This window comes from Calypte anna, chromosome 27 (assembly GCF_003957555.1).
Source record: "Calypte anna isolate BGI_N300 chromosome 27, bCalAnn1_v1.p, whole genome shotgun sequence".
Lineage (NCBI taxonomy): Eukaryota > Metazoa > Chordata > Aves > Apodiformes > Trochilidae > Calypte > Calypte anna.
Genome location: NC_044272.1, coordinates 1 through 69,662, shown reverse-complemented (window position 1 = coordinate 69,662; position 69,662 = coordinate 1). Strand labels below are relative to the sequence as shown.

Here is a 69,662-nt window from a genome sequence, read left to right as displayed (position 1 = left end):
AACATTTTTTAGCCTTAAAAAAAACATTTGGTGTTTTTGGTGTGGACAGCAGAGTTGGTTTGTTTTTTTTTTTTAATTTTAACTTAACCCAACCACTGACCTTTGGCAAAGTTGTTTGTCCACCCACCAAGACAGCATTAAGGACAAAAATGAGAGGACAGAGAAAGCCCTGAGAGCAAAGGAGGCAAAAAACCCCCTTAAACCTCCCTCCCCACCAACGTCGGGCACATCATGGGAGAATTTCACAGCTCCTGGAATCAAACCCAACCCTCTCCCATCCCTGGTGGTTCACACAGCTCCCAGAAATAAAGCAAAGGGGTAAAAAAAAAACAAACAACAAACCCAACAAAATGAGAAAAAAAGAAACAAAAAAATTAATAAACATCAGAAATCAATACACCCAACAATATTAACATCAATTAACAAACCCAAGCAGATAAAAAAAAAAACACAAATCACTCCTCAGCAGGGCTCGGAGAGGTTTCTTGGGCACCTCGAGGTGCCACCTCCACTCCCTTCTTCTGCCCCACGGTTTCACCCCAACTCCCCCCGGCACGGGGGGGCGGGATATGGGACCCCCGAGCCCCCCCACTCTGGGTCACCACCCCATGCACCTCAGCTGATGGGGAATCTTCCATATTTTTAATTTCCTGGTATTTATTTTTCTTGCCGCCTGCCCGGGAGCTGCCGGAGCGCTCAGCTCTGCAACATGAAACAAAAATACCAGAAAGCCCCAAACAGGTGGGTTTGGCCCTAAAACGCTGCGGGGTAGGATTGGAGGCTGATTCGGGGGAATCTAAAATTGGATCCCAGGTTCCGGAGCCTCGGTGGCAGGTCCCGATAGAGCCGGAACCCACAAGAGCTGCTGTGCCTCCGGTACCGGCACGGCCCAGCCCCCGGAGCAGAATCTCGGGGGTGCAGAACCCGCTCCTCGGGTCCTCCCGGTACCGGTGAGAGCCGCAACGAGGCTGACACAAGCACGACCAGTGTTTGGAGGTACCTCCCGGTACCGGCACCAGCTGCACTGGCTCTCCAAGAGTCTGACTAGGTGGGGACCCTCCGGTAACGGCGGCACCAGCTTACCGGATCCCTCAGGGTCTCACCGGATCGGCACGTCCCGGTACCGGCACAAGCCACCCCAGTCCCCCCAGGTCCCTACCGGAGAAGCACCTCTCGGTACCGGCACCAGCAACCGCGACCACCGGAGCTCCCAGCGGGCGGGCACCTACCGGTACCGCCGCCAGCCTTACGGGACCGGTATATCCCGGTGCCCAAACCCAGTACACTAGTCCTCAGAGCCTCCTGGCAGGTCAGCACCTCCCGGTACCTCCCCAGTTCAGCCTCACACCCCTGGAGCCTCCTTACCGGGTCAGAATCTCCCGGGAGAGCCCGGTACGGAGGGGTCTCGACCTTGAACGGGGACGCCGGGCAGTGTAAAGGGGGGGACTGAAACGTAGGGGGGAGGTTGCCTCGGCCCTGAAGGGGGAAGGGGCACCGGCGTTCTCGTTCGGCGGGGCCGGTGCCACTGCCCGCGGTTGCCGCCAGCGCGGCCCCTTTAAGGCGACGGAACCAGAGCCGCGGCGCCACTCGGCGGAACAACCGCAGTCCCCTCACGTCACCGCCCGCTCAGCCAATGGCAGCGGCCGCAGCGCGCAGCAAAGGGGTGGAGCCAAACTTAGACCACGCCCCCATCGCGGAGGGTAGGGGGGGAAGCGCGGAACCCTGCGGGGTTCTTCCCCCCCCCCCCGAACTCCCCGGTTATAACGCGGTAGCTCCTAGAAGTTGCCAAAGCAACAAACCTCGTTTTAGACATTGTGGGGAAATTTTGCCCTAATCCAAGGGGTGAGACCCCCGAGCCAAGGGGGTGCAGGGGGTGCTGAGCAACAAAAAAAACCCAACACAAATACTCGCCAAAAATACAGCCGAGGGGACAGCAATCCCTCACCCGCCCACCCTCCAGGAGCCCAGAGCCACAGTCCCCCGGGTGAAGTAAGCCGGGGACAGGGTGGGGGTGAGGGGGCTGCTAAGACTAACTTTTGGATGCCAAGGCTAATTTTAGGTCCCCGGGACACCAAATTGCAGGGTGCCCAGCCAGGCACACAAGGAGGGCAGTCCCAGCAAGGTTGTCCGCACCCCAAAAAAACCCCAACCCTCCCTTGGCCTCCGGGTGGTATCTGTGGCTTTGCAGAGTTGTCTTCTGTCCTGGAGTCGCCTGTGATAATGAAAAGAAAAAAAAACAAACAGTTTCTTCAAAGCTGAAGGGTGTGGGCAGGGAGGAGACACCGCAGCTTGGCTTTCAAAACATGTAGTTAAGAGCCCACCAGAGCTTGGGTTTTGTCTCGCTTTGTAATTAAACATGGCTAGGAATGGAAGGAGGCGAACAAAATGCCAAAAGTCTGCAAAAAACAAATTTTGTGCTGTCTCCATGGGCTGGATGAGGGCTGCCCATCCCTGTGCTGCCTGCTCCATGGAATGCCACGTTGCCCTCAATTCTCTCCGTTTTTCCCTATTTTGGAAAAATTCAGTTGCAGAGCATTTCTGCAACCAGCCTCGGGCTATTCCAACACTTTTCCTAACAGCCCTTTGCTCCTGGTTGTCCCAGCACACCGAGCTGTCCCTCCCTGCAGCCACCAACCTCTCCTGGGACACAACCCTGCTTTATCAAGGCAATATTTTATCATCTATTTAGTCTTGAGACATTCTGGCTTTTCTTTTTTAATTTTTTCTCTGCAGAGCACCCTCACCCCCACTCCCCTCAGTTGCCTCCAAACCTCGTGGGGGTTTTGCTGTTTCTCCTTTCATGTTCTCCCCCTTTTTGGGATTGCATCAGCTCCTGTTGACACCAGAGATGGCATTGAAAGAGATCTGGCAGCAGGGACACAAGTTAAGTGGGAAACAAACAAACAAACTTACAAAAGTAAATTCTGCTTTCTTTCCTTCTCTCTGAAAGGCAGCGGAGTGAAGATCATTCAGCCATCCCAGATGAAGGAGTTTGGCACGGGTGATCCTGTCCTATCCCAGTGATTTTCCACTGGTAAGGATCCTGGAGAGCAAGTGAGGACACCACTGCCTCCCCCAGGCTGACCTGGCTCCTGGCAGCCCCTTAGTGACCTGGATGGTTCTCCACAACGGGTGGAACATCCCCAAGCTCCAAGAAACACACTGAGCCACCACCACCCTGCTCTTCTCCAGGCCTGGCCTCCTAGTTTTGCCACTAGCAAGTGGATTGCATCAGCACCCAACCAACCCTCAGCTGACCCTGTCCACAAAGCCGTCTGTCTGTCCATCCCCACCCTGCTTTCTTTCCAGATAAATAACAGCACAAAGAAGTTCAGACAAGTTCAGTGGAATCAAGCCAGTCTGCAGCACACTTTCTGGGGAAGCTCAGAGTAAAACCCAACCTTCCTTTTACTCCCATGGGGAGTTAAGTCCTGAAGGGATGTGGCAACAGAACCTTCAGTGCAGCTCCTCACCTCACACCGTGTTTCTCCAGCCAACAAGATTCCTTTTACAGTAAGACATTTTTAGTGGCAGAATAATATTTGTATGGTCAGGATTAAAAAAAAACCTCACGAACAAACAATCAAGAAGACAGCACAATGGGGAGACCTTCCCACGTGTCTGTTTCTGTGAGTCCTGGACTGCTGACACAGCAAGTGACCAACTGGGCTACACCAGTCCAAGCTGAGGTCTCCCAGAGTTTCTCCTGTCAACGTGGGCATCAGTTTTCTATTTCAACCTAAAAGTCACTAAGGAAGGCTGTTCCACTCACTAGAGGAACACTTAGGTCACCACCTGTCAGGGGTAGAAGCATTTGATGTATTCTATGTCAAATGAAGAAAATGGAAAATGTAGGTGACAAGACAGGGTGGGATAGAGCTTCTGCTCTATTTCTCTATCTTCTTCATCAGGTAGGATAAAGCTTCTGCTGAAACAGCACAAGAGATGCACAGATCATCCCAGCTATCTCCTGGCACTGCAGGTCAGTGGATCTGGCACCAGAACTACAGCCCACTTTGTCAAACACACTGCACTCAGGTTGAAATCCTTTTCTTTCCCATGAACATTCAGTTTCTGTCTCCTCTGCCATCAACCACACCTAAAAATCCTCCTATCTCCTTGCCAGTCATCCATGATATCAACTGACACCAATCATCACAACGGTTTCTGGAGACATTGATGGATCTCTTGCTGCAGCCTCGAGTTGCTGAGCATATTTAGAACATGAGAACAAAACTCTCAGTGTCTAAGTTCAGACACCTCTGCTGGCAAGAGCCACGATGAAGAGTCACTGCCATACAGTCTCCCAGTGGCTCTCATTGGAGAAATGCATCAGCAACAGGAAAATTTGAGGTGTCAGGGGCATCATCAACGAATTAGAAAGAAACTGCAAATGGTTCCCGGTTCAAAAAGTTACTTCATGCACAGATTCCAACATCCATACCATCAGAGGAACAAACTGCCTTCCTCCTCTGCTTGGAGAAATCAGGCAGTGATCCGCTCCACTGCCATCTCCTGATTAATCCTCCCCAAACTGCTCCTCCTGCAGATCTGTCTCCTCCTCTTCAACAGTAAGGACACAGATTAAATAGCAGCCCCCTGGAGAATTATTATTTCTCTCTAGGATGGGGAAAGCCAAAAGCTCTGACAGCAGCATAATGGTATCACAAGTTACATTAGGTTAAACTCATTTAAAAATGAATTGAAACCACTGGAGTTATCTGCTGTGACAATCTAACATTGTTCCTGGGTATTTTTAAACTGTAGGCAGAGTGTATGGATCAGTGTAGCCAAGGAAAATAGATCCCTAAAATGAGACAACTGAAATAATGTATAATAAAGTCTATATAGTAAAATCCACTTGTTTTCTGGAAGTAACAAAAAGCTTAAATTTTCACTGCACACACCACTGTGCAGTTTCAGGCCATGTAGGAATTTCCCTATGAATTAGCAATCCTAAATTACCAAATCTATGATTTCTAAAAGAAAGGGGCCCAAATCCTAACTCTGGGTAAAGTAGTATCTTCTGACACACTCCCTGGTTTCCTTGGTGATGGTTGATGAATCATTCTCCATCACAAACCCGCACCTCGGATGGGCAGTTAGGTAACACTCTGACTTGGCTCTCTAATTTCCCAATGTCCAGCTTCTCCCTCCCAGCCCCTGGGAACTAGGTCACTACTCTGCTAACATCCAGCCCAACCTCTCTGTTGACACACGATGCATTTTTCTTTCTGCACCCTCCAGAAACTGTTGTGTAAAAGGGAGGTGGTGCAGGATGCTGCCACCGGCTGAAATCACAGGGCTTACGTAAGAATCAGAGCAGAGTTACCAAACCCGAGGCTGAACAGGACATGGGTGTTCATTCTAAGTGTCATAAGACCTTTGGACTATTCATGATCTCTAAGGCTTAACAGCAAGCTGATACCTTTCTGCTTGGGCTGTCTTGGAAGGAATCGCTTTTCAGGCTGAACTAATTTTGCGTCTCATTATTCTGAGACATCTTCAGCTGAAACCCTGGCTACTTTTTGCTCCCTGCTTAATTTAAGCCATCAGAAACACATCCCATGATGAGTTATGATTTCCCAATTGCTGCGTTGGTTTTTTTAAGTTCACAGCCTGTATATAGAAACTTAAATATAACAACAAAGAGGCAACAGATTCTTGTCTCTTTTATTATATTGTGCACTACCTGAAAAACCTTACAGAGGAAATTAGGTGGAAAATTTAAAAAGAACTGAAAAGGGAAATGGTGATCCTGTGGCTAGGACAGCAGTCTGGATCAGAAATAACAACTCTGACCCCAGAATGTCAGGTCACAGTTCCACATCTGCAAGAGGGTTATTTACTCATCTGACTGTAATACATTAAATTTAATCCTAGGGACTGCTCAAGTAGACACATAAATAACCACCACTGGAAACGCTTATATAGGAAGTTCTCTACTAAACCAGGATTTTTCTAATAAAGTTCCTAGTTTTATCAAAGCCTACTCAGAAATTTGTCTTCCTAGTGAAGATACTAAGAAACTCTCCTAGGGTGCAGGGAGGAAGAGTTTTAAACACGGAGATGAAAGCATGCCAATAATTTATAGGCAAAGCAGGCAAACAACACTTCAATTCATTACCCCGCATCAAGTTTCTCTGGGAAGAAGGAAAGCTGAATTCCAGTTTGAAAAGCCAAACTGGAAACTATTTTGCAATATGCTGCCTCAGTCTTTCATTTTGCAAGCTTTCAGACACGCCAGTGCACGGTCACAGAATTATTTTGCAGCTCACAATTCACAGACAGGAAGACAATATCCCAGAGTTTGAACCCATGGGACATAGCAGCAGGGGTGAAAGACTAAGAAGGACAAAGTTTCATTCCAGTACCAGTCACCTTTTGATTATTATTTTCAGACTACCCTGCCAAACAGAGTTGAGGCAATCTGAAGATGAAACTTCAAAACTACGATTGGCACCAGAAGCAGCACTTAACCATAACACACACACTGTTGTTCAGGTCAAATAAGCAATAAGTCTAATACAAACAACACTTACAGGCCTTTGCTGGCTTTTTCAGGTCACTGGCAAGGGGCTGTCACACTCTGGCTACTTGAGGTTTTCGCTGCAGCTTTCTCTTGACTTCACTTTGTAAATTCCTTTTACTTCTTGCTAGTAGCAGCTCTTGTTAAAATTCAAAAAGTAGTGGCTGCAGTTCAGGGTCAGGAGAAAGAAGGAAGTTGGAAAATTTTAGCTCCCTCCATGCCCATCCTTCCCCCTTCTTGTAATAGGTTATGCAACTTTTCATGGAGAGAAAAACAATTACTGTGCATTTCTGAGACCCAGGCTGCTTTCAAATGAAGCAACAACTCATTTCCACAACCTTCTCATGCCACTCAGTAAATTATTGCTGCCTTAAAACCAAACAAAAAACACCAGAAAAAAAAAAACAAAACAACCAACCCCAAAACCAAACAAAACAACAAACCCTAACAAAAAACTTTCCCAAACTATATACACAACAAACTTCCAGAATTTCCCCACAAGTGATTCTGGAATTGCAGATTGAAGAATGAAAGGTGCAGCATCACCAAATCCCTCTCAGCGTGGAGGTTCTAACCTCCAGAGAGGTAATCAGCCGGAGTGAAGCAGCACTATTTATAACTTTTAGTTTCAAGCTTGTTTCTCAAATTGCAGTTGTGTTAGGAGAAAAAACTTAAGACAGACTGCATTTATTTGGAAACACCCAAGTGTTCCACCTTGCTAAAAACTGTCTTACCAGCCATATTTTCCATCTGGACCATGGTGAAAAGCAAGGAGAGACAAAACTGCTGCTCTTATGGATGATTTCACTCTTCCACTCTAAACTTGTAATTGACAATGTAATTCTCTTGCAGCTCACCTGAAGAACTTCCTGCTTCCCTACAGACAAAAATTTCCATCAAATCTTTGTTTCTTCTGTGGATTTATAAGTCATACATGAATGAAAATATCCCCAAGAGACAGCAACCTCCTGCATTACTTCACAACATACCAAGATTTACTCCTGTACTTCTAACAAACTTGGCACTCCTGTCTGTCAGGATCAATAACTACCTTAATTTGGGGTAATATTTTTAATGGCATTAAATCTGAATAGATTATGTGCCTGTGAATCTTTACATGATCATTGGATTTCCATTTTTGCCCTCCTCTTATCCTAGGAAAGCACATTAATTCAGTAGTGTGTCAGAAAAATCAATCGATCGATCAATCAATCAATCCACCATACTGCTGTTCCCAAAAGGGTTGGGGGATTTCCCTACTAACCTTAAATTCAAGAAACTGGTCAGTTCATCTTAAAAAGCTTCAATGGCCCTTCAGGACATCAGAGACCTAGCTCAGGAAAAGCAGTTTTTTTGGAAAGACTTCCTGAGCCTCAGTGCCATTACCAATTTAACCTTTCTTCAAGAAAGGAGATTAAAAACATCTAAGGGAACTCTGCTACTGCTGTATAGGCTGATTAAAGAACCCAGTAATGACCCTATTCAAAGTTCTCCAAGTTAAAGATAATAATTAATAGATAGCTGCAACAGCGGACTTTTAGTCCCTTCCTATACTCTGCCCAAGAGTTTGGCAGGTTTTTCAGGAAAGGAAGTTAAAACAAAAGCCACGCTTCCTTTTTGGTGGCAGATTTGCTATGATTTTTACCCTTCAGATGTGTTTAAACTGTGCATCAAAATGCTAAGTACACAGTGAGGAATCTTAAAAAATACCATCAGAATTATAAATGCAAGCACATATGACACACACACATTTTTAAGCTGAATTTGAGGGATCAGCAAGAGATGGGTGAAAGGAAGATTTAGTGATATGCTGAGATGGAAGACCATCCTTCAGAGCCTCCTCTGACTACACTTCTCGTGTACAGAAGTTTACATGGCAAAACAGAACCACTCTGCACACACATGCAAGGCCATAACTCAGTACCAAGGCAGCAATTTCCAGTACTTCAAGAAATTCCATCAGAAGATTATCTGCAAATGCCAATCTCTAAAAGCAGCAACAGATCAAGAAAGCAAGAGATTTTCTTTCAAAAAAAACAAGACAGGGACAGGCATATTTTGAAAATAGAGAATTAAAAATAAACAAAACCCAACCAAACCAAACCACTAAATCACCATTAAATCTTCATCCTCATTTTAAAAGTCACAGCAAATGAGACATAAGAATGCAGCAATGCCCAAATAAAAAAAAAGACTTCTTCCAAGAGCAAAGGCTGCCCCCTGAGGCCTACAACTTGTGCTTGGGCACCAGGCTGAATTTGAAGAGGTCAACTCCAGCAGAAATTACCTAGGTGGGTCAGAAAGCACCAATGAAATGAACGTAATTCTCATTTTTTATTTAAAAATATATTCGAAGCTTATAGCCCACAGAATTGTCTTCTGGCTGCCAGGATAAAAATCCTTATTAAGGACATCTGTGAGCCCTAAGGTAGACTTCTTTCTAGTGCCTACAGGAAAAGCAAATACTTGCCTTTCTTTTGAAATTCTCTCTTCTTAGGGGTAGATTTAATTCTTCTTCCATGTCTCCAATCTACTTGCAATACCGTGACATAAATACAATTTACTTTTTTACATAATCAATGTGCTAAAATCTAAACATAATTAATTTTTACCTTCCAAGGCCAGCAAGACAGTATCACTCACCAGTGTCAGATTACTTCAAAAAATTGCCTTCTGTCTGCTAAAACAGTGAAAGTTACTAATTTGAGTTTCATTTTTTTTGACCACCCTTAAATCTCCACCAAACAATCAAGTTTCACTCACACGAACCCTGGGAAAATGAGCATTCCTTCTTCTCCCCCTCTACTCCCCCCCCAGCACCCTTTGAAGAGAACATCCCTTGTGAATTGATAGGAAAGAGCACTCTGCTAAAGAAATAAAAAATGGTGATACTGTACAAAAATGTTTTCAAGACAGAAAGAAAGTCATCATGGTACAAAAGATTTGTTCGATGGATGCTGGCAAGTGATGTGCTATGGAAGACTGTTTAAATCTTAATGCCCCCATCAAAACTTGTACAGTGACATTTCTGCTTTCAAAATTTAAACTGTAAAAAAAAAAAAAAAAAAAAAAAAAAAAAAAAAAGTGAAACCATTTTCTTCTCCTTTTGATGTACTTTAAAACTGACTACACAGCCTAGAGAGGTATGGTATTTATCAGGTCCCAACCCAAGAGGTTATAACAACTTTGGATTTCTGAAAAGTCCAAGAGCAGTTCCAAACTGCTGGAAGTAGTGGATAAGATTATCTATAACGACACAGGAGAAAACATACTGCCAGGCACACTGTTTTTAACTTAAAAATATCAGTTTTTAAAGTCACATAGCTATTGATCCTAAGGAGTGCCCATCCCTCCATTTTACCCTTTTATAATAACCAGGATGCAGTATCTCCAGGCTTGAACACTTACAAGAGTTTTCTGCTTAGCAGGACATACTGTGCCCCCACCCCTTCCAAATAACAACAATATTGAAAAATGACGTGCCCATTATAAAAATAACATCATCAGACAGTCAGGACAGAGATCTGAAGAACTTTTATAGTTACTCCTGAAAAACAGTAAAGTTCAGTAGCAGATAAAAGAATAATGTTTTTTCATTAAGAATCACTCATATCTTAATCATAGTGTAGTATATAATAGGGTGCAAAAAACTGTCAGTGCATTTTGTCATTAAAACTGGGTATTTGATTCACCCATCACCTCACAGGTAGCCGTATCTCCCAGGTTTAAAACCCAAACTTGATTCACCTCCTTTTTACAAGTGAGATGTTCCTTATGAGCAGGTAAAAAAGTTGAGTTATACATTATGTCAGTTTGTTTGTTCTTAAATACCACTGAGTCAACAGAAATACAAAACCATAAAGTAATAATTTTAACAGTTTACGACCCTGAGCTCAAGTCCCAAGAGTGGAAAAAGTTTGAGATTGTAGGTGTTCTTGAGTGCCTCACTGCAAGCTGCATATTGTTTTATTTTACTCTTCACACAGTGTCTCTTTTAAACACCTAAAAAATGGTACTCGACCCCACTGATGGTCACAGCACTGCTTATTATAATGCAAAGAAACGTGCAACAAATTCAATGTATTACAAAGACCCCAGTCTTTTTAGCACAGAGGTAAAACTGGTCTGTCACTTACTTGGCTGAAACAGAATAAAGTTGTGAGAGGGAAGAACTGCTTCTTAAACTGCACACCCTGAGCTCTGCCTCCTCCCTTCAGTAAATTCAAAGCAGCTCAAGAGACACAATTAGGCAGACAAAAACATCCAGATGAACTGCACTGTTGAGACAGAAACTCATTTCCCAGTGATAAAAAAAAAGCCTAAATTCAGCTTGAAGGACTCTTTCAGAAGTCCCTAATTTAAGATCTGGTTGGGAAGGCAAGGTGGATTACAACAGCTTTTGATGTGCACAGCAGGACAGATGAGGCCATCTAAGAATTATCTGAGCTGTGTAAACAGGAGAGTCAGTAATTCAGACAGGTATGACAATACAGAAGTAATAATCACCACACCTTTATCCAGAAAGACGAAGTGGCCTGAGATAATGCACTGAAGAACCAAGCTCACACAGCTAATGCCTTTAGTGAGGATAAGGCACTGCCTGGTGGAAGAGCAGGTAATAAAACTTCTCCAGAAAAGATGCTGTCCTTTAAGCTACTTGTCTTAGAACGCTGACCTCCCCACTGTGTCTCGTGTTGAATTTCGCCTCCTTAGAAAAAATGTAGTGTTAAAAATTCAGTAAAATTTTGTCCTAGGCTGTAGGATTTTTTTGGAGAAAAGAAGAATTTAGTCCCACTTGCCAGAAACATTCAACCCAAAGCTGGTATAATTTCTCTTCACTTTTCCTGAAGGGAGCATTTTAGCAACACGAACCAACCCCTTAACTTACTAAATAAAACTGCTACAAACCACTCTTCTTGGCTTGTCAATGAAAGCAGAAAGTAATAAACAGATTTGAAGACATTCTGCAAGCTCTGCAGGAGGTGTGCATGCCACTGCAAATTTAAGCAGAAGTGGGAAGCCACAGCAAATCTCAGCCCCAAATTTCCTGCCTTTTGCAATGCTCAATTTTCCTTTTCTTGCTGGAATATGTACTCCAGAAGACACTGCACCACAACACTTTTAAAGCAGTGTGTCAGCTTTCGATATGTTTGTCCCAGATAAGGAAGAGATTCAGTTGACATTTATGCCACATTATGCCAGACTATTAAGTGAGTTTGATAGTTTAATCTTCTTGTACAGAAAGGAAGCTTCGAAGTCTTGAAAGGAAAAAAACCAAACAAGGTATATCATTGCTATGAACTAAATAGAAAAAAACACTGTCCCAGATTTTAGAGTTCTGAATAGCAGCCTAATACAGTAAATTTATTGAGAAGAAAATAATTTTGCAGAACTGGAATACAATTGATTTACCAAGAATTATTACTACTTTTTTTTTCCTTTTTCTTTAGCATTTAAAAATCATTTAATAACAGGCCTGACCATAAAATAGTGGCACAACAGAAATGTAGGTTGCAAATGTGACATGGAATGCATAGAACCTCTGGGGCAGACCAGCCACAGTAAATATAACAGTGAGAATCATGAGTTTAATAACTGGCTTTTCATAACTGGCTTTTTCTTCTAGAAGGTAAGAGGATGTATATAAATATTATAGAGAAAACATTAAAAAAACCCTCCATTGTTTTATTTTTCAGAAATGCTGGAAGGAGTTTCAGCTCAGTCAAAAATGAGGAGATTTGTTGGGCCTGAAGTGCCCTGTCTGGTTCCTAAAATTTCCTGTGTGTATTATGAAAAAAACTCCACAACAAACCAACCATTAATGATTAGGTGGTAGAAAATGGTGAAAAACATCAACCAAGGAGCCAATTCTCAACAGACAGAGGACATGGTGTTTCAAAACACAGTGCTTAACAGCATTAACCTCAAGGAAGTAATGCTAGGAAGAATTTCCACCCTTTTTACTATCTTGAAAAAAATATTAAAAAATGCATTCCATTAGCCACAAAACCCCAGTTCATTATCAAGCAGACCAGTAAGTTTGCAATCTGCCTATGAGGATCTCTGGATATACAGTTTGGTGGGATTTAATTTCAAAAGCAGCATAGATGAGTAGGAATTTTAAGGAAAAGAGGAGTTACAGTACATTGCCTTGAGCCTCTGTCTTCAATGAAGGTGGCAACAAGTTCCTAGATTGCATAATGCTGCTATATTTAGTTTTAGTTGAAGAAAAATACAAACCTGAAAAAATAACAGCTACTTACTTGTTAAAACAGATACATTTGGCATTCCAGCCCCACCATCCCTGCATTCACTTGTCATTTCCCCCTCATTGCCTCCCAGGATTATGAAACAGTGACATACCTACAACTCAAAGTTTTCTATCCTTACTACTGTAAGACTGGGATTTGAAAAAAAAAAAGAAAAAAAAAAAGAAAGAAAAAAAATAAAAAAAAAGAAAAGAAAAAGAAAGAAAAAAGAGAAAAAGAAAGAAAAAAGAGAAAAAGAAAGAAAAAAGAGAAAAAGAAAGAAAAAAGAGAAAAGAAGAAAAGAAGACAACAAGGAAAAAAAGGAGAAGAAGAAAAGAAGGAAAAAAAGGATTACTATGTCCCCTAGAAACCTTCCCATAATTTTATGTGCATTACCTGTATGGGACGGAGCTTTACATGGTACATACACTGCTATCAGAGATTTTTTAACAATGCAACTGAAACACCATTGTCTCATCCAGACTTTTCCTTTCAACTCTTCCATTCAACCAGTCAGAAAAACCACATTTATGATCTCACTTGATTCCCCTCTCCTAACAACTCCAGGAATTCCAAAAAGCAATCTGAAGAGCAGCATTTGACATGATCCCCAACTTAAAATCATCTCTCCTCTGAGGATTCCCTGTTCCCAAACCAGGGGGTCCCTATGAGTCAGGGGCTCCCTTTCTAACCCACCTCCTACCTCACTCCAACTGAACTAAAGAAAATCTGTAGAGCAGGAAAATTATGTCCATATCCAAAATGCTTAAGTGAAACTGTGAAAAGGGAAATGTAAGGTTAAAAAACCAAACCAAACAACAAATAAAAAGCAGCCCTACTAAAATAAATTATGTAAAAGTTCTGAAATCAACACCACTTTTGAGGCAACCTTTCCAGAGACCTCTCAGGTTCCTTTCCTCTCTGAAGCACCTTTAAGTTGTATGGTTGTAAGAATAACTTTAACTATAGAAGCTATATGCATCTTTTAAGAATCACATTTTGATGATTATAAAAATTTATCTATTATACAACATAGGTCCAGCTACACTGAAAAAATTACACCGCTTATTGAAATACATTTCATTTTAGAAACAGACTACTAAATAGGTCTATACAAAAAACTCTAAAATAATTTCTGTAGTAAAATAAAGAGTGTGTTAGGAGAGCTACACAAACAAGATTTTTTTTTCTTTCTTTATAATGCTCAAATATACTGTGATACGTGGCTGGCTCACTCCATAGCCTGCACCCAAAAGCTGAAAAGAATCCATTACGATACACAGTGATACAATTAATGCTCTGTATTCATCTCACAGCCTTCCCGATTAGTACAAAGAAAACCAGGCCTATCCCCTCTTTGAGGAGAAGTCCAGGATATAAAAGCAAGCATACCTCATAAGCTGATATGAAATTATAAAATTCCACAAGTCTCAATATCTGAAATTTATAAAAGTCACCAATAAAACGCAAGCAAATTGGGCTGAGAGTCCCTGCTGGTTCCCAGGTCTAAAGGAGAGCTGCTGATCCAAAACAGGATTTTCCTTGGTTGTTAACCGATTAGAGGGAAAAAATTAGGACCACCTGCTAGGGCTAAGAGAAAGACAAAAGATCCTCATAGCCCTCTGTACTTCCAGGAGGGCATGTGCATAAAAATGGGAAAAATAGGTGGCTGGAAGCAAAGGTGTTAGTGGTGCTGTGCTGAACTGTTTTTTTCTGCCAGGTGTCTCAGAAAGCTGTCCTCACTCTGGCCTCTATGATTTAAAGGCTCACTCTTAAAAAGAGCTGGAGGGGGGGGTAAATGAGGAACAGGGGGGACTGGGAGATGATGTGGATGGTGAGGATGAGGGTGTAGGTGAAGGTGTGAATAGGGGTGGGGAATGGGGCGCGGAGGAAGCGTGCTCACTGGGTTCAGGTTGATGGGTGGAGTTGGGGCGGTAGGGACACTGACTACAGCAGGGACCGTGGTGGCAGAAGAAGTCGTGGAGAGGGGGATCTGGACAGCAGGTGAGACGTTGACAGGGCTGGTGACACGGAAGCACTTCTCCTTGTGTGCCTTCAGCATGTTGGAGAAGCGGAAGCGTTGGCCGCAGACATCACACGGGTACGGCTTCTCCCCTGTGTGAGTTCTGCGGTGCCTCTTCATATTTGGGCGACTGGTAAAGCTTTTCCCACAGATTTCACAGATAAAGGGCTTCTCTCCTGCAGAAGACAAGAGGCAGCAACCAGTCAGGCCCAGAACATCTGCAAAATACTTCGACATGCAAACAAACCACATCCTATAAAAGCTACGGACTGCAACCCTCAGCAAATCTGAGATCCTCTCTCACCTTGATGCACGAGACAGTCTTTTATAGGGCTTTGGCAAATGGGTACCTTCAGACCACAGTCACAAGGAAGTAAGCCTAGCCTCTCATTTCCCCCCCCTAGGGAAACAAAATTTTCAGGGTTGGAAGGGACCTTAAGATCACCCATCATGAGCAGGGACACCTCCCACTAGATCAGGATGCTCAGAGCCCTGTTCAGCCTGACCTTCAAAACTTTCAGGGATGAGGCTTGCACCACCTCTCAGGGCAACCTGTTCCAGTATTTCACCACCCTCATGGTGAACAGAACTCAAGAAAGTTAGATTTAACAGTAAGGTAAATTAACCCCTCCTGTCTGATTTTCTAGGATGTTTTGATTCCAAATGCCAAGGAAGGGAATACAGCTGGAGCTATAGGAAAGTTTTATCCTGGAGGTACTTGTGCTTTTCTGCAATAGGTTCTTACCAGTGTGTGTTTTCATGTGCTCATCAAAGTACTGTTTCATGTTGAAGTCTTTGCCACACCACTGGCACATGAACTGTTTGTGCCCAATGTGGATGCTCATGTGGGAACGCAGCTGGTACTTGTACTGAAACCTCTCATCACAGTTCTGCAACAGGAAAAGAAGAGCCACCCATGATTATTCAGGAAGCAGCACAGTCATGGGACAGCACTCAAATGTACTAAGTGAATGCGTAAAGAATACCTGAACTTGTTCCCATGCAGATCCTCACATAAAACTCAAAATTTAAATTATTTATCAAGAACAGTATTAGGTCTGCACTTAAAGGTCTGCTGGCACAAAAGCTTTGGCGAGGAGAGTGGAACTCTCCCAATCATGAGATGACAACAGCTGTTGGCAAAAGCCTGGTAAAGCCACAGCTATGCCAACAAAAAAAGTGCTTCTGTTGGCTTAAAGTAACATTTGGAGGTTTTGTAGCTCTGCCAGCAATCTCTGGTGGACTACAGCATGCCTCCACTAGAGGACTCTGCTCACACAGCAGAACAAAACAAAACAGCAGCTCTACCCAGGCTCATTTTTCAGCAAGCCAGTCTGTTTCCAGCTTATTGGTATGAGGCAGTTTCTTTCCTTACTAGTCAGGTGAACACATCCCTGATACACTCTCCCCCATCCCAACACACACTTGGTTTAAGAAATGCAAACTCAGAGCACTGTCCCTAGGCCTCCAGGAGGAAGCAGCTTGCAGTGAGGACAATAATTTGTTCCTTCAAGTGAAAATCAAGCCATAATTTGGTTATTTTCACTGTGAGCACTTCTATCTGTATCAAGTTACTGGACAGGGAAGGGATGAATAATGTAATTTGCATCAGGCTTCGTCATGAACACTGAAGGAAAATTAGGATTCAAATATTGCTGTAGTGTGTACTTATGGAGAAAAACCTAGAGACCAGAAGTAAAACCAAAGCAAATCTATTTAGGTTTCAATTAAATGGACTAGATAGATTAGATACTAGATGGACCCCCGCTCTGCTCTCTGCATGGAGAATTTTCCTCACAGTTTATGAACCTACACCTAATTCACAAGTCAATCAACTCAGCTTCCACCTACACTCCTCAAAGACAGTGTTACTAATTTTTTCACAACTTATGCTACCGTATCTAAAAACAGCAACAGTTGGCTGCCTCACCTCACATCTGAAAGGTTTCTCTCCAGAATGCTGTAGGGAATGTACTTTGAGAGACATACTGCGTTTGAAAGATTTTCCACAGGTTTCACATGTAAATGGCATGTCCTTTGTGTGTGCTGCAACACAACAGTATATTAGAGAGGGTTATTCCAACGCAAACAGTTCTTTGCCCCATTTTTTTCCTCCAACTCTTGAGCAGGAAAGTTATGAGTACTGACACCTTTTAAGTATCCAGATGTGTACACACACACATATATATTTTGCTTGCTGCCCAGTACTACAGACTTGAACTTTTTCGCTAAAAATAAAGCTCAGACAACTTAAGTTGCCTTATCATTTTTCTCCTCAAAAAGGGCAACTCTGAGCTAAGAATCACGAAGGTACATTATGAGGCAGAACCAACAGAAGGGCCCATTACTAACTCACCAACCATGTGTTTCCGCACGTGGGCCATGGTGTAGAACTTCTTTTCACAAATCTCACAAGAGAATTTCTTTTCTGCATATCCATGGACTATCTTGGTATGTTCGTGGAGGGACCAGAGCTTCTTGAAGGATTTATTACAGGAAACGCACTGAATGAATGGGATAAATAGAAGTTGAAATTAGAAAGATTCAGTGATTCCAGTTTGGGGAGTTAAGTCTCTCCAAGAGGAGGATCTCCCTCTTGCATGCCAAAAACAAGCCCAAAACAAGTCAAAATGCTGTATAATTTCTCAGACTGCATTTCAGCTTACTGTTTCACTCTTGAAACAATCACACGAATCAGCCCAATCAAGCAGGGTTACAGAGGACATTACCAGACTGTGTGTTGGTGCCACCTGAAGAGCACCAACTAACTTATTTCCAAATCGTAACAGCATAAACAGTTGAATGCAGCCCTCAAGGAGCTAACAAGGAGAAGACACTTCACAGGCACTGCTGGTGTGGGAAGAAGCCAAAAGAGGTGGGAGAAGGCCAACACCATCAAGTTGCCTTAGATCCATCTTCATATCCAGCCATCTTTCAGGACCACCTTCAAGGTTCAGGTCTAGCAGCCCAGGAACTAGTGTAGCTCTACACAGAAGACAGCTTCCATCTTAGAGCTCTTGACAATGCGGGCCGGTACCCAGCTCATACAGCAAAGCAAGCTGTCACCTCCATCTTCCATGTTCTGACTCTTCATTTTGAGGTATCAGTAGCAGTGTAGGTCTCAAACGACAATTTGAAAACCACGGTTTCATCTCTGTCCACAAGGGCTCCAAATGTCCAGAAAGTTGGCAATGAGCAGGATCCACAGGATTTCATCTCTCTTTTTCTCTCCCAATAGTCAGTTCCTGCTGAAGACTTGATAAAAGAAATCCTTGTACCATTTTTGAAATTCCAGAAAAAACTGTTGTCGCAAACTTGATGGCAGACACATATATGAGGACACCAAATCATTTTCAACTTTGAAGAGGAAAGAGGCTTAGAAACTGGCACACAGGGCACCAAAGCTTTTGTCTCTAAAAGTACCTAGTTGGTGGCATCTCAGAAACAAACTGCAGTCCTTGGGGGAGCAACGAAAACCGCTAAAGAGTAAAGCAATGCTAAGAAAATATAAAAAAATATCCTTTTATTTAAGGTTAAGTGAGCCCTTGAAGTTTAATCAACAACCAGCAGCAAGTAATTTAGCTCATGAATGCTGAGCACTACTAAAGAGTCTCAGGTGACAGCAGAAATTCCACAAAGGTGCTAATTTTGAAAGGATGAAAACCAGAATTCACCTGGAAAACCAGATATATTCCATCACTGAAAATACAGAGAGGAACCACCCATGTTTACCAGTTCAGTTATCGCTTATATAATGAAACCTTTTCTTTCCCCCTAGACAAAGCACCATATCCTCCCCCTTGACATATTAAACCTTACATAAATGTAACTTTCATACCCCCTTCCTCCTTTTGCCAAGTGTAATTAAAACAAATTAGCAGGCAACTGTGAAACAGATTCCAAATGTCAGGACAGAAAAAAAAAATTGTTGAACTTGGAGATACCTAGCAATACTTCTGGCACTGGAATTGCTTGAGGGAGTTTCTGGACCTTATTCTTCTGGTACTGGATATAAAAACCTGCTTCTACAACTTCTTTCCCTGTCACTTTTGGACATTGGAATGTAACCTCTGAGAAACACAAGTGTGTGTGCATGGATTACAGGATACTTTCTCAATTCTGTATCAGCCATTCAGACTTATTCATGAATTCCTTTATAAATCACAACATTTTATGCTATGAAAGAACCACCTGGATGATGGGGCATTCCTTAATTTACATATAAATGTTTTCTGTTACAAAAAACTTTTGAAGTGCTTATTTCAAAACTAACAAGGACTACTGAAATGTTCATGCATTTTACTAACTATGCTCAAGACTCATTATCTCATATTATACTCCTTCCTTCAGTCTACCTCCTATGAGCTGAAACAAGGAAAAACAGCATAACCATTACAGAGCTGCATTTGAGTCTCTGGGCAAAGAGAATGGCAATAAATATTTCAACTGTCTCCCACAGAGCAGAAATTGAATACCAATTCAGTTTAGCATTTAAGCAACCAACCAAAAAAAAAATCTTAAATCTTTTTGGTAAAACTCATTGGGACAGATAAAAAAAACCTCATTGCCCTACAAACTCTCAGCATTTCAGTTGCACAGAAATTAAACTCAAGCTGCTTTCATGCTGGCAGTGGGATTATTTCAGAAGTAGGTGGCAAGGCTGTGCCCAGTTTAACAAGAGAAAACCCACGTTTGAATCACCAGATAAAACAGTGCCCCAGTTTACAGGAGAACATAGATGCCTACAAGCAAAGTACAAAGCACGGATGAATCAGAAACTCTTAAACTCTTTCCACAACTTAAAACTTTCAAACGGTTCTATTACAGGTTCCATTGTTGTATAAAATTAAAAGCTGCAAATCTTCTGCTGAGAAAGACCAAAGAACTCTGTATTATCAGGGAGATTTACTGGGGTTTTTTGCACTGGGGAAAGGGCAGGCTCATGAACAGATCTTGCTGAATTCATACATTTCATATACATACAGGTACACCACTGTAAATTAGTTGTATATAATTCTCTCAGTAGGATTTTTAAATGTTACATCTTTACACCAGTTCAAATCCTGACTTTACTGGTTTCTTTCTCACCTGCTTGCCTCTCCAGTATTTTAGAAATTTCAGATTCCAATCCCAGTGAAGTGTTGTAATTCCATTCTCCCTTGAAACCTTACCTGGAGGTACTCTGTGACTGAGTTTCAGGGCACTGTAACACTCTGAACTTTAAAGCTAACGATAGCTGCAGGTGCTCAGCACCTGAAGGAGGGTTTATCCTGTCAAAGTACTTCTCACTGCAAATGCAACTTGTTTTCAGGCCAGTTACTCTTGACATTTGTTAAAGCAGCTTTGCGTTTTCCCCAACATGTAGTTAACTAACTAGAGTAGCTCTGCTAAAGCAGATGGCAGTTGCAACACTCAGTTCCCTGCAATTTACTTCTTTTGGAAGACACCAAAGTGTTGATACGTAGAGACAAGGTCTGGGTCAGGACCTGATCTGTGCAAAAGATTTCCCCCTCTGAAGTGTCCACTAGCTGTATCCAGGGCACGACAGAAGGTATGGAAATCTGGCAAGCAGGTGAGCAAACCTACCTGGATATTTTTTTCCACAGTCTGTTTGCTGGTGAAGGACAGCTCACTTTCTAGAACAAATTTTCTTCCCACATTTGTCGCAGATCTGCATGCGCCTGTGAGTGACGTTCATTGTGCTTCTCCAGGTACCAGCGAGTGTTAAACACCCTGGGGCACTTCTCACAGGTAAAGTCTCCTTCTCGTCACATTTTGATTCTGCACAGGTGCCTTGGGCTCCTTTGCAGCTTTCTTCTTACGCTTGGGGGGCTCCACACTCTTTCTACGACCTTGTAGTTCTGGGTGATGGGGAAGTTGTGGCTGCTGCAGCAGATTGCAGCTCTCCTTGTTCTCCTTTGTGCAACACTAACTTTTTCCACTCTTTTCTCTTTTTTCTTCTGCCTCTCATTTTCCTCATAATCATTACTGTCTTCAAGTGGCCTCGTCCCCACTGTCACCCTCCTCTTCCTCACTGCTGGTCTTAAGAACAGCAGTCTCTTTGGACTGGGAGGGGGACACCCTTCTCCCCTTTTGATACATTTAATGTTTGGTTGTTAAGGTTTTACCTCTACTATAATCTGCTCCCTTTTGTAAGTCACTTCATCTTCCTCTTCTTCCTCCTCCTCAGAGTCGTCAGAGTTTTCTCTATCTTCTTTCACAGCCGGACCTCTCCTACCGATCTGTTTCTCCCTGAAATATGGCTGCTCCTCTCTTCATGGAGGATGTGGTTTACTCATTTTGCTGTCCACCAACACAGGGTAAGGACTTCCTGACTCTCTCTTGTACGCTTTGGTGGACAGATCAAGCTCCTGGCTGGCACCATGATAAAACGTGGGTGGCACTTGACCGCGGCGACTGTCCTCTTGCGCCATCCCTGCTACATGTGTGGCACAGTTCTCAACCAACTGTTGGCAAGAATTGGCTGTTTGACTCATTTGGGGGGCCCTGATTCATGGAGCACCTTGAATCCCAGAAAACCAAGTAAGCAGCTTAAAATCCGTATGGACTCTCAAGAGTGATTCCTGTTCCATCTACACAGAATGAAGAAAATGTGATTCTCTGCTGGTATTTAGCACTGCTGAGTAGGTCACAGAATCCTGGGATTATGGCAAGAGCAGAACAGGAGTAATTATTCTTCTGAAGATAGTTGCCAGAAGAACCATTGAACATTTGATCTACAAAAGACAACAGAGAAAACAAAGTCAATTAAAAGAAAAGTAAACGTGGGGCTAAAATCTTCAAGCAAATTGTTTTGAGTTTACCGAAGGTAAAGCACAGGGTGTACCACCCATGGGCTGTACCTCCCAAGGCTAGATTTTCCTGTAATCCTAGCTCAAGCAAAACTGGTAATTTGGTACAAGCAATGCATATTTTGTAGGGACCAGAACAGGTACAAGACCACTGAGCTCTGGAAAGCAAAGATATTTATCTCTAATTAGTATTTTCCCTCTACCAAAGACCACTGCACCTGCCTCAAAGATGCATTTCTCCCCGAGCACTGATGGCTCCAAGACTCTGCTCTCCTCCCACACACCTCTCCATCAAAAAACATGCATGCCTACAGAGAAATACTCTTCTCCTTCCATAACTCCAAACAGGAGCCCATCCTTACCCTAGGAAGCAGACATCCTCTACCCAACAACATTACATCACTGTAGATATGTGGGAAGGAGACATTTTCAGCTTGCAGCACTAAATCAGATTAAGAATGCTGTGTCCCCTGCTTGTTTCCATCTAAGAGATCCCTCATGGATCCTCTTGATTTAAGGCACTTAGTTCTTTGTCTCATTCTTTCTTCCCCCAGCTACTTATTCCTCAATGCAGCAGCCAAACAATATTACATTTACCCATCTAAATTTCACTTGCAGTTATCCGAGTTGGAATTTGACCAGGACACCATTACTTCCTCTTGAAAAAAAAAAGAGAGAGAGAAAAAATAAAAATACCATGTGATCCCTACATGAATACAAGTAATCAAGCTCTTGCATCTAATTTTCACAAGAACAATTACGTTTTGGTAGCACAGTATTGCAATATCAAGCCAAGATTTTTTGGCTGTTCAGATCAAGTCAGAAACACATCGGAACTCCTGACCAAACTGCACACAAAGGTGTAAACCTATGACTACAGAGTGCAGAAGAAGAAAATCAAGGACAAAGCCTAAGAAACATCCCATGACCAGGGAACAGACAAGGGCCCTAACAGAAAATTGACTGAGCCCCTGAATGTGGAAAAAAAAACCAAAACATATCTTGCCATCACTTCACTCATTGAAAGAATATTCTGTATAATAAACCACTTGGTATGAACACAGTAACCACTTCAAATAAAAACATAGGGGAATATTCAGAGCTATCAAAGCTATTTGGTCTTAAAAAGCACTTCACTCTGCAGCATCAGTAACCCACTTTCACTTTAAATACACCTCCTGCTACCCTCAAGGGACCCACAACTTTCCAACATGACTGAACAGTCGAGCAGCTGGAGAAGCACAGCTTTCCTTGCATTGTTTTTCTTGACAGTTCTGAGACAGGAGTTTAACTACTGCCCGAAATATTTTAACAGAAAATGTAAGTTTCAACACCAAATGTAACAAAGCAGCATTTGAGGTTTTTTGTTGTTGGTTTTGTTTTGTTGGTTTTTTTTTTTTTTTTTTTTTTTTTTTTTTTTTTTTTTTTTTTTTTTTTTGTTTTTTTTTTTTTTTTTTTAAGATGAATCCATGTTTTTTAAGCTGCTCAAGAGCTTGAGCTCACAGGATGAATTTCAGACATCCTGCTAAGGGGAGCAATACAGGTTCTGATTAAAATATAAAAAGGATTTGCTGTTTCAAATCAATTTTTGAAGAAGCCTATGGAGACATACCAGTGAAGAGCAGCTGTATTACCAGCACAGAATGAAACTGTGGGGTCCATGCAACACCAAAGATCACACAAGAAAGGTTTACAAGCCCATGAATCTTAAAGACTCACTCAAACCAAGAAAAAGTGCAAACAACTTGCAGACGAATGCGTAGGTGGAGGAAACGTGCATGTGGGAGCAACACTTCATACAATGCTTTCTCTACTTCTAAAGAAAAAACACATTTCTTCACATCATCTGTGCTAAAAATAGAGCCATTTCTAGCCAAGAGCATGAGCACCTGCCCCAGATGAAAATGGAAAAAATGCCTGGAAATCAGCACAGACCAAATGCAAGATATTCAAGAGACTTTTAAATGTGTCCTTACTTTGCCCACAGAGAGGGCCCAGCTTGATGCTCACTATCTCCTAATTTCATCAAACATGTGCCAAGGACTTCAGTTTCAACTTCTGGCACACGGCCACCAGAAGCAGATGTGGATGGTGAAGAAAACTTCTTACAGCCTTCAGTAAAGAGTCATTTCTGCCTCCCGAGGTCCTGGCCTGGCCTCCAGCTGTTTGCCCACTCTTCCCAACCCAGCTGCCAGCTCCCAGGGCCACTTCACTGCTCATTCCTCCTGCCAGGATGCTGCTGCTGGCTCCCATTTGAAAGGAAGCACATGGGGGTTTCTCCACATCCAGCCACTACTGGTCAATAGAATTTAATTTCCTTTTTTAAAAATTTTAACCAGTTTAATTGCTGCCCATAGCAAAGTTATCAATATTAGCACTGAAAACTGTCAGGCATTGGTCTAATTCACTTCGCTGGAGTCTGGCAAGCCTAGAAGGAGTGCAAGCACAAGGGTCATTTGTCTGCTCACACAGACAGCACTGTATCATTTTATTACTTACTCAACATCTGGAAGTTCCCCCCATTATAGCCATAAGGACCAGCAAATTCCTTTAAAATAATAATAATAATAATAAAAAATATATCCATGTCTCAGTTGACAAATCAGTGGCATTTACCACAGAAGTTTTGCCCACCCCAGGAGGAAAAACAGGAGTAAGGAGAGGGGCCTGAGGCTTTCCTGCAGCTCCCTTACTGCTTGCATGGGAAGTGAATACTATGAAAGAAGAGATGGTGATAGTCAACATCCAACATTAAAAAAGCATTAATTAATTAGCTACCCATGATCTGCTTTCTTTGCTATAATACAGCCTCTCAAACCAAACATTTAAGGGTAATGTTTTGTTTCTGCTTACAAGCTGCTTGTAGTAGATTTCACTTTCAACTTGGTATCCTGCTCACAAGCTTAATATAGCTCAGGAGACACCATGACAAAATTATTCTTCCAGAGGCAGACAGCCCCTAATACATGGGGACATCTGAGCCCCAGCAACACAGAAATACCACCTACCTTACACCAGCATCACAAATAATTTGCACATTTCCTTTACAGTGTAAGACCTACAACTCCATACACCCCCAAATTTTTTTTCTCCCCCTCTTCAGTTTAAGGGCAGACAGAGCTTAGTTTAACAGCAGCTTGCAAATGGAAAAAAACCCAAACAAATCAACAGGCATCAAGGAGGCATGAATAGGTTGCCCACTCTGCCACTTTGGTATTTAAACCACGATGCAGAAAACCAATTTCAATAAGCAAGCTTGATCATCTTGAAATATTAATTTTTCTTTGCCATAAAGCAAGATTTCTCTCAGAGTCCAGTTGGAAAAAGTTAAGAAAATAACTATAATTGGGTTATAATTAAAGGCAACACCATTTTGCAAATGCATCAATCTGGATTCAGGATGCTGGATGCCTTTTGGTTGGAAGCTACAATCCAGCAGCTCCATAAAGTCCTGGGGCAACCAGATTTGCAAGTGGTGAACAACCCTGTGCATAAATAATTAATTTCCATATTTGAAGATAATGTGCCAATTTCAAACCAGGCAAGGAGCTGTTGAAGAATTACACTCCAAAGAGTGGGACAACAGGGGTAGGGCAGTGGTTGAAGGAGGAGAGATTGATTAAACACCACTCCAAAATTATGCCAAACCTGGGACAGTTAGTCTGACTTTAACCACCCAAATTTGGAACCAAAATTGAAGCACCAACATGCCTGCCTCCTTTCTCCTCATCAGGTAGAATTGTCTAGTAAAGTTAAACCTGTGTGAATTGAGAATGCAACAGGAGAGGTCAAAAAAGCAGCATCTTTCCAAGCTAAGCACTTTCACTCTTATTAGTCACATCACTTGGACACAGAAAAAAGTATTAGAAGCATGATAAATCACCACATATAACTAAGGCTGCTAAGGGAAACATATAATTCTGGTAAGTAGGAATGTAGAGGTAAGGTAAGAGTGTGGCTATTCACTTAGCTTCTGTTATTATTAATTGGTGTCAGGCAGGCAGGACAGGAATACATGAAAATGCACCTGAAAAATGTAATTTTCAGTGCACAGATACAACTTAGCTTCCTGTATACTGTCCAGCACAAAGTTCTGCAGTATATTTCCTAAAAATAACAAAACATTAAAGCTTTCTCACTTCTGCTCTACAAAACCCTAAGGTAACCCTGAACAGCACATTAGCAAGAAATGCCATGAAATTACAACGTGAAGACACAAAGTGCTGGACTAAAATGGTTCCAGTCCCCCTTCAGTTCAATACCTCAGCTTTATTTCAGACCACCCGAAAACCACAAATTTTCTATCTCCTCGCACAGTTCGAAGAACAGGTGCATGAAACAAAATAGCACAGGCAGAGCAGTTCCCAGCCAGTGGCGAAACACATCTGGTACAAGTTGCATCATGTCAGCGGGTAGCAATCAGGTCTAAAACACAAGAGGGAATTATTTATATCATTGTACAATCACTCTTTTCTTGAGCATCTCAGCTGCTCTAAAAGCAAAAAAAACGTGGAAGTATGTTCTTAAGTGATAAGTTTTCTCCCAAGAGACAGCATTTAGCACATACTCACAGGTTTTTGCATGTCTATGGCTAAGTGCTCAAGCCTGCCTTTGCCCACGGAAATGCAAAATAAAAAGACTTAACTGCTGCTAACGAGCTCTTCAGTCACCTGCTGGACAGGGGACAGCTTGTGTTAGGGGACAGACAGCTTGTGACACCCACCTCCGACATGGTATCTGCAGTAGGTTTGCTCTCAGCAGAGCTACAAAGGAAAGGAGGGAAGAATAATCCCATCTGCTGGATCAGGAGGACAATTTTGTGCAGCTGAGGCAGGCTTTGGGAGTATGGAGGGAGTTACATAGCAAGAGGATCTCTGGAAGCAGCGTTCATGACAATTCCAGGGTCTGTTCTGTAGAAAAATCCAGAAAAATCGTAACTCTTTTCTTTGCGCCGCGAGCTCGAAATTCACTTAAAACAGATTTTCCTATCAAATCAGAAAAAAGATGAGCTGTTAAACGGGACGTGGCGTGCTGCATTGCATTTGGGTGAAATTAAAGCCACGCCACATATTTGGGCACCTCTGTCTCAAACGGATTAGTCTTGGTACAGCTCAGCAAACTGACACGCACACCATAAAACCCAACAACGCTGGCAGCCTCTGAAAGTATTGCAGGGAGTCTTGGCAGGGAAACAAGACTGGAGAGTGAATAAATACTGTCCAGTTCTCAAAGGAAAGGTCCAGGCACAAGTATGCTCGACAGGGTGGCATATGGAAGCATGAAGAATCAAGTCCAGCATCAGGACAGTCCCACCTTCCAGTTAATTTTACCTTCCCCCCCCCCCATTCTTAAAATATTCCATGATAGGTATCTTGCTAACTCAGCAGGCAACATATTTTCACTGTATATAGCTGGCTACTTGCCTCTAAGTATTTGGCAGTCCAAGGGAAAATGAAGCAGACCATATTTTCAATTCCAGAAAAATGCCTTACATATAATATCCTGCAGCTGAAAGATAAAAACTGCGATAAAAACCCTTCAGGGTTTTTTTATATTTCTTAAGATTAATTATTTGTCTGTCTCTAGAACTGGTTTGAGGGACAAAGGCTTTCAAACCAGTGCTTTCCGGAACTGTGAATCTGGATTTTTTTCAAGCATTATCTCCACAGAAAACACTTTGAGAGGCTGCCACTTCAGAATTCAACAGCATTCTAATCCCTCATCTTTTGCAATAAGATGAAGGCTTTCTATTGTCCATGAACTACTTTAAAGCATAAGAGTCATAAACCTCAGCATTTTTTTTTAATGGGCAAAACCATCTTGAAAGAAGTTCTAGAACACCACGATACATGCTCAAATTAAAAGCCAAAGCCTTCCTACTACCTAAATATATAGAATTTAAACACCTGTGACTGATTTAGGAATTTTCCTGTATTCAAATCTGTTGTGCCTCTTCTCTGACTTTCAATACAAAAAAAAGAGAGCAATATTAAAACAAAACCACTTAACAAAGTGGTTGCCACTTAACAAAAGCCACTGACACATACATACCTATCTTTCAAATTTATTATTTTTCTGTCATTATCTCATAACTTGAAGGCACATACATGAAGCAAAAGGAAAAAAAAGTAAAAACCCCACATTAGCAGATTCTATCCTTCCAAATTTGTATACCCATCAAAATATGTGCCAGAAATTCAAAACTACCCACTGTTACACTACTGAAGGGCAGCTGTTTCACCCTTTGCTTCCTCCCTCTTCCAAATCCCTGATGGCTGCCTAGTTTTCTTCTTTCCTCTTGTTTGCATCATTATCTGCACATCGATCTTACAGACTAGTAAAAGCCACTACTATTTAAACCTGTCAATTTATAGTCGCAGATGTCAGCTATGACACTACTTATTAAACATCCCTGCTTCATTCTAAGCTTGCAAATGATTGCACTATCAATGGCTCCCAACAAAGCCATAGGAAAACAAAAAGGAAATCTCTCATCAAGATCTGTACTTCTCTTTGCCAAAGTTAACATTTTTCCTCACAGAGGGGAGGAGTGGAAGAAAGAGGCACTAGATGTGTATCAGTCTCTTTGAATATGTAGATGGAGATAAGTTGAAAGAGCTAAAAAAAATGTAAATTGTCTGTCCTGCCAGGTAAAGCTAACAGGTAGCACTTCCATCTGGACATTTATTCTGGAAGAAAGGTGGTTTTCCCTTGGTTTAAGCTGGCAGCAAAAGCTTGGCAATAATTAATAAACTTTTTCTACTTAGAATTGACTCATCTCCTCCCCTAACAAGCCCTGAAGGAGACTTTGGCAAGATGCAGACTGGAGGTAACTTCTGTGTATTTTACAGGCTTCAGTATAAGAAAAAATAAATCACAGACTCAATTATTTGCTTCCAGCTTTTTGTTGATCAGCCTGGATCACACAGCACATAATGCTGTGCATCATTTCTCTTTTACACTGTAATAATAATGGAACCTTGAGCTAATCTGAGCTGCGAGTGTGAAGTTATACATATGCACTTTACAATCCCTCAGTCACAGTTTAATGTAGCTTTTAAAAAACATTTGGAATAATTTCCTACCAGTCTACCAGTCTACCAGTTTAATTTAAAAAAACACAAAACCAAACATGCTAAATATTTTTTAATTTTGCTAAGAGTGGCATGTCGTAGGAAAAATAAGGTTTAAATAGCAAAATCTTCCTTGACTTCGTGATCTAAAATAAAGTTTTCTCTTCTTAACATCACCGGAATGTGCTTATAGATGGTTTTAAAATTCTCTCCCTCATTTCGCGATCTTTACACACTAGATGATTTTGACCCTGAAACCAGAAACAAGCTTGTAAAAACCTCCATAGCAACAACAACAAAAAAAAGCTTGCAGCAGCTGCCCAACTGCCCTCTGCACAGTGGCAGATGGACTGCCAAGGAAGGAGCTCGACTCCTGGCAATTGCAATCAGTACCAGGAGCTTTCCCTTCTTTTCCTTACCTGGGCTTCTCCAAGCATCTCCTCCTTTCATACTGCCCAGAAAAACACACCTGCATTAGCCTGTAGAGTTTCAGGTTTAGAACTTCTATCAGCATCTGAATGGCCAAAGCACTGCTTGGATCAAGCCCGGATAAGCCTGTGCTTAGTACCCAGATGATTTGTGGTGTGCTCTCACAAGCACAAATCACCAGCAGAAGTTTAAGTAACCTCGTGTTGACAAAGTTTCAGTGTGCCAATACCAAAACTAAACCATTGTAAGTGTTTCTCCTTGCACAATGTCACAACGCTCCCGTAAGTCCTGAAGAACCATTGCTCTGGTTATCTCCCACTCCAAATCACTGCCTTGTTTTGAGCTACTGCATCTTCTTGAAACAGGACACACAGAGTTTATTTTAGATCCCCAATGTAAACTTTTGGAAAACAGACCGACCTGCTTTTACAATATTTACATAATTTAACAAAGCACATTTACCAACACACCAATTTTATCAGCTTCCAAGAAATAATAACCAAGTGACAAGACCTCAGCACGACTCCTGTTCGCACATACTCTACCTTTACAAGCAGAAAGTCCACCCAGAATCTCCTTCGAGTGACCAGAGTTCCCCAAAGAAAGGTAAAAGCTGTCCAGCACCTCCGTGCATGATCCACACACACAAGTGCAGTTCTCTTCCCACTGCACAGTAGATTTTATACCCAGTTTTTTCCTCTCTTAATTCGTTATGCAGCTATGGGCATCTTATCTCTGCTTTGTATTTAAATTTCCTCTGGGCAAAGTGAGGACAATTACCATGAAAAGGCCAAAGTTACTTCTTCATTTGAATCTGAGCAGGTGGCAGTGCACTCCTGCCCTATTTATATGCCAATGTTGCTATTCTTATGGTTGCAAGGTGAGATATGCCCTGGGAAATTGGTCTGCCTGGAAAATAACCATTCCTTGGAATAAATATTCAGCTGGATCAACTCTCTGAAGCAGCTCACTCTGCAGCTTCATGGATACCATCCTTTGCAAGATTTTGCTTCCTGAAATAATAAATTTGTTCCACGGGTGCACTCCGGCTTTCACCTTCCAGAACATACCCCGGTAAGAGCAGCAGAAGCTCAATAACAAAGCTGTGGAAAGCAACTGAGGATTATGCTTAAGAAATGCTTGAAAAAATAATTTATTTTCAAGAACCTGTAGAAAACAGGATTTTTTTTTTTCTCAAATTACTTCAGCCTTTATATAACCCATGCTTTCATTTAAATAAAAGTTTCTTATGATTTTGAGAAAAAATATTCTCATGTAAGAGTTCTTTCCTAACTGACATGTTACAATCTAACCCCACAGCTTTACCTTTAAGAGCAGCAGGATCAGAGTTTCAGGCATCAAGTCAAATCTGCATCTTGGCAAAGGGCTGATCAAAGTAACACAGAAACCACCTCAGGACCTGTTCCGAGGTGCAGAGATTCTAAATCTCAGCAGTGAAATGCTGTCTTTACAGCAGCCAGTAAGTTTCAAGATAAGAGGGAGAACACTTGGAAAAAAAAAGCAACCAAACCAACATTTTTATTTTCCTTCTTGGCAAAAAGAAGCAACAGCTACTCAACTTTCCAAGCAAGACAGGGAGTAGCTTCTCAGTAACAATTTCAGTAAGGCTGGGGTTATTTTAACTTCATCGTATTGTCTGAAATGAAAGTGCTTAAATTTAAAGTGAGCATGGACTGTGCACAGGAGGGATTATGTTAAACGCTTTTATAGCACTAGTGGGCTAATTAATCTATCAAAGATAAGCAGAAGGTGGCATTCTTCATCAAGAAATCTACATGTTAGAGGAAAAGATATGAAAATCTAAAAGAGAGAAAAGAAAACAGACTGGCTTAGGCAACAGGTGTTAAAAAAAGCAGTACAAAAGAGTGCAATAAAGAAGGGGTAAGGTGAGAGGATGCCAAACAGGAAAAATGAAGTATTGGAATGAATTTAGAAAGGTGCCAAGTGGAAGAAAATCACAACCAGGTATGTGTTAAAACACAACTGCCTGGCAAAACTTTGCAATTACATAGAGGACATCATTGTTTTCTCAGACCTTTAACTGCAGTCAGCATGGCATTTCATTTTAACAGATTTTGTCCTTCAGGTTAAAGTGTGAAATGAATGTTTCAAGACATGCACTCCTCATCAAGCAAATTGGAGATTCTCAGCAGCTGTTTTTAGTATTTTATGATGTGGGCAATGATTTCTTATACTATCTTTCTGTCCCTGCTAAAGACTTCTGAAGTCACCTCTACTTCCCACAACTTGTATTTTCAGTCTGTCAGGCCCGGTGGTGTCACAGCATGGTAAGCACCTGTCTCAAGGCAAGTCCCTCATAAAGTGACATGTGGCTTAAACACAAGAAATCTAAGCACAGTCCAGGCCACCTAACACAGAACTTGGAGAATTTACTTCAGCGAGAAAGCACACAAAATACACCAATAAATGATAATACACCTGAATCCAGCATTTGTGGGAGAAGCACCTCAAATTTGCTACCCTGAAAAGCAGAAAAAGTGAATGGGATTAAAGGACAGAGCTGCCATCATTGGATGCAATTTGTTAGAAAGGAGAGAACCAGAAAACCTACAGGATGCCAAGCAGGAAGGAGAGTTTCTTCTTTAAAACATAACTAGCAAAAAATACCTTCATCAATCAGAAATCATAAATACTCCTGTCCAAAAATATTACAGTGATACTGCCAGTTGACAGCCCTTGGTATGTGCTGGGACACCAGACACTGAGAGCAATCAGGCTTTTCATTAGAAATAATCTGCTTTCTACCATTAAAATTCACAGTTGTCACTGTATGGAATTTGTCTTCAAACAGCACTATTAATACACATTCCGTAATTCCCTTTTCATCACATAAGCACTAAAAAGGCTTAAGTCAGCATGATCTGCAAGCAACTGTGCTATTCAGAACAGATTTTTTACTGCCTTCCATGAGACTAGTCAGAGGAAAGGCAAAGTTCTATCAAGCTTTCTGCACCTGCAAGGTTCAGCTCTGCTCCAATTCAAATATTTGTAACTTTTTGTGTACAACATTCCCGTAAAAGAAGGTATGTGGATCAATGGATGCTTGTCTGCAAATTTTCAACTATAAAACTTGATGCTTGTAAAAATGAAGAGCTCTACTACCTTATCCTGCCAGCCTGTCTTTGTACGGGTACCACAAATATTCCTCCAAAATTCCATCTGAAAATGTTTTTGTTCATTTAGTACCCAGCACAGAATGAAATTGGTTTAACAAGTTTTGCCTCAAGTTAAGCTGGATCCCAACCCCAGTAACCTGTCCTCAAGCAGGCTCACCTGACTTTCTTACTACATTCCTAAAATCACTTTTCCACTTAAAGAATCAAGTTTCAAAACTTAAAAATACTGTTATAAGAGAACATAAAGTACTGGTAGTTGCTTAGCATAGCTAAATGTTTCTCTTGAGTGAAAACTAGGAGTCTGAAACCTCCTCAGGGAAGGGTGTCTGAAAGTGTCAAAGAAACTAATGCAAGCTGCTTGTGTTAATGAGTTTAAGCTGCTGGCACCAGAGCTGCAACCAGAGTTTCACTCTCCACGCAATTGTTTTTTTTCAGGAGGGAGGAGCAACCTGAAAACCACCAATTTAAAATCACTTGGAAAAGAAAGCGTTTGCGAAGGTGATTTGGATATGGGATACTAGAAGTTTAGGTTACAATGAATGTTTCGACTCAGCTAGGAAACTGTTATTAAGAAAGCTGCATTAATTTTGCTTCAGAGTTATAAGCAAACCCCACCCACTTTCCAAAATATTGGAAATTAAGATCCTGCAAAGACTCAACAGTCACACTTACACACTCGGAAAGAGAAGTGTTTAAACAGAGTTTGCAACTTCAAGGACAAATCATGTTTTTATTGAGATGTTCTTAAAGGCATAAAAATTGTTACTTCTAGACAAAACAACCTTATGTTAACAGAGATTAATTATTTAGATTTTTCATTAAAAATGTGCTATTGCAGGGTTTTTAAAATATGTAAACCTAATATTTACAGTGGAAACAGCTGGAAGTTGGACTTTCAGATTCACAGAAAGAAAAGGTTAAAAAAAAATAAACGTTCTTATTGGAATAAAACTGAAATAATTCAACCATGCTCCCTCAGCTTGAGGAAGCTCAAGCCATTACAGGGTGATGTCAACTGCAGCAAATATCTCCACCGATATTTAAAGTGTGTAACTTCATGATAAGAAAACAATCTCCACAAAAAACTCCACTTTTTTTTTTTCTAACTATGAAAAGGAAAAAACACAAACTTTGGTATCATAAGATTCTGAAAAGACAGAAAGTATATATTTATCACAATGAAAACTAATACTGTTTTAAAAAAGCAAAACTATGTTCTCTAAAAATTTACTTCATCTTCCACTTAGATGCCAAGATCTGGATGCTGCATGGAGAGAGCCATTTCACTGCTCAACACACATTGAGATCAGCTCTTCTGGGCTGTAGGAATTTAACCAAGTTAGAAAATAATTATAAAATGTTTTAATAGAATAATATCCACAGAATTAGGTTTCTAGAGAACGTATCAATCTTCTCAGCTACTTGGGACTTACTTCCAATGATTTTTTTTTTTTTAGGGGAGTTAGAAGGAATTTTATTCTCTGATGAGATATATTATAGCGTGTCACAGTGAAATAGGTCACAGATGACATGTAGTTTTGTAATCACCTTAAATATACCTGTGCCTATCTCAAAAATGCTATTGGTACACCATTCTTCCATCAGGCACTGATCTGGCCTGTTGTATCAAGACAGGAAGATGGGATAATGTTTACTGAAAATATCTATTTAATGCCACTGCACTTCCAGGACTCTTCCCAAGTCATTCTTCCACACACACCTCATGCTCAGACAAAGGATGTTTGATCCATAAGCAACTTCTTGTACATATACTTCTCCTCTATATATGAAATCACACCTCTCAGCCTGAAATTTCCACATTTTGTGATTTGGGCAATGAGAATAAAAACGGAACATCCTGATATCTTGCACTTGCACCATAACCTGACAAACTGCCTTTAAAATTTCACTCTTCCAGGTACCTAACCCCTCATATAGAACTGCTGAAGAATATGCCCTCCAGTAAACATATCCTGTATCAGGATTAGGTGAGAAGAAACAACAGTATAATCAAATCAGACCATCGAAATAAATGAACAACAGCCTAAATGCCAAAGTCTCTTTTGACCATGTAAAGATGTGAAAGTTTTTTTTTCCAAATACTAAGCCACAAAACATTTACTGATCTTCCTCAATACAACTGGTTTCTATCACTGGAAATAAATGCTGAAGTAGCCAAATATTAGACAGAATCAGAAATATTATGTCTCTGACATCCTGTTGCATGCAATTGCTTAGAAAAATAAAAAACCTTCATGATTTTGTACTTTTCAACACACGCTCTCTGAAGAAGCTTTCAAAATTTCTACTCATTCACACAGTGAGTTTCCTCTGCACCTCAACTTTGTACGTTTGGCTGCCTAGGGCAGGAACTGGACTTCCCATCCACTCACCATACCAACCCCCATACTGCAACCACTTGATTAACTTCTATAAAGCAGGAAAAAATGCACCTTGAAAGCAGGGGTTTTGAGAGGTACTGATGGTCCTAGGTCCACATAAAAGATGTAAATTATCTGTTGCTAGAATAGGTTCTTTTAATACAAGATTTTCCCACTCCACAGCCTTTTTAACCACACCGGTGCCTCCAGTCTTGCATCTATAAAATACATTTTAGTATAAATCAAGAGAGTACCACAGCTTCCACAGGCCAGCAATCAAGCTGTAGTGGGTGAAGCACAGTGACAAATCAAAGTGCACGAGCCCATCCTTCCCGAACCAGTGCTCACACACATACCCCACACCATCATTCTCTTGATTCTCGGTGCACACACCACTGTCAACAAAGCATGTGCCAGTTGCCATTCCCAGAACAATACAGCTCAGGTCATCCCCTGAAAAGATAAGAATGCACATTCCTCACATCCTTTAAGTCTACAGTACTTCCCTGGCTCTTACTTAAATCACTCCCCACTGTACAAGATGCCACAACTCACTTGTCATTAAGGATACTGGCGTAATACTATTTATTAAGACTGAAGAGTAATATTATCTTGAAGCTCCACTTTTAATTCTAGCAATACCTCGATACCTGTACCAAGACATCCCGAAAGTTTACCGAAATCAGAACGAGCCCCAAACAAAACCTCAGGACTCACCACAACATCTGTCCTGCCAGCAACGAGAAGGGGAAGATAACCAAGCAAAAGACCGAGAGAGAAAACATCTGATTTTTTTTTCCTTTGTAACTCCCCCCCTTAGACCCACGGCCAGCTCCTGGAGATGGTAACATTTCGTTGCTTCACCTCCCAAATGACAACTCCAGTCCCAGGAGCAAGTGCATCCAACAGTCACGTCCCCTCCTCACCATCACCGTGCACGGAGGCACAGCCAAGAGTGACACGGAGGAAGGAGAAGGCTGCCTGTGTCGCCCCCCCCGCCCACACTCCTCAGGAGGGGGCTGGAAAAAGAAGGCAAAAACCCGTTTTGGGGTGCGGAAGATGTGGAAAGACGGTCCAGCACAGAGAAATCCAACAAGATTTTTATTAGGGTTTTTCTTGTTTTTTTAAACCCCAACTGCTACGGTGCACCTCACCTTCCCTCCCCCAGGCAGGTGGCACAGCCCGCTCCTGCCCGCAGGGTGCTGCTCCCCCGGCCCTCGGGCACCATTCCACCCCCGCCCGCTCCCCTCCTCCCGCGGGGACACCCCGGGGCTGCACCTCCTCAGCCCAGAGTGAGCTGGTGGTATCCTGCACACGCACCCTGCTCCCCCGAGGGGCTGCGGAGCGGGGACGGCGCGGCCTCAACATCTCCCCCCACCCCCTCTTACAAGCCCGGAGGTGGCTCTACCCCCGCTCCCTCCGTCACCCACCCCCAGGCTGGGCCTAGTGCTGCTTGGCGGCTGCCGCCAGGCCCGAGAAGAAGGAGGGGGGAGGAAAAAAAAAAAAAGAAAAAAAGAAAAAAAAAAAAAGGAAGGGGGGGGATGGAAATCCCAAACCGAGCGGACGGCCCACACTCACCCAGGCCGATCCCCTCAGGGCCGCCCCCGCCGCCTTCCATGCCGGGCAGCGAGGGGAGGGGGGCACAGGCGAGGCGGCGGAGGGCGGGTGATGGAGGAGGCGAGGCGGGAGGGCGGAGGGCAGGACGGCCGGGGGGGGGCCTCCCTCCGCTCGCCACCCTCCCCTCCCTCTCAAACACTCGAGCAGCCGCTGCCTCAGGCACAGGCCCCGTCGAGCGGACGCGGCTCACACTCCCGCTCCTCCCCCCCTCACCCACTGACTGCCGCCGCAGCGCTACGTGGCCACCAGTCTCGCGACTGCCGCCGCCGCGCGCACGCGCGTGCCGGCTTTCGGGGGGGGGACCTGGGGAGGGGGGGGCGCGGGGGCGCCCGGGTGTGGGGGGGGAACAGTAAGGAGAGGGGGGGAGGAGGCGTTTACCGCGCCCGCTGTGAGGGGAGGGGAAAGGGCGGGGGGGGGAAAGGAGGGCGCGGGAGCGCGCATAAGGAAGGGAGGAGGGGGGAAGAAGGCAACGGGATCAACCCATAGGCTGAAGGGGAGCAGGAGGTATGGGGGAAGCGCATGCGCAGTCGGGTGCTTCGTTCCCCCCCCTTTTTCCCCGCCCCCGCCCTTCGCTGTTCACCTCAGGCTGAGCCCAGGTGAATGGGGGGGTGTTCCGCGCATGCGCATGAATGGAGCCGCGCGGGGCTCAGGTGGAGCTGCACCCGCGGGGTTGGGTTGAGGAGAAGGAGGGAGGAGGTTCGACCGTTACTCCGCGGAGGTAATTAGCCAGCCCGCACTAATTGCGAGCCAGCTGGGCCGGGCAAACTGCGGTGAGCGGCTAACCAAGCCCTCGGCCCACGCCTCGCCCTGGGGTGGCAGTTGAGGGGGCGGGAGGGGGTCGCGGTCATGCCGGGAGTCGCGTTGCCGTCGGTACCGCAGGGAACCCCCACTCCTCACCGAGAAACGGGGAGAAGGCGTTGGGAAGCGAACTGGAAGGGTGGTGGAGGGTGACAGCTGCCCCTCAGGAGCCAGGTAAGATTTTTCTTAAAATAGGGCCTCAGCGGTGAAGGTTGACAGCAGCCGAAGGACTCGGTCGCAGCTGTTCTTATGCCAAACCCCAGATCCCACTTGTTCGGACCTTCCTCTCCCCTTTAAGTCCTAATAACGGCTTAACTCCGGCCTGTGGTTTCTTGATTACAGCCACCTGCAGGGTCCAGGCCTGATGGACAAGGGAGATGTGACAAGAAATAACAAAACACCCACCCCACTTTTTGCTAGTAGAGGGTATGGGGCTCAGCAGAGGCTGTGGGGAGGCTCAGGGCTGCTGCTTTCCTGCGTTTTGTGCCACCCCTGCAAAGCCTAAACTGCCCCCTAGACCTGAAAAACCACTGCTGAGTGCTGTGTAGGAGGGAAGAGCAGTGCTGTGGTTTAGGTTTGGCCATTAGCAAGAATTAGCAAGAGCAGTAGTAAGAGAAGAAGGAGGGGCAACAGCCCTCTGGGTAGTAGTGGTAGTTGTTTCCCAGGGACCTCAGGAACCTCTTGTCTATGCTCTTGCCTGCTCTCAGACTTGTGTTCCTGCTGGAAACCTCTTTTTAAAAACTGCCTTACTGCACAAGCTCATCTCTACCTGTGTTTTGTTTCCTCATCTGCTTTGTCTGCTGTAAATTTCCCTCCTAGTATCAGAGGGCACTCGGTTGGAGGTTATGAAAGAAAAAAAAAATCGATACACCTTCACTCTCCCTGAAATGTAATGTTACCTGCTGGTGTGTTAGACTTGATTATTGAACTTAAACCCCAGGTTTGAGCTGCTTGTGCAGAGGCAGGGATGGGAGCTTCCAGAGTCACAAGTTCCTGATTAACTAAAAGGGGCAGGTGAAGCTGGGGAAGCCCAGAGGTGGGATCAGGATAATGCTGCCGGTTTTCTTACTCGCCCCAGCAACCCCTGCTGTGGGGGCATGGGAAAGGAGCTGAGCACCATGCACTTTACTCTGCCCAGCCCCTTGGGAGCTGCTACTAGCTGGCTGGGTGCAGAGCAGGCCCCAGCTCTGTAGCTGGAGAGGAGGTAGCACCGGGCTTTGGGGCCATGGGCACAGCTCCATCTCAGCCCAACACCCTTGTGTAATGCAGCTTCTTAAAAAAATAAAGTAGAGGCTGTCAGGGGGATGTGGTTAGTGGCTGCTGTTAGTGAAGTGTGTGTGTGTGAGAAGGATGCTGTGCAGTACAGAAAAGGCCAGGCAGAAAAATACTGGGGACCTTTTTCTTGGAAGGTGAATGAAAGCAAGACAGCAAAGAGTGACAGAGCCCCTCTCCCACATGAGAGACTTCAGCAGAGAGACAGTGCAAAACAGTGGATGCTCTTGTCCAAAGGAGTGCAAAGGAGGAGTAGGAGTGAAGCCATCAACTGTTTTAACACCCATAAAGGCAAAGCCACTGCTGGAGTCCATCCATGGTACAAGTGTAGGCCAGGGCCTTAATGATCTGTCTCTCCAGCATTTGATCTCCCAGGCTGTTTAGCTCTTCCCTCTGATTCAGTCTGTGGTTTTAAACCTGACTTTCTGCAGTGTGAGGTCCCCTCATGTTGAAGTGGCTCCTGGACAATTGCAGGGACCCTTCGTGGCATGGGTGCTTTGCATACTCATCTTCTGATGATGTTAGCAAGGGTTATTTCATTCTCCCCAAATAAAAGCTATGCAGAGATTAAGTGGAAGTGATACATCCCTATTTCCCAGTGTCTCTGCAGAGGGAAAGTTTAAAAAAAAAAAAAAAAAGTGCCAATACCCTTAAACTCTGAAGCAATTCTGACAGGGTGTAGGAAAATTCTGATATTTCCTACACCAAAGCACTTGTTCTCATGGCCCTGCTCTGTGCCATGAGCCAAGGCAGTGGCCACAGGGAAGCTGAGGGCAGCACCTGGCTCTCTTATCGAGGCTTGGACAGGTGAGGGGACACGTCTGCCCGGCAAAGGGAACAGAACTGCAGCACCGTGCCCGCTCCTCTGCTTGCACATGATCTGTTCCTGAGCACACACCTGCCTCACAGCCACAGATCCTTATCAGCCCTCTCCATTTCCTTGCTGTCATTTCTTCTTTCCTTTCATGCTGCTGTAGAAAGTCCAGAGGTGACTTTCTGCACCTTGTTCCCTGCTCAGGAAGATGCTGTGGCTGCTGTGCTCCCTTGCTCTGTCATTTCACTGCTTTCTGGAAGGTACCCAGTGTGGGAAGTGCCCTCTTGTGTTCCTCCTCATTGCATACAGTGCCAGAGACAGACAGGTGATACAAATCTTCATTTCCTCCCTAAACTGCTGCAGTGATTCAGCAAACAGCTGGTTGCAGCTCACTCCAGAAGCAGCAGCAATACAGCAGCAGGGGACATTGCCCCCCCTGGAAACCAGATTTATTTTTTTTTCCTCCTGCTAAGGAGCTTAGGACCTTTCAGGGTGAAAAGCACAATAGAAGTCTGGGAATTTGCTGGGCCAGGAACTGTGGACACAGCAGAGCACAGTGTTGCCACCTGCTTTTACTAGAGGACTGGACTTGCTGAGAAAGCAAAGTTAACTAGCTAAGAGTATTGTTGAAATGCAGCAGGTAGCTCTGTGGTGGGGATAACTACCAGCACCAGTGGCAGAGAATGGTGTAAGGGTAGAAAAAAAAAAAAATCAGAGGTGAACTCCTACTTTTATTTATCAGCAGTTAATCTTCCTGTGTCATGGGCAGGCTTCTTGGTTTTACAAATCTGGGTGTACAAATTGGGCAATCCCCGAGCTGCTTGGTCTGGTTATTTTTAAAAAATTTATAATTTTATACATTTTTTAATAAATTTATTTATAAATTTATTTAATTTTTTTATAGCTTTCAGGGCTAGAATCCCCTAGCAAGGGAGATATCACCCCATCCAGGGCCTGCAGAACCATGTGAGCTGTGCTGCTGTGAGATGGGACTCAGTTTACCAGAGCTGTTGGCTTTTCCCAGGCACTGATGTCTCTCTCCCTCCACAGGAGAGTTTCTTTTTGCTGACAATGTCGCCCTCGTTGCTCACACAGAAACAGCTCTGCAGCACATAACATCCTGCTTTGCAGAGGCTGCAGATTTTTGGGGCTGGAAGTCAGCTTGAAGACGACAGAAGTTCTTTACCAGCCTGCACCACAGGAAGACTTCCATCATCCCCACATCATCACAGGCGAATCAGAGCTTGTCAGTCTAGCCGTTCAGCTATCTGGGGTGCATTATTTCCTCAGATGCCAAGATCAACAAAGAGATAGACAACAGATTAGCAAAGTCATACACTGCATTCGGAAGACTTCATAAAAGAGTCTGGAGCAATATACTTGAAGCAAAGTACAAAGATTAGTGTCTACAGAGCCATTGTACTGTCCACAGGTCATCTACTGCCACCATCTATGACTCCTTGAACGCTTCCATTGGTGCTGCCTCCATACAATCCTAAACATCCACTGGACTGACTATGTGACCAGTGCTCCTGTCCTTGAACAGGCAGGGTCACCAGTACTGAGGCCATGTTACTGAGGTCGCAGCTGCTCTGGGCAGGGCACATCTCCAGGATGGAGGATCACCACCTCCCTAAGACTGTGCTCTATGGTGAACTTGCCACTGGCTACTGGAAGAGAGGAGTCCCAAAGAGGATATACAAGGACTCCCTGAAACAATCCCTTAGCTTTGGCCATATTGACTGCTATTAGTGGTCCACTCTGGCCTCCAGTCTGGAGACATGGAGACAACACCATCCATATCGCTGCTGCCTCCTTTGAGAACACACGGAGAATCAGTCTCGAAGAGAAAAGACAGTGCAGAAAGAGCCATACCTTGGCTGTCTCATCACAGGAGACTTTCTGCTGTGCCTTTTGCAACTGGACTTGCCTATCCCACGTTGGCCTTATCAGCCATCAGCACACTTCCAGCAAGCGTGGGGAGAGCCCTTCTTAAATCTTTGTTTGCGAAGTCAAGCCATGATGATGGCTCTGTGCTTCATCCCAACTCCTGCTGGGATTTCAGCTGGGGGACCAGCCCTTCTAGCTCTCTTTCCACAGGCAACAGGGAGATAAGCTGCCTTCCTGCAGCCCTACCTGCCTCGTCCCACAGCAAGAGGTGACTCTTGGTGGCTGGTGACAGCCCTAAGTGGAACAGCACTGGCTTGATGTTTCACTGAGGCCTCCACATCATAACAATTCGGTTTGGGAATGGCCTGAACTAAGCATGATGTGACACTGAGACCCTTGTGAGAGTGCACTTGGGACTCTTTGTCCTTCCCCCAGGGAAAAAGGGCCCTTGGAGCTGGGTCCTGCTCAAGGACCCTGCAAAGGACAGGCCTTGCCCCACTAGGAAAAGAAGCCAAGGATGGGAAGATAAAATGAGGCACAAAGCTGGTGCTGACCCCTCACTGACCCAGTCTGCAACTCAGCCAGTTTACTCTCAGATGAATGCTTTATCTTTTAGGTATCATGCCATGTCCTGCAGGATCTAGAATCCTCTTAAGCAATAGGAAAGGAAGCAAAAGGAAAACAAAGAAGTTTTCCTGCTAGCTCTTGTCACAGGAAGTCTGAGGGAACCACTGAGTGCAGAGGCCTGGGGCTCTGAGACCCTTCAGAGCAAAGTAGAAGTTCAAGCAGAGGAAATTCCTGTTCCCATCCTTTCATCTCCTTTACTAGTTCAGTGTAAGGCTACAACTAAAGATACCCCAAATAGTATTGCAGAGCTAACATCTACCAGCATGTCCTTGTGCCCAAAATTAGCCCTTCAGAGCAGCAGGGTACAGGCAGATTTGACAGTCTAAGATGACACACTCAGCTCTCCATGAGGAGTGTTTTAATGCTGCAAGCTCCTGGGTCCTTAAGCTCCAGTGCACTAAGGGAGCTCAGCCTGGGCTGGGCAGCAGGAACAGCCTTGTGTAACAGAGAAATCTGGCAGATCCATGGGTAGGGTATAACCTTTCTTTGGAGTTCTGGGAGCAAGTTGGTAACATGACTGTATGAGCAGTCAAAAAAAAAAAAAAAAAAAAAAAAAAAGTTGTGGAGTCTTGGGTTTGTGCCTTTTTTTTTAAAATGTGTCCTGGTTTGGGCCAGGATAAAAGTGATTTTCTGTCTTGTACTTTTGCTTTCAGCTAAGTCTCTTGTAATTAGTTGCACTTGCTGAAATTAACAGCAAGTTTCTCAGTCAGTGTCTGCTTCTGGGACTGATAACACTCGATGTTTAGAGTTACTGCTAGAGACTGGTGTGCAGAGCCAAGGACACTGCTCAGCTCTGAGGAACATTTTACCCTCCAGAAGGAATAAAGAGGTCCCACCTGCAGCCCTTCTTTGGGGAGGAACGGACAAGATAGATGCCAGAACTGACCAAACAGAGTATTCCATCCCATATACGTCACTCAGTATAAATTTGAGGGATTATGAGGGCCAAGCCAGCTTCCTGCCCTTCCTGCCTTTTCCTGCTTCCCTTTCTTCACCCGTTCCCTGTTTCCTTCAGCATCCTGGGAGGATTCCATCCGTTCCTCTGCCTGTGCTCCTGATCCATGCCAGCCCATATCTGTGTGTTCCTGCCTCCAGCTCCTGACTGCTGCTGAGTCCAGGAGTCCAGCCTGGACCTTCCTAGGGCTGCCCTGCAGCCTCAGTGGTGATGTGAGAGTTATTGGGGGAGAGGGGGGAGGAAGGTGGTATCAATTTTCCTGTATATTTGTATATATTTAGCAATTTTTCCTATTTATCATTACTGTTTCATTAAAATTGTGTAGTTTAGTTTCCAACCCATAAGTCTCTCTCCCTTATTCTCTCTCCTTTCTTTATCAGGGAGGAAAGAGATTAATAGAGAGCATTTGTCACTAGGTTTAATTGCTAGGCCAGTGTTAAACTGTGACAAAATGAAGTAAAATACAGATTCTAGGATAGAACAAAAGCAGGATGGGAATCAGGGAAACTAACAGAACTGGGCTTTTGCTCTTTGTTGAATCAACTTTGGTGTTCTGCTGTCATGGCAGGTGGTCTCCCCAGCAGGCTGCCTGTTTGTAGGGGCAAAATATATAAAATAACTCTGATGGGAAGTTGTAAGGTTTGTACTGGGCTTCAAGAGAACTGTTCAATAGAAACATCACCACAGCAGCCTGGGGGAGACATTCCTGTGCTCTGCCCAGCTCATCACCAACCCCTATCTAGTATTGTTAACAGGGTCCATGGGCCTTGGCTGGTGAGGAACAAACTGGTTGATCTGGAGTCCTTTCCATTCACACCCACTCTTCCAGCCTAATTTTTTTGTGTAGAAACTTCTGTCTGGGTTTAAAAACCACCCACGAGGAGCTGTGCCTGGGAGGAAGATGTTGGGACAGGAACAAAGCCACACAGAGCTGGTTTTATCAGCTTTGCAGAAAGGGCACTGACAGACTTACATCCATGGAAATTGTGTGAGAATGTATGTCTCTGGGATAGACTCACCTCGTGCAGGCTTAACCCCTGCTTCCTTCCTGTTCTCGCATCTTTTGAATATTTTTAACCTACTGCTCCAGAGGCATTCTGCACACACTCTTTCCTCACCTCCTCCCCTTCCTGTCTTGCTCCTGCCACTGTGGGGGAGACAAACACATCTTGCAGCTGACAGCTCCCACTGACTCCACCTTCTATACTGCCCTCCTGGTGCCCTCTTTGGGACACAAGTTCACAAGCACAAGCTTGGGCTTGTCAGGGACCAAGGATAACTCACTGCAGGTTTCTGACTTGGTCTGGGTCAGCAGATCCAACGGGGCGAACCTCAAATGCTATTTTCACAGCAGCAGTTTTGCTCAGCCTCCCATGGGACCTTCCCAGCCTCACTGGCTCCTCTCTATTTTGGCCATGTGTTCAGCAAGAACTGGATGTCTGCTCCACAAGGTCCTTTCCCCTTAGATTTGGAGGGTTTTTGTTGCTCTCTAGGGATGCGGAATGTGAACCCAGCATGGCTAAAAGAATTACACACTCTTTTTTTCTAAAGACATCAGGTGCTTCACTTTCTTTGGAAATTTGTTCTGCATCCTCCAGCTAGAGTACACTTTATGTCCCCCATCACTTCCCGATTCCTCTCTTCCTGTGACAGTCCTCTCCAACTTCACTAAGTAAAAATCAAAAGCACAAGTCAAGTCTCATCCTAAAGTAAAACTGACCTACCTCCCAGAGTTAGACCAGTGGAAGTTGGGACATGATGGGCTGAAGTCAGCTCAGTTCTGATAGAAAACAAGCACCTGAGGAACATCTCAGCCCCCAGTGCTGACTGGTGCCAAAGAAGGAATAATTAAACCAAATTTGGCACTAAAAAGTGCTCCCCATCTCCCAGCCTGCCTTAGGACATTATTTCCCCCCTACTTCCACAAATGCTTTCCTTCTGTACCCCCCAGCCACATCCTCTCTTTCAGGACAGGCATTTTCTGCTAGATCTACTTGGATATAAACAGCACAAAAGAAGCAATAAGGAAACTCCTCCCTACAAATTATCACAAAACCAGTGAGTTGCCTTACCTAGAGAGGTTTGTGTGCTGGTGCCTTAGTCTGGACCCAGTGGCTTGATGCTTTGTTTTTGATGTCAAGTTAAAGCAACTTGCACCTCTGAAGTCACACCAAGACATTGCTGCTGGTTCCATCTACCCTGAATGAGCAATAACTGAGGGACAGCCTTTGGCAGGTGGAAGAGGGAAAGGAGGAATGCTCAAAGGGCTGCAACCCCTAATGTAGAGCAGAAAGCCCAGCACAACAGAGAACTGGTACAACAGCAGGGAATTCTTCAGTCAGACTTGATACCATGCGACCTGATAGCCAGAGCAGGAGCCTGTTAGCTTTTCTATTCACAGAAACACAGCTGAAATTTCTCCACCTCCCTTGAAGTGGCATCATCCAGCTGCCTCCCACACCTGACCCCAGCTTAGCTTGGGCTGAAGTTATCTTACCCAAAAGATGTGGCATGGATGTCCCAGGCAGTGGTTGCTCCTCCAGGCACGGTCACACAACAGCTCCTCTCTTGCTTTCTCTAGGGATGGGGTGAAGGGGAAGGATTCTGGAGCATCTCCAGCACCTTTGTAGGCAGGAGAATTGCAAAGTGCTTTTGCAAGAGCTCTGCCCTGCAGCTGGGAGCCAGCAGAGCAGCAAGTGAGAGGCTCAGGACACTAGGCTGATCACCACAGGCTCCCTGGGAGGGCAGACCAAAAACCATACACCAAAACTCCTCTCTCTGCTCTCAGTGCAAAGCCCACAAACTTCGACCCTCTCTTCTCCTTTCCCCACCCTTCAGGCTGTGCTCCACTTGCACGAGCAAAGATTTTGCTGCTGGATGGTGAAAAGCAAAGAGGTCTGAAGTGCCAAGCAGAGGGTGGGGACACCTTGTTTGTTCACAGCGTGAGGGCAGCCTGCCTTCGTGTTACCCAAGCCTGGAGCTCTTTCTGTTGCCCTGACAAGCAGAGCACCCAGACCAAGTGCTCACACCCTGCTAACACCTCCTGAATACTGCCAGGCAAGAGCCAGCACCCTGGGAAGCAGAGTTCTCAACTCCCCTCACTCCAGCCTTGGCCTGGCATTCCTGGCCAAGGAAGGCCAGGAATGCCAGGCCTCTACTACACAACTTTGAATTTTTTTAGTTTCTTGGCGTTTTTTTTTTTTTTTTTTTTTTTTTTTTTTTTTTCTTCTTTTTTTCTTTTTTTTTTACATCAAGGAGTCTGGCAGCACCCAAGGGTGTTTGGCAGAGGATGCCAGGTAGTGCTTGCTCATCGCTGCTCAGAGCAGCATCCATCCAACCAGCAGAAGGCTGTTCCCTCACCCACCATCCCTATTCAGCCCACACAAACCCACATCCTGATTTTAGGGTCACCTTTCATATCTGGAGCCAGACAGCTCCATGGTCCTTGTAGTCTACGAGGCTGAACAGCAGCTATAAACACAATATAAACAAGGCGTTCAGCCAGCACACGCCAAAACAGCTATGGGTTCAAGAGCAGCTTTGAAGTCGGAGGAGTTTATGGCAGCTTTAGGCATTAAGTGAGGCAAAGTGAGGGTAAAGGACCAGTTAAAAGCCAGGGAACATTTGTAAAAAGAAGAATTAAGCGCAGAACCAAAGGAAATGGTGATTTGGGCTGACCCAGGACACCTCCTCCTACAGCAAAAAGCAGCAGGAAACACTCCACACTTCACTGAAAAAGCAGAACCGGAGGCAGAGGTAATGCAGTCACAGAAGCTGTGAAGGGATTTCAGACAATGTTCTGAGCCCAGCATCTGGAGGGCAAAAGTAACACACAGGAAACACCAAAGGGGCATTTAAAGGAGCCCTTGGGGGGAAAGCGTAAGCTTCTTTTGAAGTGCCTGAGTGGGAAACCAGCAGAACAAAGAACAAAAAGCACTGGAGAGCAAAAAGGTCTGGAAGTTACTGGGGAGTTATGGACCTGACTGCTCAGCTGCTTAAAATATTTTGCAAGCTCAGGCACCTCATCACTGCAAGAGCCTACTCTGCCCTGCAGAAAAAAAACAGGAGAGCCTTTCCATTCTGCCAGAGGCAAGGGCAACAACCCCAAGTGGCTTCACACTGATGCAATGAGCCCACCAGTCAACTGCAGCTTTTCCTAAGGGTTCAACAGCCTCAGGGTAGCAATGACACCCACTTACAACTGCCTTTCTCAGGGTAAACGTAGGAGCACCCTATATGCAGGACAGAGGGTAATGGCATGCCAGGCTGGTTCCATGCCTGCTGACAGGTTGCAAGTTCACTGCAGGCTGTAACCTGGTACAATCCACACCCCTTCCCAACAGCATTGGGGTTGGATCAAAAGAGCACCCTGGAAAATGAATGTACATGCAGTAAACAACAGCCTGAATTCCAAGGAAAGCAACTAAAATCCCTCACAGCAACCTCAAGATACTCTCAAGCCTTACCTTATTGCAGGAATTCACTCTTAAAGTGTCATATTTCCAGCTTTCGTCAGGAGGAAGAGCAACTTGCCTGTGCTAAGTGACTTTTATCAAATAATCCAGCCCAATCTTGCTCCACTGACCCACCTTCATTTTTCTGAGGTATCAAACACCAAACAACCAACCCCACAACACCCAACACCACTACACTTAGGACTGTGACATTTATTGAAGGCTGCTGATACAATCTCAAACCCATCACATCCTCCTTACAATTCAGGTTCTTCCTTAAATTAAAAAGAAAAAAAAGAAGAAAAAAAAGAAAAGAAAGAAGAAAAAAAAAAAGAAAAAAAAAAAAAGAAAGAGACTCAATGTAACAGAGAATCCTGCCTCAACTCTGAGTGCCTAGTGCCTGAGCTGCAGAGCACTGAGTCATCCCCTCCTCACCCCAGGTGCTGTTTGCCAAGGCCCAGCTGCCACTTTGGACTGACCTTGGGGGAAGAACCAACACTGCACAACCAGGAACACCCCAGCAAACAGATCAAGTGTGCAGCAGCAGGGGGAGAAGTGGAGATGTCCCTGTTGCTGCCATTCATACGAGAAGGATCTTCTCCTCCATGCCTGAAATCCATCTCCTGCACCAAGTCAGTCTCTGGTGTTCTCACCCCCAGCCACAATCCACTTGATCTGCACCTCAGGCTCTCAGTGCTGAGGTTCACACAAGCACAGCAGAGCTGCTGGCCTAACAGCTGAGATGTCCTCTTACTTGAAAAAAAATAGACTGGCTGGACTGAAGAGTGAGCCCTGAGTGTCCCTGTGCCACCATCCAGGATCTGGAAGTTTGTCACAACCCTGGCTCGTGGCTCAGCCAGCCTAAAGGCACAGAAGCATCGCTGGGAAACCGGATTACCAAGAGCTCTCTTGTAGGCAGGGAGTCACCTGGGCTACTCATTCCAGAAGTGAGCAGATGAAAACTCTACTCCTGTTGCCTGGGAACTGGGCAATTCTCAAACCTAGCTGCATGGTCAGTGGAGCCACTACTCTGACCATACATGGGAGGAATGCAGGTCTGTTGTCAAGTGTTGGAAGTTTTATTTGATTAACAGAATTCAAAATAGGTTGAATAATTTTTTTCCCCCTGCTTTTTATCACTGAGGAAATTGCAAAGATTCTTTTTTGGATAAGGGCCCAATCTGGTAGGTAGAGGTGATAAAGCTAGCTAGCTAGGGCTGCAGAGCCAGGTTCACTGGGGCAGCTGGAGGAGCACAGACTGTCCAGAGGGCAGGTAGGTGATGTTGCGGGAGCGGGAGAGCTGATAGGCAATGTCTTCAGCTGCCTCTAGCTTGCGCAGCTCAATCAAACCATCACCTGCAGTGGCAAGAGAGTTGGCAATCAGCTCAGCTGCTTTGGAGTCTCCCTCAGCAGAAATGACAGCTGCTTTCTTCTGCTGCTCAGCCTGGAAGTTAAAACAGATGAGAAGGGGAATAAGCAACAGGGAAAACATGAGCAAAAGAGAAGGAAGAGGTCATGTTTAAAACAGAGGTTCCCACCTCACCAGCCTGTTCTTTTCCCCAGTGTGGTCATGCTTTGAGTAGACCAGGAAAACCACAGTATATTTAGGATGGAAGAGACCTCCAAGATCATCCAGTTCAACCTTTGACCAGCACCATAATCTAACCATTAATAAACCAAATCCTTAAGGACCAGGTCCAAACGCCCTTAATCAAATATCAGAGGACAGTGCAAAGGCAGGAGGGGATTTTATTTTAATACTATATTCTGTTAAGACTGTTTTTCTGCCTATGGTAGAAATAAAGGCTTAAAAATCATTCTACAACTGCCTTTGCAGTCCTAACCTCATATCAAACATTAGCCCACCTAAGGGCACTCTGTGGAAAACTGTCTAGGAAAGACTCAAGAACTTCAGTGGAGTTAATAACAGGTCAGATAAGCACTTCTTACTATTTAATCACCCTGGCTGATTACATGCATCTTACTGCCCCCTCTGGATTAACTCTGGGTGTATTTGTGTGTTCCTGCAAGCTCAACAACTGCCATGTTCTCAGCTGCATCAGTACTTCAACACAAAATTGTTTCTCTGGATGCTTGCTGAGATCCTGGGTTAATCTGAGATTATGTGGTTTTGCACACAGACAGTAACACTCCTGGGGCACAGGCCCCCATGCCCATGATATCAAACACAAAGCTTTGATCACCCTCCCAAAATGCCCAACAAACAGCAGGATCACTTGGGCTGCAGATCTCAACCTTGAACCCCATTTCTAACTGACACTTCCTCCTGAGTGGTTCCCTCCCTCCTCCATGCAGACATTTCTGTTCAGCACTCCAATAAGATGGTGACATGGAATTAAAAATAAAAAAATGACTCACAAAACCAGCATTAGGTTTTATCTACCCAACAATCACACACACAGCTGAGAAGCATGGCAGCATTATGACCCAATAAATTACTTCATTATTCAGCCTGCCCCATCTCCTGGACAGGTGAGTGAGATGCTCACTGCAAGCTACAGTGGGAAGGGGATACCAAAAACCATTTCCAAGTTTCTCAGAAGGAGAAGGTACCTTTTCCACAATGAATCTGGCTCTCTCTGCTTCTTGCTGGGCCACTTGCTTCATCTCCACTGCCTCCGTGAACTCCTTGCCAAAGGTCAGATGGGTCTGCAGGGCAGAAATCAAGCAAAATCTACACTGCTGACAGGTTCCCAGAGACACTGCTGGGACCCAGGCAGCTCCCAGGGGAGGCAAACTGCTGGGATCAGTGAGACTGGAATGAAGATGGAAAGCCAGGATGGCTAAAAGAACAGAAACTGGGACAAGTAATGCCAGTACATTCAGACACACGATGCTTTCTGGCAGAGGCAGCCCACTCACCGAGCAGGCGTGAGCTTCCTTCAGAAGAAAGCACCAGAAACAAAGAATCAAAAGCTCAGGTTTTGCAGAAGTCACCTTCCTGCAAAGCCTTGTCTGTTCAAAGCTAAAGAGCTCTTTTCCCGTTCCTCCAATCAGACTTTCCAGGGAAGTCCCAAAGAGAAAGGAAGAGGTGTGTGTACAATGCAGATCATAACAGTTTTAATTTGCAAAGCTTACAGGGAGGTCAGAGAGGGAGGAGGGCAGAGTTCCCCCCTTAAATAGCCTAAGGAGAAGAGTCAAGCAGGCGGAAACATTATTTCTAGAAAATGTATCAAAACTGAACGTTTGCAATACTTCGTATCAAAAGTGAATATTAGCACTGCCTCCTTACTTTTTTTCTGTGTCTCTGGGTGCTTGTGGCACAGCAAGCTCCTCTAAAGCAAGGTACAGCCCACTCCATTGCTCATAGAAACATTTGCTCTTGATTTAAAGGATAAAAGCCCTGGAACAGTGAAGGCCGTGGATAAGCCAGTACAGTGGAGCCTTCAAGGGCTTGCTCAAGGTCACAGAAGGCCAGCAACAAAACCAGAGGTACTGACTGGAGCTGTAACTGCTTCATCAAACCCAGTCCCCATGTCCAAACTTCCAGCCCACCCTTCTCTGACCATTCAGAGTCTCTTCACTGCTTTTATCTAGGCAGACTCCAAAGAGAACAACTGAGAAGGGAGAACTCTTACCAAGGAGACATCATCCAGAATAAGCCCGAAAGTTGCTGCTCTCTCTGTGAGATCTTCACTTACTTGCCTTGACACCAGCTCCCTCTGAGTGATCAATTCTCCAGCATCAAAGCGAGCCTGAAATCAGGATGGACAAGAGTCAGGAAAAAAGCTCCAAGAATTGATAAGATTCTCCACCTGCCTTTGCACCCATGATCCCCAGAGTTAATCCACTTCTTTTCCCAAAAGCCAGCAAACACCGAGCTGCCCAGGCAGCTCAGTAAAAGACTGAATGACTGGGAATGCAAGTGTGAGCTGGAGGGGTGGTTTAATTTAATTAAAAATTAATTTAATTTCACTTAATAGGTCCACTTCATTTAAAAGCATGCAGCTGGACTAAATTGTGATTATTCAGTAGTCCTCTGGGGATGCCTCCAAACCAAAGAGCTTCAATACACTGAAATCTGGGAATAAAGAGGGGAAAATCCCTGCCAAGCCAAGCAGTTGGAATGACCAAGAAACAATTAGCATGACTACAACTAACTTTTCTAGATGTTCCGTGAGAGACAGAGGGGTGGAAAGAAAACCCTGAGTGTGAACCAGGACATATTCCACTTTCCAGCAGGTCTTTCACCAATAAAAAAAGAGGAAAGAAGGATGGCCCAGCAGTTCTGGGTGCAGAAATCTTCTTACCACAACAGATTTGAGGATTTCAGTTGTGATTGAGGGCAGGACACGCTCATCATAGTCCTCTCCAATACTGGTGAAAATCCGTGGTAACTGGGCAGTCACTGGTCTGAACAGAATCCTCAATGTGATGTTCACGTTCTGGAGATCTGCAGGAAGAGAGGCACAAGGTGAATGGCACAGGAGCTTCCCTGAAGCTGTCCTCAACAGGGCGACTAACTGAGAAAGAATAAACACCCAGACTTCTTTTTGGTTTTTTTTTTCCACAAAGAGGAGTTATTTTTACTGCCCCTTTTACCTTGGGATCCAAACCCTTACGATAAGATTTATGCTTCAGTTTGTTTGCAGTACAGGGACTCTTTAGAAAGAGACTTTGTGTTTAAACAGACAACTTACAGGCTGGAGGAAGGGTCTCCTAATCTGTTTTTTCTAACTAAAAAACCAGATCAAACCATTCCTGACTTTGTGGACTCGGGACATGCGAGATCTCCACATGTACAAGAAAAATCCATCAGAGATGGTTCTCTTACAGTTTCTGGGTCCAAACACTCACCTTTGCTGCCAGTGATGACAGGAATGTTACGGGGGCGAGAGCGACAGTCAAAAATGATGGGTTTCTGCACCCAGGGGATGAGGAAGTGGGTACCTTCTCCCACCACAGTGTCCTGCACCCCACGGAATCGGTCAAAGATGACAGCTCTGTGACCAGCATCAACTGGGGAAGAAAAGAGCACATCAAGCACAGTTCCACCTCCACCCCACCAAAGCCTCCTCTGTGCAAACAGGGAGATAGTTCAGACCTTTTGCTACAGAAGATCAGTAAAATTAATCACAGCAACAAAGCAAAGAGGAGATGGAGTTATGACGCCTTCCCACCCTCAGCTGATTGTCAAAGGACTCTGAACCACTCTTGATTTGTGCAGTGCACCAGGGAGAGGTTCAGGTCTGTTTTTCAACCCCTCACGGTTCCATAGTAGCAACATAAGTGCAGAGGAGCCACGGGACTGACACAGACACAAAATAAAGACATCATGGAAGTGCTCAGCTTCTCCCACTCACCGTTGTAAAGAGCAGAATTGACAACTCCACCTGCAACCGCCAAGCCTAGGCCCAGCTTCCCAAGGCTTTCAAACACCTTCGCAGCCATTTCACACCTCCACTTCCAGCCTCTTTAACAACCCCCTCCTGCAGAAACAGAATCAAAAGTCTAGCTTATAAAAGCCAGAAGGCCAAGAGGGTTGGGGTCCTGATGCCTCCCGACCCCCACAAAACCCCTCCAGCAGAGGGGATGCATCCCCTGCAGCTCCTCTTCTCCTACACCCGCGATCCCCCCCATCTCCTCCTGGAGCTCGGAGGTCCCCGCAGCACCCATCCCCCGGGTTACAGCTCCCCCCAGCCCCTCTCTACCACCCCGGCTCCCCACAGAGAGCCCTCCGGACCCCAAACCCGGCCCAGCCACCTCCCTCAGCCCCGCTCCCCTCCACGCCAGGCCTTCCGCTCTCTCCCTGGGCTTCCCCCACCCAGGACAGGCGCCTCTCTCCCGCTCGACAGGCCGCAGCTCGGCCTCAACCCGGCTCCCGGTTCCGTTCCGGTTCCGGCCCTGGGACGTACCGCGCCCTCCCGCACCGCTCCCCTCCCGCACCGCTCCTGACCTCCACATGAATCCTCGGCCGTCCGCCCCAGCACGCCTGCGCGCCGAGCCAAGATCCCCGTTCCTGATTGGCCCCGTACCGTGCCGGGAGTTCTCTCTGCTGGAGGGCGGCCTACAACTCCCGGGGAATCGCCGCGGCGATGCACTCGCTGAGCAAAGCTGCTTCTCATTGGCCACTACCTCCCGCTTCCAGCAGGGCCTCCTGGGAGTTGTAGTCCCGGTGGGGGAAAGCCCCGTGAGGGCTGCAGAGGGGCCATGGGGAGGGGGGCTGTGAGGGGCCCAAAAGTGCTGCTTGAACAGCCGGGGAGGGGGGGCTGTGTCTGCCTCTGCCTGAGGGGTTGGGGGCGAGGAGGAGGGGGGAGTGAGGAAAGCAATGAATAAATGAGATTTTGAAGAAGTCTTTATAGCTAAAAATCTACAAATGGGTTTTCAGGAGTCGGACAAACCAAAATCCCTCCAGGATTACAGGGGGGGCTATTCAGCTGCTTATTTCTCTCCACAAGCCCCAGAAGCCAGCTGTCCTCAGGACAGCCTCTCTTGCTGTTGAAAACTGAGAAAAAGAAAGTGTTAAATACCGTAGCCTTTTCCTCATTTTTGCTATGTTTCCCCCCATGTCCAATGAAGAATTGAGGCTTTCCCTGCCCCTCCTTTTGCCACTGATGTATCCATAGAAAGATTTTTTTGTTATCCTTAGTGCAAGTGGCAAGGTTGAGTTCCAATTGTGCCTTTGTCTAATTTTCTTTCTACATGACCTATGTTCCTAAACTCTTCCTGAGGAGCCAGCCCTTTTTCCCATAGTCTAAGCTCCCTTTTTAACCCAAATTTCCTTCAATATCTCCCTGTCATCTTCCCCTTTGGCTTGTCTTTTGGCACACAGAGACAGCCTGCTCCTGTGCATTCAGGACTTGCTCCTTGAAGTACAGCCATCCCTCCTGGAACCCTTTGTTTTCAGGGACCATTTCCCAGGGTACACTCTGTACCAGTCTTCTGAAAAGGCCAAAATCTGCCCTTTGGAAGTCCAGTGTAGGGGTTTTATTGTTGGCTCTCCTTGCAGCCCTGAGTATTGAAAATTCTATTACTTTGTGGTCACTGTGCCCCAGACGGCCTCCGACCACTACATCTCCCACCAGCCCCTCTCTGTTTGTTCCTCTGACCTATCCAGGATTCCCATGTTCCACCCCCACTGACCAGAATCCACCCCTCTTCTTTCTCGTTATATGCGAGCTTTCCTTTTTTTTATTCTCAGCTTCCCTCTCCTCATGGTCACGGTGCATCTTGACACATTCTTTAGTCTCCCCATCACCCTATAGCACTTAGTTTCACTTTCAATCCCTCTCATCCCATATTTCCATCTGCCCTCCAGGCCACATCCAATCATTTCCTCTCCTTCCCTCACCTACAGTTTTCCCAGGCACCCTCCTGTAACTCAGAACCTCACAGAATCCCCAAGGCTTCCTTTCTTACACTATTCTGTCTTATTTTCTCTGCTCTCTACTGCATTGTCTTCCAAGCTCTTTCTCATATTCCACAGCCTTCAGGCACCACAGCCCCCTCACAAATTTTTATGCACACACTTCAGAGTGTTCCAGTCTAAGTCTTTCTCAATTATGATGCCTTAATTCAGACCTCAGGCCCATAGCAACATCAAGGGAATGAAAGAGTCAGCAATAGTTTTGTTTTTTTAAAAAGCAACCTGAACCACCACATTTTCTTTATTCTAATGTTGTTACTGTATTTAATGACTTACTTTCTTATACAATTTTGTATAAATGCAGATATTTTATATCTAAACGCTAAAAAAACCCCAAAAACCCACAACCAAAAAACAACCCCCTGATACACACACAAACAAACCACCAAACAAACAAAAACAACAACAAAAAAACCCCAAAAGCACAAATTCTTACTTGGTCATGTTGATGAAGTGACAAGGAGAGGGGATGAAAAAAAAACAAACAGAAAAAATCTCCTAAAAATCAGCTATTATCATAGAGTTTCTCTACTTGTCATATAAACTGAAGAAAGAGGAGAAAACTGACTGCTCCTCCTCTGGCTGCTTTTATACCTGGTGGCAGGTGGCACCTCCCCTTCCCCAGGGGATGGTGAGAGGGGCTCTGGGTGGTGCCTGGGGTATATAAACCACAGCCTTTGGCTAGGGCGTTCAGTCACCTCCGGGGCTTCTCTGAGGTCAGAGCTCTTGCAGTGCGGTAGCTGATGGGAGCTGACTGTGTTCTTTGAGTAGGCATGGTGCTATTTGTAGAGAACAAGATGAGACTCTTTAAGGTAAGGACTTCAGAACTACCAAAGATTTGAGCTCTTTAAAGCAAAAAGTAGGGCTGTATGCACCATTTTTGTGGGTTTTTTTCAATTAGGTAATTTTCTTTAGTCTTTTGAGGCAGCCCCAGGGTTTACCAGTGCGGTTGTGGTTTCTTTCGTCCTTTTATGCTACGTGCATTGCAGTTTCCTGGGATCTCAGAGTTTTTCTGGAAATGGCATCTTGTGGTTCTGCTAGTTCTGCTGTATACTGGTTAAACTACTGATGACATATCATCTTCATAGGGGTGGTGATGACATTATCTTACAGGGGTTAGTCTGAGTGTCCTGTATGTGTTGGCAGGCAGATATTTATAACTCTTCAAGAAATCATCAAGGCCATAAGACAATGTCTTACAGAGTGCAGAAAGCCTCCTCAACTTTCCCAATTGCTTGCAGAGTACCATCTTTCTCCTAGATATAAATGGGGAGATAAGTAATACACCATGGGGCTCTGAGGAGGTAGGCATGGTGGAAGCAGTTGGCATTGGCTGAACTGGGTAGTTGATGCTGTCTTTTTTTTTTATTTTTTATTCAGGTGGTGAAGAGGAACATTACAACTGCAGGAACATGCTAGTCAACGTGGGTTTGTTGCTATGAGCAGCCCCCTTTGAATGGGTAAATAGAGCAAGTTAATTTTGATCACGATGTCAGTGTGTGCAGAGCAGCTCCAGCCTTGGTGTGTGGAGCTGTGTCTTTTGTGTTTCCATCTTTGTTGTCTTAGAGCTTCCTTAGGCCTTGATGGTTCTCTGTGTCCCCACAGAGCAAATCCTGCATCTTGGGCAGGATCCCTGGAAACCCTTTCCTGTCAGCACGTTGCTAATCACCAGCACGTTCTTTTGCATAACAAGTCTAGATTGCAAATCGGTCTCTTGACTTGAAAGCTTCCTGATGGTTGTCTTCTGTGATGTCATTCCTAACTGCATTATCATCCGTCATCTCAGTCCAACCAGTTCCCCTGAGCAGAACTCATTCCCACGTTCCTGTGTCCTCAGGTCTTGAAGGTGGCATCTTGGGCTTCGTTCCCTAGCTTTGCAGTTGCATTGCTGTAGGTCTTCTTGCCCAAAATTCTTGGATTCCAGAGTCCCTCTTCTTGCTGTGAGTTTTATCTGGAGGTCAAGTCTTGTGGCTTGCATGGCTGTGTCTTGGGTTGGTCTGTGGGTGTGTTTGGCTTGGAGCTACCCTGCCTGCTGTGTAGGATCACAGGCATGGGGAAGTACCATAACATGACCAACTTAGTGCTGAGCAGCATTCCAGTGACCTGCATAATCCGACTGCTATGATTTGCTGTCATTTTGAAGGTGGAAGAGGCTAATGAAGTGGGACATACGTGCCGGAGGTGAGCTCTGGCATGGTGAGCAAAGGCTGGTGGGCTGCAGGAGCAGTTATTTCTCAAGTGTTGTGTTGCTGTTGAAGGCATAAGCATCCCCTGATTTTTGTGTTTTCCAAGTGCCCTCCAAACCTCATTTTGGCACCCCGCAAGGCTGGCAGGCAGATTACTTCCGGTATCAAGATGGCCGACTTCCGGAGACTCATTTGTAGTTTTTCGCGAAAAAGATGCCCGACTGCCGGTCAATGGTTTTGTGTCTTCTTATATTCGGTGCTCGGCAGCGTGCATTGGGGTGTTCAATTCTTAGCACCCATCGCACTGTTTGGTTTTTGGAGACAGCGCATCTGACACGGAGGACCAATCCTAACCCTGTATGTCAGGTAACAAGGGAAAAGTGTGAGTTTGCAGAAGTGAGCAGCAGGGTGATTTGGAGCTGACAGAAGAGGCTTAACAAAAGGTTTTGGATTTACGATCCTCACAAATAAGGAGAAGAGGTCTGGAACATATCTGTAAACAGATAGTTTAGACAAGGTAGTTACACAGAACTTGGAACCCAGGGGAGAAAATTACCAGAAGCAGAAAACAACTACACTTTGAGAGTTATTAGTGTTATAAATGACTGGAACTCAATATTCTGTTAATAGTTTAATTTAATTAATAAAATTTCAATAAGCAAAACAGTGCTGGGTGCGTGGGAAGTCTCCACTCCATTCGCACGCAGTTAAGTTTAATCTTTATCTTATATTCCATACCTTAATGCATATTCATATCTATTCTAATACATATTCATGACTGTTCTAGGAATAGGCTGGATTATGTTTATTCGTTCTTGGAAGAACATGCCCATGCACATGCCCACTTTATCTCTGAGGGTCTTTTTTACCTGCATCTGTTGGTCGTTGGATGAAGTCAGTGTCTGCCTCAGTTTCCCCTCTCGTTACCCTTCGATTCCGCACATGTGCTCCTTCCCTCTTTCCTGTGCAACACTGCAGTCAGCAGTAAAACCACCTTAAACTCAATGCTATGTGGTGAGGAGCAAAATCACCTTAGATTAGCACAACAGGGTGTACATTGTAGTGTTTTGAAGATACAGAAACTGTGGATGTCTTGTTTCTTGTTCCCTTAAGCTTTGTAGTTACACAAAGAACAGCTATATTTCATTCTAACGAATTCCTACGTTTGCATATTTCACAATGTTGAATACAGATACATTATTAATACTATCAAAGTTGGGTTAGCAAACACTTTATATTTAACATGAATGCACAAACACATATATTACATGAGCATGTTTTTGGGCTGTGCTAGAACTAGAACCACTCACAATAGGATATAAAGCCGCTCTGCCTGCTATAATTCCTATCATACAATGGGTCAAATATATTCAAGATAGAGCCAAAGTGGGAGGCTATGGTGTGGCTACCTTCCACTAGCAGCTAGCCACTGCCCCCCATGAGTAATCAAGAACTAAACCCTAATTTTGCAGTCAAAAATAAATCTTGAATGAGTTTGGAAAACCTTGGATCTATAAACTCATCCTGAGACAGAGCACATTTGGTTTACTGGGAGATCAGCTAACGATGTAGGAGTAAAATGGCTTGTGAAAGCAGTAGCTTACCCTCCCCATTCTGAGACATTTTTTTTAAACCATGAGAGAGTGCAAAAGCAGCCAATATGCCGAATTGTCTGGGCAGATATTTTAGATAACCACCAGTAAGATGTCTAGGGGAGATAGTTTATGTAGCCCTATGATCTGTGACTTGGGCCCCAGCCAGGCCCTGGTTTCAGTCATTAGGGGGCATAAGACCAGATGTTTTCCCATTAAGAAAAGCACAAGTCCTTTGGACTAGCAGCAACGGGATACTCGAAAAACTGGCCCCTTTCTGCAGTCCTCACCTACAAGAGGACGCACCATGTAGAATTTCCCAACTGCTGGGAAGGGTTCTCCGTGTCCTCATAACAACCAGGGCTCCCCAGCAACCGCAGATCCGGACAAAGTCAAATCATTATGGCAATCAGCGACACATCTTTCTTACTCACTATCACTGCGTGTGTATAGTAATAATTTGATGTTATGTTGTTTGTTTCTGCACTTGTTCTCTTATAATTGAATACATCAGTAAATATAAACTAACTTCTTTATTTGGGTCCCTGTGTCTTTTGCGCTGACCCCACCCATTTGGCAAAATATCACATTAAGTAGCAGGCCTATATAGACCTCAGGACACTCTCAACTGTCATTGAAATCTAGTAAAACCGTTGCCACATGAAACACTAAGGACAGATTAATAGAAAAGCAGTGCAGCAAGCCCCTCCCCCCTTGAGAGTCAGATAAGTCACAGGACATGGAGCCAGCAAAATGAAAGCTGAATTTCAGGAACCAGAGTTCCATATGGAGACCAGGAAGCAAATGGATCAATCTATTTGGAGATGGCAGCAAACCATCAGAACTTCAGGTGCAGATGGAACAACCAGTGAAATCAAAGGCTCATGCAGAAGAGCCAAGAGACCAATCACCCTCGGGTAAGGTGCATTTTAAAGAAACCCTTTATACAACAGGTCGAGTGCACATCATGCGGACAGGTAGTGAGGTATTAAAAGGCAGAGATAAAATACACCAGCTCTGGGGCAGAAGGAGAGTAAGAACTCCGCTTTACTGCCAGGGGCACAGACCGCATCCAGCCACACCCAGGGTCCTCTCCGAGGAAGCATTCAGAAAGAGATAGGGGTTCAGTCTCCCCCTCAAGACTCTGCCAGAGGGTCTTCCCGGTCTCTTCTTCAACATTATTGCCCATCAGAGCCCTCTCATTCAGGGCACCACTCCTTACGAGACCATCCTCACACCGCCTCGCACCCTTCTGTGGCGCTCTTTTTAGCTCTCTTACTGAGACAGAATCCTTCTTCAGGCTCTCTTTGCACCCCAGAATCCTTCCTTCTTTTGTTGTGACCTTAGACATCTGTTCAGTCACTCAGCCCCTGAGGACATCTGTACATCAACTGAACACATACAGTTTTTCCTTGTGTCCCAGAGCTGCCTTTTACCTCTCTCGCAGCACCTTTCTCCCACCATCACACCTCTGGAGGCCAACCTCACGCCCACCTGTTGGCGTCCCACAGCCACCTTCCGGATCCGGTGCACATTTTTGCGCCTTTTTCGCTCCACGAGAACCTCTTCTGACGCCGTCTGTCATTCGGTTCCCAATATCCCAGGGACACCTGTACTCTATTCAAATCCCCTCCAGACTGCTGCTTGTGCCCCTCAGCTTTCTTCAGTGTCTATGATCCAAAAATGACCCCTCTAATGAACGCTGCCTTCCAGGTTGCCTTTAGTATGCTTTTAGCTTTGTAGCAGAGCTCTCACCCCTCTGAGTCTTTCAGGAGACTTTGTGAGTCCATATCTGTGACCCACCCCACTTGTTCTTTCCTCTCTTCTGTCTAATCCAAGCCTCCAATGACCTTTACTCTGTTAAGGTTCCCTGTGGGTTGAATTCTTACCTGGTCATGTTGCTGAAGCAAGGAGAGAGAAAAAAACAAAAATCCTCAGCTGGCATCATGGAGTTTCTCTGCTTGTCCTGTAAACTGAAGAAAGGGGAGAAAACTGACTGCTTCTCCTCTGGCTGCTTTTATACCTTGTGTCAATTGCCACCTCCCCTTTCCCAGGGGATTGTGGGAAGAGCTGTGGGTGGTGCCTGTGGTATATAAGCCACAGCCTTTGGCTGGGGTCTTCAGTCAGCTCCTGGGCTTCTCTGAAGTTAGAGCTCTCCTCCTTCTGGAGTTGATTGTAACTGTTGAGCTGTCTGGGCTGTTTGAGAAGACTCTTCAAGGCAAGAACTCTTGAACCACCAAAAGTTAGAGCTCTTTGTAGCAAGAATATGGTTGCATGCAAGTTTCTCTGCTTGTCATGTATACTGAAGACAGAAGAAAAAAACTGATTGCTTTTCCTCTGGCTGCTTTTATACCTTGTGGTAATTGCCACTTTCCCTTCCCCAGGGGATGGTGGGAAGGGCTGTGGGTGGTGCCTGGGGTATATAAGCCACAGCCTTTGGCTAGGGGCTTCAGTCAGCTCCTGGGCTTCTCTGAGGTCAGAGCTCTCCTACTCCTGTAGCTGAGAGCACCTGTTGAGTTATCTGGGCTGTTTGAGAAGACTCTTTAAGGTAAGAACTTTAGAACCACCAAAAGATAGCGCTCTTTATAGGAAGAATATGGTTGCATGCAATTTTTTTTTTTTTTATGCAGTTGTTGAAGAGGAGCCTTAGAACTGCAGGAACATGCTAGTCAGGCAATGTGTTTTTGTTGCTGGACATAAATTTAGACCTACAGCCTTCTGAAAGCTAAGTACAGGAACTTGGTTGCAGAGGGGCTGAGGCTTGGAGCTGCAGGAGGTATTTTGAAGATGGCATCTGGGAGAGGGCTGTCTACAATCAGCCCCCTTTGGCTGGGTGAATAGAGTGCATTAGTTTCCAGCACAATGCTAGGTTGGGCAGGGCAGCTCTAGCCTTGGTGTGTGGGGTTGTGTATTTTGTGTTGTCTGTCTTTATCTTAGAGCTTCCTCCGCTCTTGATGGTCTTCTGTGTGTCCTCACAGAACAAGTCCTTCATCTTGGGCATCATCCCTGCAAAGCTTTTCCTGATCAGCACAGTGCTGATCAGCAGCATCTTCTGTACGACAAGTCAAAATTGCAGATCGGTCTCTTGACTTGAAAGTTTCTTGATGATTGTCTTCTGCAATGTCATTCTCAATTGCATTGTCATCTGATCTCTGTCCATCCAGTTTCCCTGAGGGGGACTCATTCCCCGCATCCTTGCATCCTCAGGTCTTGAAGGCGGCTTCTCGGGCATCTGTCACTTCATTCCCTCGCTTTGCAGGCACATCTCTGTAGGTCTTATTGCCCAAAAGTCTTAGATTCCAGACTCCCCCATCTTGCTGTGAGTTTTATCTTGAGTTCAAGTCTTGTGACTCACATGGCTGTGTCTTGGGTCAGTCTGTGCATGTGAGTGTTTGGCTTGGAGCTGCCCTGCCTGCTGTGTAGGTTCAGGGGCCATGGGAAGCACCACAACCTGAGCGACTCGGTGTTGTGTGGCGGTCCGGTAACTTGCGTAATCCTGTTTCTCAGATCCCACAAGTCAAGGATGAGCAAGAAATGGATGGAGGAGGAGACAAGGGAACCAGCTGAAGGTTGGTCAGGGTGTGGAGTTGGTGGGAAGGTGCCTCCCTTGGCTACCCGACCACATTATGGTTTTTTGTCATTTTCACGGTGGAAGCGGTGAGCAAAGCGGGATAGGGACACTGGAGGTGGCTGTGACAAGGTGAGCCAAAGCTGGTGGGCTGGAGGAGCAGTTACTTCTCAGGTGTTGTATTGTCAGTTAGTCATGAGCATCCTGTGTTTGTGGTTTTTTTTCTTTTTCAGGTGCCCTCCTAACCTCATTGTGGCACCCCAAAGAGATGGCAGGCAGATGGGTGAGGGGCAAAGGTAATGGAGCAGGAGAGGGAAGTCACAGTGACCTGGGTGTTGTTGGAGGCAATATCTCAGCGTGTGCCTTTTGCTTTGCCTTTTGCAGGTGTCGCACACGGTGCTGGAGTGACGAGATCATGCGTCAAGGAGTGGCTCAAAAAGGTGAGATGGCTGTGCACAGAGTCGTTCACGTGTTTTATGTCAACTCAGTAAAACGTTTCCCCCTTTCTTGCAGGCAGTGTTCCTCCTGCCTTTGAGAACGGATGACTGTTGAAGGTGAGGTGTTAGAGAGGGGGTTCATGGAGCTTGTGATTACTGATCAGCAGAACAGTAACTCTCTTGGTCTTTTAGGTGCCCAAAGCAGTGGTGGCTATAGCATTCAACTCTGGATCAAGGAGGTGAGTGGGGTTCTTTTTAGGTGGTGGATGTAGTATAAGTGGTTGTTGATGGCTGAAGTGCACCTTGTTGGTGACACTGTTTCTGATTTTTCCTTTTTTTCTGGTTGCAGGTGATGAAGAGGAACATGCCTGTCAGACAGCATGGTGTTTTGCTGGACATAGATCCAAAACACCAGCCCTCAGAAAGATAAGTTGAGGGACTGAAGTGCTGAGCTTGGGAGTTGTTGCAGAGGGGATGTTGAAGCTTTCTGAGCAAAGGCTGGTGTGGGCTTCTGTTGATTGGGGCAATATCTTGGCATGTGTCTTTTGCTTTGACTTTTGCAGGTGCCACACACTGCCTAGGAGGTACAAAGCCACGTGCAGAGGAGCAGTTGGAGAAGGTGAGATGGTTGTGGGCTGGGTCAGCTGGGTGTTTAATGTCAATTCAGTTAGGTGTTTCCCTTTGTTTTCGTAAGATTTTTTTTTTGGTGTGGGTTTGTGTGTGTCTGGTTTGTGGGGTTTTTTTTTTGTCTTTTTGGTTTGGTTTGGGTTTTTTTTTTTGTTTGGCTGTTTGTGTGTTTTCTTTTTTGTCACCTTTGGAGTTGAGGCAAGCCAGGGTGGTAATTTTGGAGGTTCATAAAGGTGGTGACTTCTTTCAAGGCAAACAGTGGTTTTGTTTATTTTAGGTATCCTCCTGCAGTGCCTAATTCTGTGATGAGCAGGTGGGTGAGACCTCACAGGACTCTTGAGAAGCTGGGTCTTCTCTAAGAGGTTGGTGCTGGCTCATGTTGGAATTTCTGGTGACAATTATTATGTGTGGTGATGTGGTTGGTTTGTTTGTGGTTTTTCTTTTACAGCAGATGATGAACAGGAAACTTGTGGCAGCAGGAACATCTCTGTGGATGGTTTTGTGTTTCCTTGAGGAGCACGGCTTTGGACCCCTACCATCAAATATAAGTTGCGGGACTGGGGATGGGCAGAAGGGACAAAGCTGGGAATGGCAGGGAGTGGTTTTGAAGTTAGTATCGGGGAGAGGGCTGTCTGGGAGCAGCTTGCTTTGGTCAGGTGAAGGGGGCAGATGAGTTTATAGCATTGGTTTGGCCTGGGCAGGGCAGCTCCGGTGTTTGTGTGGTGGTGTGTACTTTGTGTTGTCTGTCTTGAGTGTTTTATAACTTCTTCATCCTTCGATGTCCTCTTTGTCCTCACAGAGCAAGTCCCGCATCTTGGGCATCGTCCCTGGAAGGTCTTGTCTCATCAGCACAGTACTAGTCAGCAGCATCTTTGTCTTTCATGATGAGTTAAACACATGGATTATTTTCATCTGGGAAGTTTCTCGATGGTGGTATTCTGAAACACTTTTCCATCCTTAATCAGCATCTCTGGTCATGGATTTTTGCAGAGCAGCACTTGTTCTCTGCATCCTTAGGTCTTGAAGCCCAGGTTGGTGGGCATCTTTTGCTTCAGCCCCTTGCTTCAAAGCTGCATTGCTGTAGGTCTTCTTGCCAAACAGTCTTAGATCCCAGAGATATTCTTTTTGCTTGGTGTTCTCTTGAGATCAAGTCTCATGATTTGCAGGGCTGTGTCTTGAATTGGTCTGTTTGTCTTGGAGCTACTCTTCCCAGAGTTGTAGGGTCAGGGTTTTTTGGAAGAGCCTAAAGGACTAGTCCAGCGCTGTTGAATAGTATTCCAGTGACTTGTGTCATCTGTTTTTCAGATCCCATGTGACAAGGATGTACATGAAAGAGCAGGAGGAGAGATGAGCACCATCCAAAGGTTAGTCAGCGTTTGGTGTTGGAGTGAAGGTCCCTCTCTTGGCTACCTGACCACATTATGGTTTGTTTCACCTTTTGAAGGTGAGAGCAGCCAACTAAGCAGAATATCTGTTCTGGAGGTGGCTCTGGCAAGGTGAGCAAAGGCTGGCATGCAGATAGAGCAGTTATTTCTCAGGTGTTTTATTGCCGTTGAAGGCATTGGTATCCCCTGTTTTTTTGTGTTTTCCAGGTGTCCTCTGAACCTACTTTTGGCACCTCAAAGAGATGGCAGGCAGATGGGTGAGCGGCCGAGATAAAGGGGCAGGAGGTGGACATCACAGTGGGCTGCCTGTTGTTGGAGGCACTACCTCAGCATGTGCCTTTTGCTTTGACTTTTGCAGGTGCCACAGCCATCCTTGGAGGGACAAAGACACACATTTAGGAGGGGCTGGAGAAGGTGAGATGGTGGTGGGCTGGGTCAGCCCTGTATTTTATGTCAAGTCGCTTAAACGCTTCCTTTTGTTTTTGCAGGTGCTGTGCGTGCCACCTTTGGAACCGGATGAGCATTGAAGTTGAGTTGGTAGCGAGGGGTTCATGGGGCTGGTGACTTCTGATCATCAGCAGAACAGGAACTCTTTCTCTTGGTGTTTCAGGTGCCCCAAGCAATGGTGGTGATAGTGTTCAACTCTGGAACGAGAAGGTACATGGTATACCGTGGGGCTTTCTTGAAGAGGTGAGTGCAGCGGAAGTAGCGTGTGTTGGCTTAGGTGGGACTTGTGCCAGTGCTGTTTGTGATCTGTGGGTTTTGGTTTTTTTCTTTTCTATGTATAGGGGATGAAGAGGAACTGTGCAACCGGAAGTGCATCCCGGTCAAACAATGTGGTTTTCATTACTGACCATGGCTTTGTGCTGCTGTTGCTCTTGAAGATAAGTTGAGGGCCCAGGGGTGGGTGGGGAGGGGCTGAGCAGAGGAGTCGAGGTTGGGAATTGCAGGTGGTGTTTTGAAGTTAGCGTAGGGGAGAGGGCTGTCTACAATCAGCCCCCTTTGGGTGGGTGAAGGGAACAGGTTACTTTCCAGGATGATTCCAGCATGGGCAGGGCAGCTCCAGCCTCGGTGTGTGGGGTTGTGTATTTTGTGTAGTTCGTCTTTGTTGTCTTAGAGCTTCCTTGATGGTCCTCTGTGTCCTCACAGAGCAAGTCCTGCATCTTGGGCATCATCCCTGCAAAGCCTTTCCTGCTCCGCACGGTGCTAATCAGCAGCGTGTTATTCCACACGACGAGTCTAAATTGCAGATGGGTCTCTTGACTTGGAAGTTCCTTGATTGTCACCTTCTGAAACATAATTGCCAACTGCATCAGCATCTGGACTTATTCCCCACATCCTTGCGTCCTCAGGTCTTGAAGGCGGCTTCTCGGGCATCTGTTACTTCATTCCCTCGCTTTGCAGGCGCATCGCTGTAGGTCTTATTGCCCAAAAGTCTTGGATTCCAGAGTCCGTCTTCTTGCTGCGAGTTTTTTCTTGAGTTCAAGTCTTGTGACTCACGTGGCTGTGTCTTGGGTCAGTCTGTGCATGTGAGTGTTTGGCTTGGAGCTGCCCTGCCTGCTGTGTAGGATTAGGGGCCATGAGAAGTGCCACAACCTGACCAACTTGGTGCTGAGCAGCTTCCCAGTGATTTGCATATTCCTGTTTTTCAGATCCCACATGTCAATGACCAGCAAGAAGCAGATGGAGGAGGAGAGGAGGCTGCCATCTGAAGGTTGGTCAGGGTGTGGAGTTGGTGGGAAGGTGCCTCCCTTGGCTACCCGACCACATTATGGTTTGTTGTCATTTTGAAGGTGGAAGCGGCGAGCGAAGTGGGCTACAGGCACCGGAGATGGCTGTGGCAAGGTGAGCAAAGGCTGGTGGGCTGGAGGAGCAGTAATTTCTCAGGTGTTGTATTATTGGTTGGTCATGAGCATGCCTTGTTGTTTGTGGTTTTTTTCAGGTGCCCTCCTAACTTCATTTTGGCACCCCAAAGAGATGGCAGGCAGATGGGTGAGGGGCTGAGGTAAAGGAGCAGGAGATGGACATCACAGTGGCCTGGTTGTTTGGGAGCAATATCTCAGCATGTGCCTTTTGCTTTGACTTTTGCAGGTGTCACACACAGTGCCGGAGTGACAAAGCCGTGTCTTGAGGAACAGCTGGAGGAGGTGAGATGTATTAACATCAGCTCTGTTAAACGTTTCCCTTATTTTTCAGGTGCTGTGCGTGCCACCTTTGGAACCAGATGAGCATTGAATGTGAGCTGGGGTGGTAGAGAGTGGGTTCATGGAGCTGGTGAGTACTGATCAGCAGAACAGTAACTCTTTCTCTTGGTCTTTTAGGTGCCCAAAGCAGTGGTGGCCACAGCATTCAACTCTGGGTCAAGTCTTGTGACAAGGAGGTGAGTGGAACTGGGTGGGGCTCTTTTGTGGTGGTGGGTGTAGTATAAGTGGTTGTTGATGGCTGAAGATCAACTTGTTGGTGACACTGTTTCTGATTTTTGCTTTTTTTCTGATTGCAGGTGATGAAGAGGAACGTGCCCGTCAGACAGCGTGGTGCTTTGCTGGACATAGATCCAAAACCACCATCCCTCAGGAAGATAAGTTGAGGGACTGAACTGAATTGCTGAGCTTGTAAGTTGTTGCAGAGGGGATGCTGCAACGGCTGGTGTGGGCTGCTGTTGATTGGGGCAATATCTCAGCATGTGTCTTTTGCTTTGACTTTTGCAGGTGCCACACAAACCCATGCATCGGGGAGCAGTCGGAGAAGGTGAGATGGTTGCGGGCTGCCTCATCCAGAGATTTTACGTCTGTTCGGTTAAGTGTTTCCCTTGTTCTTGCAGGCGCTGCGTGTGCCATCTTTGGAGGCGGAAGAGCGGTGGAGGTGAGACGGGATGGTAATGAGGAGGCTCGATCTCACAAGCAGAGCAGTAATTTTGTGTCACCTGTTATTTCAGGTGCCAGAAGTGATGGTGGCCATAATGTGTGGAAGGAGAAGGTGAGCAGGGCAAGCTGGGGGTTATGAGGAGCTTGTGGAAGAGGTTGGTATTTAGCTGACTTCCTATTTCTGTTGGTACTGCCGTTTGTTATTACAGATGACAAGGAACTTGATGGTTTTGGGAAGATCCCCGTCAGCTGATGTGGGTTACTTTTCTGGCTGGTGCTTCAGAGCCCCAGCCTTTTGAAAGGTAAGAGAAAGGGATGATGGTTGGGGAGGGTCTGTGTAGAGGGGTCAAGGCTAGGAATCGCAGGGTCAGGTTTTAAAGTCACTGTAGGAGAGCAGGCTGTCCAGAAGCGGTGCCCTTTGGGTGGTTGATGGGAGCCTGTCCCTCCCTGGCACGATACTAGCGAGTTCCAGGAACTGAATGAGCTTTGGAGGTGACGTGGTAGTGCAGGGCTCGTGGACCTGGTGTCTTCTCTCAAGCACAACAATAGTTTTGTGCCTTTTAGGTGCCCTGAATGACAATGTCTACAGCGTCCACCTCTGGAAAGCATGGGTGAGTGGGACCCTGCAGGGCTCTTTTGTGAAGCTGGGTCATTTGGAAGAGAATGGGGCTGGCTGATGTTGGACTTATTGCTGAATATTCTGATAGGTATTTTGGTGTTGTGGTTATGTGTGTGGAGTTTTCTTGTTTGCTTGTTTTGGTGTTGTGGTGTGTGTGTTTTTTTTTTTTAATGCAGTTGGCAAAGGGGAACCTTGCAAGTTGAGGATTATTCTGGGCTGCTCCTGTTTTTTTTTTCCTGGCTAACCATGGCTTTGGAGTGGCAGTCCTCTGAAAGATAAGTTGAGGGCCCAGAGGTGGGTGTAGAGGGGTCAAGGCTGGTGGGAGTTGTGGAAGGGGTTTTGAAATTAGTGTAGGGGAGAGGGCAGTCTGGGAGCAGCCTCCTTTGGTCAGGTGAAGGAAGCGGGTTCATTTCTGATGCGATGCCAGTGTGGGCAGGGCAGCTCCAGCCTTGGTGTGTGGTGGTGTGTAGTTTGTGTCGTGTGTCTTTGTCTTAGAGCTTCCTCAGGCCTTGATGTCCTCTCGGAGCAGGTCCCACATCTCTGGCATCATCCCTGGCAGGCCTTTACTCATCAGCACAGTCCTAGTCAGCAGCATCTTCTTCTTGTGTGACAAGTTTGAAGTGTAGAAAGGTCTTTCATCTGGGAAGCATCCTGATGGTCATCTTCTGAAACATCATCACCACCTGCATCAGCATCATCTCTGGCCATGGATTTTCCCAGAGTGGGACTTTATTCCCCGCATCCTCGTGTCATCAGGTCTTGAAGCCCGGGTTCTTTGGCATCCCTTGATTCAGCCCTTTTTTTGCAGTTGCATTGCTGTAGGTCTTCTTGCCAAACAATCTTGGATCCCAGAGATATTCTTTTTGCTTGGTGTTCTCTTGAAATCGAGTCTCATGGTTTGCAGGGCTGTGTCTTGAATTGGTCTGAGTGTTTGGTTTGGAGCTGCTCTTCCCAGAGTTTGCTGGAAGAGCCGTAACTGAATAGTTCATCTGTTGGGCAGTGTTCCAGTGACTTGTGTATCACCGTTTTTCAGATCCTATGTGACAAGGATGTACATGAACGAGCAGGAGGAGAGAAGAGCACCATCCAAAGGTTAGTCAGTGTTTGGTGTTGGAGTGAAGGTCCCTCTCTTGGCTACCTGACCACATTATGGTTTGTTTGTCCTTTTGAAGGTGAGAGAAGCCAGCGAAGCAGAATATCTGTTCTGGAGGTGGCTCTGGCAAGGTGAGCAAAGGCTGGTGTGCAGAAGGAGCAGTTATTTCTCGGGTGTTTTATTGCCGTTGAAGGCATTGGCATCCCCTGTTTTTTGTGTTTTCCAGGTGTCCTCCAAACCTACTTTTGGCACCCCACAAGGATGGCAGGCAGCAGATGGGTGAGAGGGTGAGGTAAAGGGGTAGGAGGTGGACATCACAGTGGGATGCCTGTTGTTAGAAGCGCTACCTCAGCATGTGCCTTTTGCTTTGATTTTTGCAGGTGCCACAGCCATCCTTGGAGGGACAAAGACACACATTTAGGAGCGGTTGGAGGAGGTGAGATGGTGGTGGGATGGGTCAGCCAAGTATTTTATGTCAGGTCACTTAAATGTTTCCTTTTGTTTTTGCAGGCGCTGTGCATGCCACCTTTGGAACCGGATCGGCGTTGAAGTAGAGTTGAGTTGGTGGCAAGGGGTTCATGGGGCTGGTGACTGGTGATCAGCAGAACAGGAACTCTTTCTCTTGGTGTTTCAGGTGCCCCAAGCAATGGTGATGCTAGCGTTCAACTCTGGAATGAGAAGGTGCATGGTATACCAGGGAGCTTCCTTGAGGAGGTGAGCACAGCGGAAGTAGCGTGTGCTGACTTAGGTGGGACTTGTGCCAGTGCTGTGTGTGATCTGTGGGTTATTTTTTTTTTCCTTTTTTATGTATAGGAGATGAAGAG

At 45.2% G+C, this 69,662-nt stretch overlaps 3 protein-coding genes and 1 long non-coding RNA gene across 6 annotated transcripts in view; 1 reads left to right on the top strand and 3 right to left on the bottom strand.

Moving 5' to 3' along the window:
- PHOSPHO1 (phosphoethanolamine/phosphocholine phosphatase 1) overlaps window positions 1-1,602 on the bottom strand; it is a 7,201-nt gene extending 5,599 nt beyond the window's left edge. Inside the window, exon 1 of the mRNA XM_008499955.2 lies at window positions 1,366-1,602. The gene's annotated coding sequence lies outside the window, so the exon portion shown is untranslated. The remainder of the gene's footprint in view (window positions 1-1,365) is intronic.
- Window positions 1,603-14,461: 12,859 nt separating this feature from the next.
- ZNF652 (zinc finger protein 652) lies at window positions 14,462-36,551 on the bottom strand. Its single transcript, XM_030466032.1, is given in 11 exon segments — window positions 14,462-14,976; window positions 15,546-15,690; window positions 16,731-16,846; window positions 17,157-17,304; window positions 20,387-20,449; window positions 20,451-20,498; window positions 20,500-20,799; window positions 20,801-20,872; window positions 20,874-20,924; window positions 20,926-21,537; window positions 36,232-36,551. Coding segments are annotated over 10 exon segments (1,830 nt in total). The 5' UTR covers window positions 21,298-21,537; window positions 36,232-36,551.
- Window positions 36,552-36,829: 278 nt separating this feature from the next.
- Window positions 36,830-42,203, top strand: LOC115599778. 2 transcript variants are annotated; one of them, XR_003988605.1, is made up of 2 exons: window positions 36,830-36,988; window positions 40,059-42,203. It is a non-coding gene; the product is annotated as an uncharacterized LOC115599778 (long non-coding RNA). The 2 variants fall into 2 exon arrangements; XR_003988604.1 differs by having other exon boundaries at window positions 36,830-37,242.
- Window positions 42,204-47,273: 5,070 nt separating this feature from the next.
- PHB (prohibitin) lies at window positions 47,274-53,074 on the bottom strand. Of its 2 annotated transcripts, none has more exons than XM_008499924.2 (7): window positions 52,998-53,074; window positions 52,405-52,530; window positions 51,899-52,060; window positions 51,352-51,494; window positions 50,680-50,796; window positions 49,655-49,750; window positions 47,274-48,524 (listed from the first exon to the last, which is right to left on the bottom strand). In XM_008499924.2, the coding sequence occupies exons 2-7, from the start codon at window positions 52,490-52,492 to the stop codon at window positions 48,312-48,314; spliced, it is 819 nt and encodes a 272-aa protein (XP_008498146.1). In that variant the 5' UTR covers window positions 52,493-52,530; window positions 52,998-53,074; the 3' UTR covers window positions 47,274-48,311. The 2 variants fall into 2 exon arrangements, with proteins under 2 accessions (XP_008498146.1, XP_030321640.1); XM_030465780.1 differs by having other exon boundaries at window positions 52,957-53,013.
- Between the last annotated feature and the right edge of the window lie 16,588 nt (window positions 53,075-69,662).

Bases quoted from the DNA above. Each gene is read 5' to 3' on its own strand.
- PHB (XM_008499924.2), bottom strand. From the start codon at position 52,492: ATGGCTGCGAAGGTGTTTGAAAGCCTTGGGAAGCTGGGCCTAGGCTTG. The intron at 52,061-52,404 runs GTGAGTGGGAGA...TTTCTTCCCCAG, and splicing joins CAATTCTGCTCTTTACAACG to TTGATGCTGGTCACAGAGCT. The intron at 51,495-51,898 runs GTGAGTGTTTGG...CTCTTCCTGCAG, and splicing joins TGTCATCACTGGCAGCAAAG to ATCTCCAGAACGTGAACATC.